The sequence below is a fragment of the Periplaneta americana genome, chromosome 2 (genome assembly GCF_040183065.1).
Source record: "Periplaneta americana isolate PAMFEO1 chromosome 2, P.americana_PAMFEO1_priV1, whole genome shotgun sequence".
Taxonomy (NCBI): domain Eukaryota; kingdom Metazoa; phylum Arthropoda; class Insecta; order Blattodea; family Blattidae; genus Periplaneta; species Periplaneta americana.
This window is the reverse complement of record NC_091118.1, coordinates 147,527,944-147,600,032: the sequence shown is the minus strand read 5'-3', so window position 1 is coordinate 147,600,032 and position 72,089 is coordinate 147,527,944. Positions and strand designations below refer to the sequence as shown.

The 72,089-nt window shown below is 35.8% G+C and overlaps 1 protein-coding gene across 1 annotated transcript; it reads right to left on the bottom strand.

The window, feature by feature from the left end:
* Positions 1-44,127: 44,127 nt before the first annotated feature.
* Positions 44,128-62,160, bottom strand: LOC138694682 (uncharacterized). Its single transcript, XM_069818660.1, has 2 exons — positions 62,053-62,160; positions 44,128-51,606 (listed from the first exon to the last, which is right to left on the bottom strand). The coding sequence occupies exons 1-2, from the start codon at positions 62,053-62,055 to the stop codon at positions 50,692-50,694; spliced, it is 918 nt and encodes a 305-aa protein (XP_069674761.1). The 5' UTR covers positions 62,056-62,160; the 3' UTR covers positions 44,128-50,691.
* Between the last annotated feature and the right edge of the window lie 9,929 nt (positions 62,161-72,089).

Sequence of the window (72,089 nt, the reverse complement as noted above, 5' to 3'; positions counted from 1 at the left end):
AACATATTAATCCTGTGAGTACATGTCCAAACAAGACCATTGCCAAATATTACAAAATAAGGCACGAATAATTCGGAAAATCTAAAGTACCGGTACGTTCAAATAGTCTCAATTACAGCGTAATGACTGTTTTGTTTACATGTGTGTGTGCGTATGCGTATTTTAATTGTATTTTCGATGCTGTAATTCCCTAGTAGAGGCGAAGAGAAGGCCTGATGATCTTATCTCCATCAGGTTAAATAAATAACACTGGACAACAAAATTTAAGTTTTTTTTTTCTGTTACGGAATTCAATGTATTTTTTCATGCTGAATATGAATATGGCAATAAAATTGTCAGATGTGGTCCAGTTTTCTTGTAGGCTAATTTGAGAAAGAAATCAATAGAAAAAAATTGTATTTTCCTAAATATATTCGGCTGGGTTTACCTCAATTATTATTACAGACGTCTCCTTTTAGCTTGTTTGATATACAGGACCTCGGAAACATCCCTCACCATCGACCAACAATAATCAGATAACATGGATGTACTCCATGCACTCTGGTATCATTTATCGAATGTTGAAATTGCATGGTGAAAACGTACTCCATGTTCATCAGAAACTGCACCACGATTTTCAGGGAAAAAGTCCAAATGAGAGTGAAGAGAGTGTATCTTCAATGACATATTGTACTCCATTTGATGATGAACCAGCAACTTGTTATCCATTATTTCCCTATAGTTTGGCGCACGACGTTTTGTAGGAAATTTGAGGCGACCGTTCTGAAATATTTCCAAGCAGCATGTTCTTTTCTTGTCAGAAGTCAATCGAAATGTTGATTTGAAAAGAGTTCTCTGACTTGGAGTCCTATGAAAATTCCTTCTTTAATTTTAGCTATACATATCCTTGAAAATTTTGAGTGTAGCCTATATATCTTAATGCTGGTCTATCACGATCCAGTGATTTTACGAAATTTTTAATCAGTCCCAGTTTGATGTGTAACGGAGGGAACAACATTTTTCTAGATTCAGTCAATGGCATCTGCTTTATGTTCTTCGATCCTGGTTCCAAAGTTTGCCGAAAAGGCCAATCTTTCCTTTTGTAGGGCAAAGTCTTAGCCCGGCTGTCCCATTCACATAGGAAACAGCAATATTTTGTAAACCCATGCTGCAAGCTTTAGAAAAGGTTCATAGTTAAGTGGTAACATTTTAAAATAAAATGCTCCCTTGTTCTTCAAATAAAAATGCAATCCCTTCCCTTGTTTTCCTTGTCTTCCACTTGTTTTCCTTGTCTTCCTCTTGTTCTTGTGTTGTCGTTGATCTCCTTGTGTTCCCTTGTTCTCTATTTCTTCCCCTCTTTCTCCCTGTCTTCTTTGTTCCCCTTGTCCTAGTGTTCCCCTTATTGCCTTCGTCTTTTCCTTCTTCTCACGTATTATCCTTGTTCTTCTCGTCTTCTCGTTGTTCTCGTCTTTCCGTAGTTCTTCTTGTGTTCCTACGTTCTCCTTGTGTTCCTGTCGTTATCCTTGTGTTCCCGTCGTTCTCCTTGTGTTCCTGTTGTTCTCCTTGTGTTCCCGTTGTTCTCTTTATGTTCCCGTTGTTCTCATTGTGTTCCCGTTGTTCTCCTTCTGTTCCTGTTGTTCTCCTTGTGTTCCCGTTGTTCTCCTTGTGTTCCTGTCGTTCTCCTTGTGTTCCCGTTGTTCTCCCTGTGTTTCCTTTGTTCTCTTTGTATTTCAGTTGTTCTCCTTGTGTTTCCGTTGTTCTCCTTGTGTTCCCGTTGTTCTCCTTGTGTTCCTGTCGTTCTCCTTGTGTTCCCGTTGTTCTCCCTATGTTTCCTTTGTTCTCTTTGTATTTCAGTTGTTCTCCTTGTGTTTCCGTTGTTCTCCTTGTGTTCCCGTTGTTCTCATTGTGTTCCCGTTGTTCTTCTTGTGTTTCTGTTGTTCTCCTTGTGTTCCTGTTGTTCTCCTTGTGTTTTTGTTCTTCTCCTTGTGTTTCCGTTGAGCTCCTTGTGTTCCTGTTGTTCTCCTTGTGTTCCCGTTGTTCTCCTTCTGTTTCTGTTGTTCTCCTTCTGTTTCTGTTGTTCTCCTTGTGTTCCCGCTGTTCTCCTTCTGTTTCTGTCGTTCTCCTTGTGTTCCTGTTGTTCTTCTTGTGTTTCTGTTGTTCTCCTTGTGTTCCTGTTGTTCTCTTTGTGTTCCTGTTGTTCTCCTTGTTTTTCCGTTGATCTCCTTGTCTTCCCATTGTTCTTCTTGTGTTTCTGTTGTTCTCCTTGTGTTTGTTGTTCTTCTTGTGTTCCCGTTGTTCTCCTTGTGTTCCTGTTCTCCTTGTGTTTCCATTGATCCCCTTGTGTTCCCATTGTTCTTCTTGTGTTCCTGTTGTTCTCCTTGTGTTCCTGTTTTTCTCCTTTTGTTCCTGTTGTCCTCCTTGTGTTCCACTTGTTTTCTCTTTCTTCCCCCGTTCTCACGTATTGCCCTTGTTCTCCCTGTCTTCCCGTCGCTCTCACGTATTGCCCTTGTTATCACGTTTTGTCTCTGTTCCAATGTATTGCTCTATTCCCTCTGTCTTCATCTCGTTCTCGAGTATTGGCTTTGTTCTCACATATTCCTCCTGTTCTCGTTGTGTTCCCGTAGTTCGCTCTTTCTTCCACTCGTTGTCCTTATCTTCTTCTCGTTCTCATGTAGGCTTATTGCTTTTGTTTTCCCTGTCTTCCCCCCGTTCTCACGTATTGCCCTTCTTCTCATGTACTCCCCTTGTCTTCCTTGTCTTCGTCTTGTTCCCTTATATCCTCCTTGATCTCCTTGCCTTCCTCTGGTTTCCATTGCAGTGAAGCTATGCACTCGTACGCAATTCTACGTAGATATGCAGCGTAAAGCCATACACCTGTCGATTTTGTTTATGTATTTGCATATTTTGCATTACTATTGAGTACGTTTCGAGGACATGAACTTCCGGGGCCTACTTATTGGATTCGTAGTGGAAAGTATACATAACCACAAAATTCAATTCACAAGATTACAACCGGCTTTAGATGTATATAGCCTGTCATACCACACTGAGAATAGCCCACTAGTTCATTCATGTCCTGCAATATAAACAGAACCGCATGAAATAAAACGAGGAAGCCGCAACGTCATGTGCATTAGTGATTTTCGTAAAGCGTAATACTTCTATATGGGACCGGGTGGTCAACCAACAATAGATGACGCAGTGGGATGGCAGCAATTGCGGTCGTGCCTCAACCTGGACTCTTGCCCGGGATATCTGTATTACGACAGCTGCAGGTAACGCCACTTTTCATTTCGTGAATATTATTAGCGCGCGGTTGCCTCGTGGTGGAAGGTGTTTTATGCGAAAACTTCGAGTTCTGTGCACGCCATCGCAATACGGAACACCACGACGTGAGAGAAGCAACGTCTTAAACTCAACATAAAAGAGAATGGCACACAGCCATGTAGCTGCAAAGACGAGATATTTATGTGCTGTCACCTTGAGGTACACAAAAGATACCGCTATTCCTCGTTTTTAGCGTAGCGAGAGAATGACAATTTGTCTTTAGAAAAGTTTTGGTTTACCTATGTTTCAAGTTATTATCTAGGTATTAGCATGAATAAATATATAACTTATTAGGATGCGAAACTTACTGAGTTTCCCGTAACACATGCTAGAGGCACTAATGTAGAAATTGATCTTCTTGCCACCTGTTGGGAGGTGGAGAACTTATATGATATGATATGATATATGATATGTGATATGTGATGTGATGTGATGTGATGTGATGTGGTGTGGTGTGGTGTGGTGTGGTGTGGTGTGATGTGATGTGATGTGATGTGATGTGATGTGATGTGATGTGATATATGATATGATATGATATGATATGATATGATATGATATGATATGATATGATATGATATGATATGATATACGATACGATACGAAACGATATGATATGATATGTGATATGATAGAGATTTGTTGGGATCCCACAAGGGAATCGGAGCTCCCGTGGAAAACCCGGGCTTGACCATGGGCTTGACTAACACAAGTTATAAATCAGTGGTACGCCGGGAATCGAACCCGAGTTCACAGTATTATTAATAATTAACGTAGCTATAAAATAATCTCAAATCGTAAACGTGTTAAAAATTATTTATTGTAACTGTGAACTCAGTGAAACTTACAGCAGAGTCTGTATAGGCCAGCTTCTGTCTGATGTTTTTCTAATTCACTGCGGGCTAAAGCGAGGAGATGCATTATCACCTTTACTTTTTAACTCCGCTCTAGAATATGCCATTAGAAAAGTTCAGGATAACAGATAGTGTTTGGAATTGAACGGGTTACAGCAGCTTCTTGGCTATGCGGATGATGTGAATATGTTAGGAGAAAATCCACAAACGATTAGGGAAAATACGGAAATGTTATTTGAAGCAAGTAAAGCGATAGATTTGGAAGTAAATCCCGAAAAGGCAAAGTATGTGATTATGTCTTGTGACCAGAATATTGTACGAAATGGAAACATAAAAATTAGAGATCTATCCTTCGAAGAGGTGGAAAAATTCAAATATCTTGGAGCAACAGTAACAAACATAAATGACACTCGGGAGGAAATTAAACGCAGAATAAATATGGGAAATGCCTGTTATTATTCGGTTGAGGAGTTTTTGTCATCTAGTCTGCTGTCAAAAAATCTGAAAGTTAGAATTTATAAAACAATTATATTACAGGTTGTTCTGTATGGTTGTGAAACTTTGACTCTCACTTTGAGAGAGGAACAGAGATTAAGGGTCTTTGAGAATAAGATGCTTAGGAAAATATTTGGGGCTAAGAGGGATAAAGTTACAGGAGAATGGAGAAAGTTACACAACACAGAACTGCATGTATTGTATTCTTCACGTGACATAATTAGGAACATTAAATCCAGACGTTTGAGATAGGCAGGGCATGTAGCACGTATGAGCGAATCCAGAAATGCATATAGAATGTTAGTTGGGAGACCGGAGGGAAGAAGACCTTTCGGGAGGCCGAGACGTAGATGGGAGGATAATATTAAAATGGATTTGAGGAAGGTGGGATATGATGATAGAGACTGGATTAATCTTGCACAGGATAAAGATCGATGGCGGGCTTATGTGAGGGCGGAAATGAACCTGCGGGTTCCTTAAAAGCCATTTGTAAATACTGTTCTCCAACCAGGAGATCAACCGTGAAAGGAATGTGCTTACTATTGCGACATGTATTGGAGCGAAGTAGATATATAATATTATCGTTATAACGTCTGTTTAAAAACCATGCGCTTTCCTGCATTTGTTATTTCCTGTATGAAGAGATTAAAAGACCAGGAGATTAACAGTGATCTAATTTTGTAACTAGGATAGTATAAACATGTGTGTATCAATGTTATTGTTTGTGCTGTGACAGCGAGCCAATAGAGATATGAGTACCCACGTATGTGACCTTATGACATCTTATGACATCAACATTCATTCACAGCATTACTCCCTTTCGTCTCATCCGGCGGAGACTTTCTCGTGGTTGGAGCACAGTAAGTAAGTAACTGTGAACTGTAATGAAAAAACATTTATGAAATGAATATTTCTAAATGCGTTTAAATTAAAAGGTAATGGATCAAAAATATCATGTAAAATAATTATTTCTGGGAAGTTTAAGCACAAACGAAAAATATAGTAGAGAACATGTCATACTATGCTAAAGATTCGTCCCTTAACACTTTCCACTCTGCATAGTCACCGATATAGCTCGAAGACCCGTATTCCGAAACTGTGTTCAGGTGGAGGTTCTAATCCCACTTGGGAAATAAAAAAAAAATAAATATAGTATCTATCAAAATGCAATCTTCAAACAATAGTTATTAATAAAGGAACACATAATTTTGATTTATTATTGGTAAGATTTGTATTAGCATCCGTTGTTACTTGTTGCCTTCTCTCTGAGGTTTAGTTTTAACTGGGCTATAAGATAAATGACAGATAATCCCATGGCACATCCTCGGATTCATTGCGCCAAATATCGTCTCGCTATCAATAATTCCACCGACGCTAAATAACCTATTATTTGATAGAGCATCTATAAACAACCGATTTAAAAAACGATATACCTACATTAAATTTAAGGCAACACAAACTTCAATCGGGTTTGAAGTGAATGACTCGTGTTCTTTGTGCGTGCATTGTTACCTCATTATCAACGACTCACAGAGGATGCAGTCAAAGTTTCTCTGAACGGCTGATATACAGTGCATGCTGCAACTCCGTGAATAGAGTATGACGTATGTATCGTGGGCGGTTCCATTCACAGCTTCATTCATAGGGAGCTGGGGTTGTGCTGTGCGGGCTTGCCTAGCGTACAGCACCAGCTTATTTGCACCTGACAACACACAGGATGTAGGCGGAACTTTACATCATTGCTACGTCACATCCGCCGCGAATTCATCACTATTTCAATTACAGTGCTTAACTTGTTTTATGAGTTTATCCATTGACGTTATGACAACTGCGGGGTAACAAAGACATTACGGGGGCGTGTGAAGATTTATGTTGGGTTGGCAACGCGAGGACTGATCTCACTATGTTATTCCATGACCCTGTATCAACTCCAGGGTAATGTGAGATGAACGGCTAGACTTTGACATTCATTATGGACGAAAGCAAGACGGCATGATATTTTCTCGGGGTTCTTCCGCTTTTCCCTCATCATTCCAACGACACCTTCACAATTCCCCCTTCATTACCATCAACGGTTTGAAAATGCGGTGTGGAATGAGTTGGATTTTCGGGACGGAGACACTATAATCCAGCACTGCGACCTTTTATGATCCATTGTGCTAACCCTCAATCTAGGAAAATTCCCAAACCCACACCGGCTGTGAAGCCAAGTTTCGAGCAAGTTATCCCCTCCGTGCGTCGCCAGCCGGCTTTCGGGAAATGCTATGGAATGATGACGAAATGGAGAAAAGTCGACGGAATTATGTAGATGCGTAATATGGGGAAGCGGGAGAACTCAGAGAAAACCCCAACTGCGACCTTGTCCGTCACAAGTGTCGCTATGGATTTTAAAATGAAAAATCTCGAGTCTGACCGGAACTCGAACCCGGGGCGCCTGCGTAACAGGCTGAAAGTCTGACCACTCATCAGCCGTAGGGATTACAAGATTGTCTCGTGCTGGCACGTCAAATGCCGCAACATGGATATTTTCATTACTATACGGCAACGGTGACCAAAACTCGAACGGCAGTGATTACACGCGAGAGAGAGTCTGTGAAGTAAAGGGACCGAGGAGAGGTATTTGGCATGAAAACTACAACCAGTGGTGGTTCGTGCACTAACACTGAGTTCTTCATCAACCCGCTAATAAAAATCGCAAGCTATGCTGTATCAGTAATGTCACTATTGTCATCAAGAGTCAATAAGAAATATGTTCTTGCTTTATATATATATATATATATATATATATATATATATATATATATATATATATATTCCTCATGAACAAAATCAGAAATCTCCTGAATTCTCTTCGGAATATTTAGTCGAGAAATGCGCAGTTTTGCAAAATTAATTAACAACTTTCACTGGACAAATTATTTCGGCCACCTTAATCATTGCGCATTTAAAAAACTCTTCTCCTTGGAAGGCTTAAGAGAACGAGCTATTTCGTTCGCCACTAGATAGCTGGCTTCCTTATACTTTATTTATGTCATCTTTCTCTTCATGACGATGATTTATGGCTGATTTCAGTTCTTGGAGTTTAACAGCTCGTTTCATTACTACACTAGCACGTAATATTCAATCAGTTTCTCTATATTATTATTATTATTATTATTATTATTATTATTATTATTATTATTATTATTACTACTACTACTACTACTACTACTACTAGTAATGCTATCAGTATTGTTGTTGTTATTATCATCATTATTATTATTATTATTATTATTATTATTATTATTATTATTATTAAATCAATCACGTGTACATAACTGATAATAGTCATCAAAAGATTAAAATAATTAAAATGGAGATATAGCGTAGTCTAGTAATTATTTTATATTTCGAGGGAAGATGTAGGCCTATATGAGGCGTTCAGAAGTCAACATGATTAATTCCACTTTTGGTTATTTCAGAGTTTCTAAGTTGGGAATGCATTAAATTTACCATATTTTCAGTGGTCAATGTGATTAACTCCATAGTTCAGTAAAAAGCCCACAGAATGTAATATTCTTCTTGACTACAACACAGAACCAATTAAGTAGGTATGTTTAACTTTAACCCTGAATATCTCAAAATCTTTGGAAAAGGAGTTAACCATGTTGACTTCTGAACGCCACATATATTCAGGCATGTATATAAAAGTTATGGTAACGCTTGCTGATAAATAATAATAATAATAATAATAATAATAATAATAATAATACCTGTTATGCCTGTGTATTCAGCGTAATGCCCTGTAATAATGTCGCTTCTATATACTATTTCTAGCCTAATTGAACCGTTGAGCAAAGCAACATATTACATTTTATCCGACAGAACAGCGAATAAATTCCTCTTCCCATTCTGTACGAAATCTTCCGTTCCTGCTGGAGACAGAGGTTTATAGAGCGACATGGTACCGACACTGCTTACCTTTAGTACGTGAACGAGACAAAGAGCAATGTACAGGAAACTCCCCTTACCAGTATGAATGTTTTTGATTAAACGATGTGTAATCACGATACCCAGTTTGGTCACCGCTATTCTAGGGAGAAGATCTAAAAATATCAATATTCACGCACGTACAGAATAATTATAGAAACACATACTTAGTGGCCAATAATAATAATAATAATAATAATAATAATAATAATAATAATAATAATAATAATAATGCATTATTCAGCGTGGCAATTAATGTTTCTGATTGAACCGTTGAGCAAAGTAAACATATTACATTTTGTTCGACAGAACAACAAAAAAGTTCTCCTCATTCTTTACGAAACCATCTCTTACTTCTTGTAGAGGCAGAGTTTGTAGAGCGACAAGGTACCGCCACTGTTTGCCTTCATTACGTGAATGAAACATACAACAGTGTAAAGGAAACTACTTGTACCCGTTTGAATGTCTATGGTTAAGAGACAACATAACAGGTAACAGTTCCCTAACTCAACAATAAGACAATTACGCAATATCGCAAAAATGGTTTGTTGTCATTAGGTTGGCGACACTATTATCTGCTTTTGTTGCATTTATTCACACTATTAAATCCGGCGTTCTTGTTGGGACATCCTACAAACGGTAGATAAAATAAATTATTATTATAGTGGTGACTTGAGATCTTGCGAAACGATAGGCCGTGTTCTATGCATCTCGACAACTCAACAAAATATAGGAAGTATAATCACAGTCCAGTATATACAGTCACGAGGCTCAATACGTAATAAATATGTATCCATAGATAGTTGCTAACCACTAGGATCGCTAATATCGCCTCATTACAGACAATGCGACATAGTAGCGGCACAGTCTATTGTTCTTAATATCCTCACAACTCAAGCTTCGTTACTGTATATACTAGACTGGGGTATAACTCAGTTCCGTTCTTTCTGGGCTTGACAGAGTGGTCTACCATACCTACAGTGAAAGTCGAGTAGCGAAGTGTAATAACCTGTATGGAGAAGAGAGGTTAGCGTTCTAGCCACTAGACCACCGTGACGGCTACGTTTTACATATAAGATTGCTTTTAAATCATTAATGTGATTTTTGCGAAAAGTGATCTTAGGTTTAAACAGGCAAGGCTTTAATAAACGTTGTGATCGTGTTTATGAATATGCTGATAATAAAAGTAAACAAAGAAGCCAGACCGACTAATGCTTTATCATTGACTATTACATGGCGTGAAAATTCAAAGTCATGGTTAATTCACGTAGTAAAAACACGTGCCTTGTCGATTTCAGAGAAAAATTAATTAACCGTTCCCGATAGAGCTTCTCCGACCACATGAGTCGAATCATGTTCTATTAGAAGGGTGGGAACTACTTTATTATTTGCATATAATCCGTGACAGAGTGGTTAGCTGCTCTGCCTTTCAGGATGGAGACTTGGCTTCGATCTCCATCTGGGTGAAGGTGCAATTTGTAATACCTACACAAAGCGGGTACTGAGAGATTTTTGTTGGGGTTCTCTTTTACTTTACAGTTATCATCATTTCACTAAGGCCTACCACACACATACAATTTGACCTTCCGTTCGGTTGAGGACTGAAACTGAAAGGCAAAAAATGACGTGTGTGGTGTTGCCGGCCGGCCATTCGTTTGGACTGTTGGAAATCCGTCAGTTTTATCTGTAGGTCGTAGCACGTGACAGGCGGAACGTACGTGTGTGACGATACTGGCAGGCCAGTCGCTCAGTTATTACTGTTGCCTCGGGTTCTTTCAGTTCTGTTTCGCGTTGTGTCATTTCTGATTACTCAAAACGTATATATATACAGGGTGGACCATTTAAGTTGATACTGTACAATATCTCCAAAACTAAGCGTTGTAAAAATAAATGTCTGGAATAAAAGTTGCTTAATATTATGAGGGAAAGTAAATGCCATTTGTCGTGTTTTATTTGGAGGACGTTGTGATGGTTACTTTAGGGTCAATTTATTTTTTTTTAAATAGGAACCTACATTTTTATGTTGCTTTCTCATTCCTCATAAAAAACTAAACAACTTTTGTATGAAGCACTTTGCAATTGTTCTTACACCAACGTAAATAACAACAAAAATTATGAATGGCTGTGTACGAAGAGTGCAATGAATGGTTGGACCCATTCGAAACAGTCCAGCATCACAGTAGGCGAGGAGACAATGAGACATTGTGTCCGTTGTTTTGTTTACTTTCCATGGTAGGACGGTTTCCTTGTATCTGTCGTTAGTGTACTTGCAGTCGCCTTCGAGTCCAGGTGGATCTACTGGTGGTACGTACCTACAATTAGTGATTAGCGAGTAGCCTAACAACCATCAGTTCTATGCAAGTCGTTTAAGCGTACTCAGTTGTCAGTGGGTTGAAATGGACCTACTTTCTCAACAAGAAAAGGTGGAAATGATTCTCATTTACGGGGAGTCTAGGAGAGATGTGAAACAAGCTATTCTTGTGTACGCGGAAAGGTTTCCTGATAGAAGAACTCCATCAAGAGCTTCATTTTATCGTGTGATAAAACAATTCTCCGAAGAAGGCAGTGTCCATCCAAAGAAAAGGAGGCGCAGAAGAACCGTTACGGACGAAGATGGGGAAGTTGCGGTCCAACCATTCATTGCGCTCTTCGTACACAGCCATTCATAATTTTTGTTGTTATTTACGTTGGTGTAAGAACAATTGCAAAGTGCTTCATACAAAAGTTGTTTAGTTTTTTATGAGGAATGAGAAAACAACATAAAAAATGTAGGTTCCTATTTAAAAAAATTAAATTGACCCTAAAATAACCATCACAACGTCCTCCAAATAAAACACGACAAATGGCATTTACTTTCCCCCATAATATCAAGCAACTTTTATTTAAGACATTTATTTCTACAATGCTTAGTTTTGGAGATATTGTACAGTATCAACTTAAATGGTCCACCCCGTATATATATATATATATATATATATATATATATATATATATATATATATATACAAGCTCACATACTATTTCATTATCCAACTGCCCTGAGGATGACCGCAACACAGCGGTCGAAACGTCAGCCACCAACACCAAGACAACGCGGTATAAGCCCTGAAGCTTATCCACAGACCATGTACACCAACCGCGGAAGCCTACGCGAACAAAAATTACTCAAGCTTTCATCAAATCACCCCTCTTATGTTACAATGGACATGGGCTGAATTGCAGCACCGTTATGAGTTGTGTAGGGTGCGCAATGAGGGTCATGTTGAGCTCTGAGGAATCTCCCATCTTTTAGTGTTGTATGCACAAAGTTTCAACAAATAAAGTTCAGTAATAAAGGTTTTACGGTGTTTTTATTTTATCCATACCCAAATGGATCACTCTGTAGGATATGAAATTCTAAATACAACAAATTTTAAGTTCTCGCAGATAAAATTGTTCTGAAAGAGTTATTTTTCTTAAAGAGGTTACTTTTTTTAAACATCGGTTTTTAATTAAAAGCTGTAAGAATAGTAATAGACAATTCTTTATATAGGCCTACCATCATTTTTAAATAGAAGAAGCTATTTCATCATCATCCTTCACGAATTAGGCCTCTCTAGACCTGTTTCGGCCCCATCTAGCAGTCTTCTTAAATGTCTTCCTGGTCGACGATGTCCTCTAGGTTTATATTGCATCATAATTTTTGGGATTCTTGAATTTTCCATTCTTCGTACATGATCTAGCCAATTTAATTTGTATCTGCTGATTTTTTTCTTCTACTGACTCTACTTCTAATTGTTCTAAAATTTCTTCATTCCTTTTTCGGTCTTAAAGAGTATATCCTGCTATTTAGAGAAAATTATTTTATAATACTAAGCTGAAAGTCTAATAATGAAATTATAATAAGTTTATAGATAAAATCGCTCGAAGAAAACCTGATCTACAGGTTTTTTCGTTCACGAAAAAATGTTCCAGGATACTTGGCATCCAACTTAGCTCAAGTAAAACAGTGTTATTTTTAAGGTTTACCTGCGTCATATACAAAATTTACATGAAATAGCCTAAATGTAAGATAGATATAGCCCTATATGTAACAATAGAATGAACAGTGATAAAATATAAATCCTTAATTGTTTTATATCTATGACTTACTTTACAACAGAATGGACATGGTAACTTAAAAAATTCGGTATCTTTAAACTCTGCTATTTTATTTACTTTATGACATACTTTATAGATTTTGACTTGCTAACTTTTTCAGGAACTGAAGGTAACTTTCTTCTCAAAATCGTTAAAAAATTTAGTTACCGACTCATTTTCACTCAAATGCAATCTTTCGTTCTATTTTATTATAGCATCAGTCATTACACAAGGTGTTTATTTATTTATTTATTTATTTATTTATTTATTTATTTATTTATTTATTTATTTATTTACTTATTTCGTTATTAGTAAACCTACTTTTATTATACGTATATTATGTAGCATTCATAAATGCGTTATGTTTTTAAAATCTAGATAAACTGGTTTTAAGTGTCTAAAGTTGACACAATTGGTTGTGCTATTCTACGAGATATAACGTCATGAGACACGTCACGAAACTGATATCCTACCCTGCTAGGATGATTTAATCAATTTTAAGGAATTTCCGTTACGAATTTCCGCAGATTGGAGGAGCTGTCTTCGTTACATGCTGTTGGGAGTGAATTCAGAGACTCTGGAGCCATCTATGGACGATGTTTGTGAAAACGTGTACTGTGAACCTCCTGCCGGCATCACTACCGCCACAGTGGCGACGCTTTGAACTACAAACCGACGATAAAGATGTTAAATAAAATTATCTTCTCCGTTGTTTCTCTTACCAGCATGACATAAAAAGGGCTTAAGTAGAAATTAAAACATCGCCTTTCTAAACATCAAGTCTCAATGTTATTCGTTGTTTTTCTACAAATTTCTCTAAATTTGCGTATGAAAACCAAAACGTTACAAAGTTTTAGAAGAGTTTCTCTAAATTTCATATGAAGTATATTAATAATTGATTTGAATAAATTTATTATATTCTGTGTCTTAAGAATCTTGTCATTTATAAATGAATGAGTAAAACAGTGATTAGCTATTTTCCCAGTAAATATTTTTCAAAATTTAGGTAAATTTTATAACTATTAGTTTAAAATTTTACACAATGATAAGTCAGTACAATGTAAGAAAAGTCTACTTATGTACATTTTTAGTAGAGCAAAGAAAAACAATAACCTACATATAACGTCACTATAAACAATAGTCAAAATATCTGATCGAAAAAAGAAACGGCAACAAACTGAAAGAACACAGGACAAATTAAAAAAAATATATGAAAATATTATGGATTGAAAATCAGAAAAAAATAATAAACAAAAGAATAGTTGCAATTTTTAACTCAAGACAAGACAAGATTGTCTAACAAAGCACTTACATTGATTCAAAACTTTAGATTCTGACAACAGCGTTATATGCAGAATACCAAACTCCATAATGTATTCGAACCACTTCAGTCAATGTCCCACACCGAATAATGTAAACAGAGATATAACAACACTGAATATGGATACACGAAGGAGACTGGTTTAGAATTTTGTTAGAATTTGTCAATTACAATATTTCGTTTATGTACCGATACTAGATAAATCAAATCAATGATAAGGTCTAAAGTCTAAAATATCTCAGGATACCCATGTTACTTATACATCTGTCATTTTTTAGGGTTGATTTTTGGAGGTGTGCGTAATTGTAACATAGGCCTACATAATAAAGTGTTTATTCAACGTTTTGTAAATACGAACACTTCAAAAACTCAACTCCCCGGACTTAATAGCGTCTCGCGTTGTGGCGGCGCGTCGTGTAAAGGCTGGTTCACAATAAACCGGAAACGAGAATCGGAACGATAACGAAAACGGTAAAATTGTTAAAATGTGTACATTTAAATGTGAGCATTCACAATTAACGAAAAGCTTGCCTGAGCCCAGGATCGGGAACGGAGAGTTGGCCAAGTTTCAACTTTGGAGTTCACGTTTCCGATCACAGCCCACTAGATTCATTCTATTGTCATCTAAAAGCTATTTTGTCGTCATATATTTTGTAGCAAGAAGACCGTGACATAACCTATCCATTATTTTGTTCTGTGCTGTGCATCATGGAGCAAGTTTTATTTGATGAGATTCTAATATTGAGTGTTGAGGAAAATCCTCACGTTTACGATAAGCGGCGCGCCTCGTATAAAGATTAGAAAATGAAGGAGAATACGTGGCTTTCAATAGCTGCGTCTTTGAACACCGATCGTAAGTGAATCATATTTTATTACTGTATTGGTTGTATTATACACTACATATTCATACTTCAATTTAATAACTACTGTTGTGTTCATTTTTGTTCTATTACAAATGTTTCTTCTCCAATTATTTTACGCTATGGTAGACTTAAAATAGGTTGTGATAATAAAGATGCATGGGCATATTTATAGTACCGTACCTAATGAAATGTTTCAGTTGAAATTTCGAAGTTGGTTAACCTGTGTTTATGTTGACTGCCTTGTACTCATGAGAGAACGCCATTGGTCAATTAGCCTATACACAAATAACATCAGAATGCGTAATATCGACTTTAAATAACGTTATTGACGTGCATATCGATATGCATAGTCGTCTACGTTCTCGGTTTATTGTGAATAAAAAATTTTCATATTTACGTCCTCTCCTTCTCGTTTTCATTCTGGTTCTCGTTCCCGGTTTATTGTGAACCAGCCTTAAGGCAGGGACGGGCAAACTTAATAGCAAATACGTCACAGCATGACGTATTACCTTTCTCCCACCACTACAGCACAGGCGCATGCTACCTGCGGGACAGAGGGCAATAGCGTGTGTGTCAGATAAGATGAAGGAACAGATGAGTTGCAACAAATTGTTTAGTTTTCCATATCTGGAGTTATTTCAGATGACAGACGTAAAGAATGTAGTAATGGCCTTGAAAATCTATAAGAAGAAAAAAAAAAGATTCCAATAATCCAGAAATTTTAGAAAAGTTGTTTAGTGTAGTTTATGTTGGAATCCGTTTGCAGTAGGAAAAATTGAGGTTTATCTTGAGTTAGGGGGCAAAGGCTAATTGGGATTTCCCGGTCTCTGATCGGGCCAAAAACCCTGATAGAACTGATATTTAACCCTTGTGGTGAATTTCGGCGAAGTCCTGAGGGCCTAGTTAGTCAAATCCACTCTCCTTATCTCCACTCTGGGGTCCCCTGGAATCTTTTTAAGATGCGAAAGAGAGATTGGTGTGGGGAAAGCAACGGGAAGCTACCGCATTTATCTTTCAGAGAACTCTGAAGATGGCCAATAACAGGCTGAAAATAGTTAACCAGGTAATGTAATATTTAACACGAGAAAGATATATAATACATATTCCGAAATAATATTATCTTTTTATGTTGAATTAAAAAATTCAAGTGTCGCGTAGTTAGCCTACTTTTGTGAAGATGAACTTTTGTAATCGTCATCATATAAGAGTATAATGATTTAAATAAATATGACGCTTCTAAACAAGGATTATATGCTACTTGCTACTACAAGGTTCATACGGAGTATTTGTGAAGATGAATTTTTATAATCGTCATCATATAAGAGTGTAACGATTTAAATAAATATGGCACTTCTAAGCAAGGATTATATGCTACTTGCTACTACAAGGTTTATACGGAATATGCTGCTACTATTACTAGTTCAACAGTTAATTTAACAAACCACGGCTCTAACATGCATTTATATGAAATAGGTATACTTGTTATAGTCGTATAGCTCCATATCGGTCACGTCTCATTTCAGTAGTTGGTCAGAACTTGCTCAACAGTGCTCCACTATATTGGGAGTTGATTGTACTCAGCGACGACCTGTTTGTTTATATCTTCGTCTGTTGCATTACCTGTGTTCGGCGTAGGCTACTATATACCCAATGTGTTTTTAACTTCTGTGTTTAGCTAGCTGAAATACTAAGCCTAAATATTGATTTTCAAGCGTTCCAGCTTAAAGAAAGATTTCGCTTGTTAAAAATTACATTTGAGACATTGCTTGCTATTCCAGAGCCTTATTTACGTCCTGCAACACGGTGAATTTTGCCTGTAACCAAGAGAAGGTTATTTTCATAGTAATCAAACACTGTATTTTTTAAATACACATTAAAAATTAGTAATGTTCATTTCAAACGTATTATATAAGTACATATCATAGCTCTCTTTCTATAGTTCGGCCAAAAATAGTGTTTTTAGTGTTCAGTTACTAGGTTTTCACTTGATTCTAAATTATCATGGAAGTCACATATTGATAATATTTGTGTAAAGTTATCAAGAGTGAAAACTAAAGAGTCGCATCTCAATTGATATTCTTAGAAATATTATGTTTTCCACTATTTCAGTGTCATATAGGCCTACAGTAAATTATAATTACTTAGGCTACTTACTTACAAATGGCTTTTAAGGAACCCGAAGGTTCATTGCCGCCCTCACATAAGCCCGCCATCGATCCCTATCCTGTGCAAGATTAATCCACTCTCTATCATCAGATCCCACCTCCCTCAAATCCATTTTAATATTATCCTCCCATCTACGTCTCGGCCTCCCCAAAGATCTTTTTCCCTCCGGTCTATATACATTTCTGGATTCGCCCATACGTGCTACATGCCCTGCCCATCTCAAACATCTGGATTTAATGTTCCTAATTTATGTCAGGTGAAGAATACAATGCGTGCAGTTCTGCGTTGTGTAACTTTCTCCATTCTCCTGTAACTTCATCCTTCTTAGCCCCAAATATTTTCCTAAGAAGCTTATTATCAAACACCCTTAATCTCTGTTCCTCTCTCAAAGTGAGAGTCCAAGTTTCACAACCATACAGAACAACCGGTAATATAACTGTTTTATAAATTCTAAGTTTCAGATTTTTTGACAGCAAACTAGATGATAAAAGCTTCTCAACCGGATAATAACAGGCATTTCCCATATTTATTCTGCGTTTAATTTCCTCCCGAGTGTCATTTAAATTTTTTATGGTGATGGGTTGTTAGCCCTTCGCCCAACCCCCAAGCTGGAGGACCATACAGGAAATTATGGGATACATATGAAGAGTCCACTGCAAGAATGATGGATGTCACTTTCTTGTCGAAAATGAACCAAGACTGTCAATGCATAGCTTAAGACATATAGAATGTACATACAGAGTTATATGGCATTAACACTGATAGTCATTGTCCAGTAATGATCGGAAAATTACAGTTAAGCTTTGAGCGCTAAGCATTTCAAACTTTCAATTGCTTTTCCTGCAAAATGTATTCCAAATGACATCCATCATTCTTGCAGTGGGCTCTTAATATATTATGGCGGCATGCCGCAGATGTTAAAAAATATAATTACATCAAAAGAAGACACTTAGGCCTATATTACGCTATCAAATTTCTGTGTCACAGAAATTTGATAAAATATATAATGTATAATCAAATCTTTTACAGTGTAATATAGCATCTTTGATCCATCTAGCTGTGATATAGTTTTGTGATAAAAGTTATGGTCATCATCATATCTTTGATAAAATCTATGAAAACCACAAAACTTTTAATATCACATTATGAGTCACATGAAATGTTTCATCATTCACTATAATTTGTGGCGCTACAGGCCCTCAAGGACCAGACTGACCAGCCGGCTGCTGGCCTGCGTCCCCATGCCGAAGTAGAGTGGACGATCAACCAACCGGAATTGAGATCATGTGGTTAGCACGATGATCCCCCAGCAGTTATAGCTGGCTTTCACAACCGGATTTCACTACCTATCGTAGCTCCTCGATGCATCACGATGCTGGGTGGGCACTGGCCAAAATGTCACGAGAAAATGTCTTCCCCCATGAGGATTCGAACCAGCGCATATTCTGTAACCCGAGTCTTAGGCAGGGTGGATAATAAGAATGACACTACATTAATAGTGAAAGCAAAAATAAATCACACCAGTATGTCAGTCATTGGCTGTTAGTAAATGTATGGTATCTATAAAGACGTAAAAATATTCATGATCATTCATACATTGTCATACATAGTCGCATTGTTAAAATTTGGAAACTTCTGGAAACTAAGATACCTCGACAAATGTTGAAGTAAGAAAAAATTACCATCATATAAATTGCAACGTCTACAATTTTGAGTGATATCAAATACATTAGTAAAAGGAAAGCGAGAAGGAGGGAAGATTGGATAAAGTTGGATTTGCAGTGAAGAACATGCCCTTGGGCCGAAAATTATGACTGAATAAATAACAAGTGGCGGCTCGTGAGATGTTAGTTTGGTAGGGCTGCATTAGAATTTTATACATATAGCATTATCATATTATACCGATATCACAGCGAAGTCTGTATCATTAATCAAGTTTTTACCTGTATTGAAGCTGATTGATGCTATTGATATTTATTTTTAATTATACACATTACAATTTAAATGAAAAATACTAATAATGCATATATAGTGTTAGTTGGGAGACCGGAGGGAAAAAGAGGGATATGATGATAGAGACTGGATTACTCTGGGTTCCTTAAAAGTCACAAGTAAGTAAGTTATGTATCAGTCTTTCCAGAAAGGTGTTAAGAAAATTTTCAGTCCAAAATATTACTCCAGTAATAGTTCTGACGTTCATCTTTATTTCACAGTGTATATTGGTTTCTGGTAGTGTTAAATATAACATTACCGTTGCATTAAAGGTATTGATTTCCTTACTTACAATTGGCTTTTAGAGAACCTGGAGGTTCATTGCCGCACACACATAAACCTGCCATCGGTTCCTATCCTCAGCAAGTATTAATTGAGAAAACTAATCATGTAAGAATAAACAGGAAACAAATTTAATTAAACAAACTGATAATACAGCAGACCTACATCATAACCCTTCATAAATAATATTATATCACTAGACTTCGTAGTTGAACAAATTATTTTCATAATTTTGTTAAGTTGTAATAATTTGTTATTTAAATAAGTGGACGTTATAAGACCTTGAACGATGATGATGATTATTATTAAATCTGAGACATAAATTAAGACAACCATTTTTGTGAGAATGTGGGCGCGGTTCGAATTTTGAAATATGCAAATTAAAGTACAGGGTATGTGCAGCAGTGTTCACTCTACTCAAAATAATTATTAGGGCCTACTAGTAGCCTACAATGACTACTGCTCAGCCAGAGAGTTGCTTCTCTACGCTCGAAGGAGTTAAGAATTTTCTAAGAAGTACATTCTTCTGCTATGTTAAGCGTAGAAAAAGTCATGATTGACAATATGTTTAATTTCAGCAGTATAGTGGTCAATAAATTTTTCAGTCACAAAGAAAGGAGACAGGACTTCGTGTTCAAATAAAATTGTGAATGAAGAAGTGACATCTCTGTTTTCATTAAGAACACAACGCACTAGTCCATATTTTTATTAGTAACTTTCTCCATTCTCCTGTAACTTCATCCCTCTTAGCCCCAAATATTTTCCTAAGCACCTTATTCTCAAACACCCTTAACCTCTTTCCTCTCTCAAAGTGAGAGTCCAAGTTTCACAACCATACAGAACATAATATAACTGTTTTATAAATTCTAACTTTCAGCTTTTTTTGAGAGCAAACTCGGTGACAAAAGCTTCTCAACCTAACAATAACACGTATTTCTCATATTTATTCTGCGTTTAATTTCCTCCCCTCATTTATATTTGTTACTGTTGCTCCAAGATATTTTAATTTTTCCACCTCTTCGAAGGATAAATTTCCAATTTTTATATTTCCGTTTCGTACAATATTCTGGTCACGAGACATAATCATATACTTTGTCCTTTCGGAATTTACTTCCAAACCTATCTCCTTACTTTCTTCAATTAAAATTCCTGTGTTTTCTCTAATAGTTTGTGGATTTTCACCTAACATATTCACGTCATTCGCATAAACGAGCAGCTGATGAAACCCGCTCAATTCCAAAGCCTCTCTGTTATCCTGGACTTTCTTAATGACATATTCTAGAGCAAAGTAAAGATGATAGTGCATCTCCTTGCTTTAGCCCGCATTGAATTGGAAAAATATCAGACAGAAACTGGCCTATGTGTACTCTACTGTACGTTTCACTGATACACATTTTAATTAATCGAACTAGTGGTTGGGCGAAAGACTAACAATCCAGCACCGTAAAAAACAGCTTGTTACGAAACCCCAAAATAAGCCTCGGTAACTTTCGAGGAAATCACTTTTGTTGACGTCGTACAAAATCTTGTCCAATATTCTTTTGAGAAGATTAACTCCATATGTGGATGAAATTATTGAGGATCATCAGTGTGGAAAGACAGATACATTAATTGAAAATCCCAATATTGACACTGAAGCCCCATAATAATAATAATAATAATAATAATAATAATAATAATAATAATAATAATAATAATGATAATAATAATAATTATTATAATAATAATAATGATAATAATAATAATAATAATAATAATAATAATAATAATAATAATAATAATAATAATGGTTTATTTTAACTGGCAGAGTTAAGGCCATTCGGCCTTCTCTTCCACTCAACCAGTATGATAGAAAATTACTACAATGCTATGAATATAACATAATTAATACAATACAATACAATACAATATAATACATAATTAATATAATACAATGACAAGTCTTTTCATCTTCACAACACCAATAAAATAATAATGATAATAATAATAATAATAATAATAATAATAATAATAATAGTAATGATAGTCATACCTAAATTAAATTAAATTATTAAATTCGATCACAATTATAACTTCAATTTGACTGCGCCCGTAAGAAATCGTTTAGCCTTTTCTTGAAAGTGGTTATTGTCTGGCAGCCCCTAATCTTCTGAGGTAGAGAATTCCATTCACGGGGGACTGAGACAGTAAAAGAGGATGAATAGTGGGATGTTCTATGGGCAGGAATTGCTAGGATTTGGCTCTCCTGTGACCTGGTGTTTAGATTGTGATTGAAGGATAAGTAGTTAAACCGGGAACGAAGATAATTTGGAGTAGAAGTGTGGAGAACTCGAAACAGAAGAGAGAGCGAATGAAGTGTTCTACGGTTACTAAGTTGCAGCCAGGATAAAGATTTGAACGAGGTGTAATGTGGTCAAATTTGTGGGCATTACTGATGAATCTGACACACATATTGTGCACACGCTACAGCTTGTTCGAAAGGTCAGTTGTCAAGTCTTTAAGTATTACGTAGCAATAGTCAAACAGTGGTAGTACGAGGGTTTGCACTAAAGTCTGTTTTAATTCTGGCGGGAGGAAGTTTCTGAATGGGTTAAGAGAATGCATGGTATAACACACTCTCTTGGATATTTCCTTTATTTGGCATTCCCAATTTAAATTTTCGTCCAAGAAAATGCCGAGGTTTCTGACGACAGAATGGTACGGAATAGTGGCATTATTTACTGTAATAATTGGAATATGTATGTTGTTCATTGTGTTCAGTAGTCTCTTATGTCCAATCGAATTCACGAATAAATTACTGCAGAACTCCGTATGCTGTTCTTATTTAGATTCAAGAAGCGGATTATGGAACATGTAACGGTCAATTCTTCTTACGCCGTAAGTGTAGACTGTAGGCCGTTCTTGCTCCGCAGACTGAGCACACACACTGCCCGGAGTGACTGACAGTTGCTAATGGTAACCCCACAGTTGCTGACAATAAGGAAGACACATGAGGGTATTTATTGTTACAATTACATGAAGACGACTCGAAACATAAACAGTGCCGTCGGCGCCACCATCCTGGGCGTCTCGATCCAGTGTTTAAGACGGTGATAATCCCTCCCTGCCACTCGCTCTGCATACAGTGCGTTTCTAAATGCAGCCGGCACTACATCTTCATATGTATGGAATTATAGGATGGGGTAGCTTATTTAAAACCAATTTTAATCCACTTTATTTATTACAAAAGAAAATAATTAAAATATGTCTTCATAAAACCATTGATTTCCATATCAAAAATTGTTTTTAGACTTTAATGTTCTTAAAATCAGACAAATTTATTATATTTTATTAATAAAATTCATACATAAAAATCGAAATAATTTTGAATTGTATTCTCATAGTTATGAAACAAAAGGTATGAATTCTTTAAGATTGTTTGAACCAAAATGCAATACTCCTACAGTATTTAATCACAGTAGTAATTTAGGCCCAAGAATGTATAACAAATTTATATTTAAATATCCTAATCTTGTCTATTCTAATAATTTGTAGTATTAAATTAAAAAGTTATGTATGGATTTTATAAATAATGACAAATTGCAAATTTAAATTTATATATTCTTATTGTGTAGTAGATATAAGACAAACTATGATACAGGGTGATTCAAAACCTCTGTGATAAACTCTGAGGGATGATAGATCTAACAATAAGGAACCCTGTTTGTTAAACAACCTATGTCTTTTGACGCGTCGTTTCGAAGTTACCGTTGAAAATGTTTTTGCGCCGGCGTATATCAATGTATGCGAATGTGTGCATCCCTGTTTGTTTGTTGAGATGTTTGTAAGAGATATGAAAGAATTTAAGAATTTAAAAGGAAGGAAAATCATCATTAGCACCAGCATCTACATTGAAGGATTATACAGTTTGAATGCTACTACTTCAGCTTCAGACCTATCTCTTCGTAGGAATGCCACATCGCATTTATCTTTCGAATATCTGACTTCAGTCGTGCTGTGAGAATTGAGATGACTCTTCCAGTTCTGTCGATGCGTTTCAATCTTAACCATTATGGAAAATGCGATATGTGAAGAGTTTCTATGATGTTCGTATTTTTAATTTATTGTCTTTGTATAACATTAGCTGGAATTCTAGTATTCTCTTTTAATTCAGTCTTCGTTTCATGGTTCTGCAGATACCTTGAAATTCAGCAACTTAGCGTTGAATAATGTTATTCGATTGTCACTGGAATGAAACGGACATATTTTCGCGTAACACTGACGCATCTCCACTTTTGGATGCTAATAACTTAATACCTATAGAATATTTACATGAATATATTACATTTAAATGGAAGAGTAAAGATTGATCCTTTCAAAAATGATCCTATATTTTATTTCTAAAATTATATTTTACGTTGTTCATGAATATGATTATTTCTTGTCAACAACTGTTTCATGTATCAACATGTAGTGATTGTATTCACATTTCTGTATATGGTGCCAACGTCACATTTATTTACATTTACATTACTATAATTTTAACACTTCATTTGTATTTCTCCTATTTATATCCTTTCACTTACAATTTACCCTAATTTATTCCCTATTACCATCTAAGATTATGTACTTAGACTCCTGAGCCTTTAACCTTATCTACACTCTATTCTCTACTTTCGTAGATGTTTTTGAACTATGTTGTTATAAGCTACAGAAAAAAATCACATATTGAATATGTGTGATTCGATATGAATATATAAGTTACAGCATATTTTTGTAATGAACCTGTAGGCTATGTTGCATACATACAGCATATTTTTTCAGTTCAAAATTTTTATTTCAAGTTCTGTACTGGTTATTATTTCGCGGTCATCAGAATATATAGTATTACAGAGGAAAAATAAAAATTGAAAAAAAAAGTATGATCCGTTCATCTACAAGGATTCCTAAAGGTGATTTCAGTTACATATACTGTATGCACTCACTCCAAGTCGCAAGACACTTGACTCTCTCAACAACACAACGGGCACCAACGTGATGTAGTATCAGAGAGCAAGAGTCGAACTCAGAGGCCGCTGTTGGGTGTGGCTTCTAATACCGCTTGGTCTCATTACTTGATTTGGTTTTTCCTGAGATTTTTTCCAACTGAAAGGAGAATGTCAGACAATTCCATGGCAAATATTAGGACTCATATCACATTTTGATATCAGCAATTCCGTCGACGCAAGACAAGTATTCAGTTCATACGACTTTAATAAAAATAATACAGAATGATTATAAAGTCCCTATCCATTTTTGTGAAATCGCAAATATCTCATGTTTGTGTTAAGTATTGGCAATGCTCACTATAGAGGAGACGAGTGCTTGTGTGAGAGGACTAACGTATAATGCAGTGAGAGCTGATTTCACACGAAGATTTAGGAAACCTGACCCCACAAATATGACCATTCGCCAGATTGCCAGCAAAAGAATTTAATCCCATAGGGAGTGTTAAGTACGAAGAGCGTTCAGACAGTCTATCTGTACGTGAAGACACCATGCCACGGATTCAGGAAGCCATTGAATGAAGTCCTCGTTCATAGACTTGGCGTCTAAGTCGTGAGCTTGATGTTCCACAATCCACTGTGTGGAAGATTTTACACTTTTCGTTGCACAAACGTGCATATCGTGTTCAAGTCCTGCATACATTTGAGGCTGAAGATTATGTTCCTTGTGTGATGATTGACTTAATATAATGTGTCGAATATAGAGTAATATATATTATTACAAATTGTGTAATAAGTGAAAATACCAAAGGAGAAAGATTTTATGCGGTGTGCCTCGACATAGCTCAGTGGTTAGAGCGCCCAGTGCATGGAACTGGAGGTCACTGGTTCGATCCCCGGCGCCGGAGCGAATGTTTCTCCATTAATCCTATTGTTTACTAGTTATAAGTTATTACGTGTCCTAAAGTGACACTATGACAGAGAGCCGAAATGTCGTTTGCTGACTTGCCTCATATTTTGTTTTTTCTCTAATATGCTTCAAAAACGTAAATTAATTGGCAAGTGTTTTTTATATGTTGCTCATTTTCGGTCCATTTCGATACTAATGAATCATTTAGATTCAAGAGATTACAACTCAAATGAAAGATTTACTTGTAATAGACTACATGCATTTGTTTATACACATATTGCACCAATATCGTTCAAATGGTCTAACTGAGGAGAATGAAATTTAAGTAAGTAAATTGCATTCATTATAACAGGTTTTTATTTGATTCAGACAATCTTATAGGAATGTGCAACACAATATTCACAATATTAATTATCAACTTAGAAAGTGTCAATGCCGGAAATGTGTCCTTCTTGGGAAAAAGAAATGATGGAAATAGCATTAATGTCAAATATAAAATGATAATGTAGTCCTCACTGCAGCTTTAATAACATACAAATACCCAAAAACCAAAAATCCTCGCTACAAATAAGAATAAATAATACTAATATGAATTCTTAGTTGTACTAATGGTTTTAAAATTAGGAAAGACCATGAATGGGCACGGAATTTTGTATGTCCCCTGGTACTTATCCCCGGATTTTAAGTGCTAATTATTAATATAGTTTAATGATCATTGCACACTGCAATGGATGACTTTTGCTAGTTCAACTTCGCCTTTTTTTCATGATGACATAATGAAAACTGAAGGTAAAGGCGTTAATTGCTGTCGAGTCTTTAATATTGTTTCAAGATCAAGAGAAAATTGAACTCCAGGAAAGAGGAATTTATTCCATCGTCAATTCTGCAGTGCTTGGGAAAAGTGACATAAGTCAGTTTCCACAAACCTTTTTTTGATAATTTATTGACAACTTACACTGGTTTATGTCGATTTGATTTGTTTCTGTACGAATTATTGTAATGGGAGAAATACTTAAATATTTTTTTTTCCAAGCGAGCAGATGTTCCGTAAGTTGTCAATAAATGATCAAAAACGGTTTGTGGAAAATGTCTTATGTCACTTTTCCCGAGCACTGTAGAATTGAGGACGTAACATTCTAAATGCGCTAAGTGCCAAAAACAACTTTCTGAGATATTATTGAAAAAACACTGCGAAATGCATGTTGAGATATCTACAACACCGTCTTTCGGCATACGAATGAGTTACTTACAGTTGAGCTACGACAAAGGCAATTTAGTATGATATCACAGTCTAGTATATACAGTCACGAAGCTTGAGTTGGGAGGGTGCTAGGAACAAAAGACTGTGCCGGTACTATTTCGCATTGTCTGTATTGAGGCGATATTAGCAATCCTAGTGGTCAGCAACTATATATGGATTCATATTTACTACACATTGAGCTTCGTGACTGTATATACTAGACTGTGATGATATTCTCATATAGATGTTCTTCCCTTACACTGAATAAAATGAATTGAAAAAAACTGGCACTTAGCACATTTAGAATGTTAGGTTATCAATTAAGCCACTTTAGATATCTTATAAATATGTGATCCTTATTCCAGTGTCTCTTGTGAATTTTATGAAAACATTGTTGAATATCTCAGTGCCTGTGTTGTTCATTCACAAGACAAGATATCTACATAATGGATATTTCTGAGATTTTCTCCAGAAATAGAAAAATTTGAAGAAACAGTCCATTATTTTTCCTCAAATGTAGATGGAAGTAATGGTTCAGTAGAGAGAGTTTTTCCTCGATTAACATGATGTGGACATCCCAAAAAATCCAGAATTAGTTTAGAAACTGTTCGATTCATGCTTGATATCTTAACCAACTTCAACATAACCTGTCAGGAATTTATTTCAAAATTAGAATCCAGGAATACCTCATTTAAACAAAAGACACTCTTCTGAAAAGTTTAGTAGTTTTAGTAGCAAGGAAGTTGAATGAAGCCCACCGCTGTGGAGCAACAGTTAGCATGTCTGACCGTAAAAAGAACAGGTGAAAATCCTGGTGGGAACAAGTTACTTGGTTCAGGCTTCTACCTGGGTTTCCCCTTAACTCATTAACTGGTTAACTTTCTGCGCTGGCATTATCATCTTCACCTCATTCAGACGCTTCATAACCATAATAGTTGATAAAGAGTTGTAAAATAAATCAATTACAATAAAGTAGAATTAATATATTTAGTGCGTAAATAGCATACAATTATTATTTTAGTTCTTTATATTATTTAAAAGCAATAAAAGTGAGTGACAAAGTAACATAAATATAAAAAGTAGTTCTTCATATTACGTCGAAATGTAAGAAAAACCTGTATTAACTTAAATTCTAAATTCTGTTATTAAAATATGAAGAGTCCACAGCAAAAAGGGGGAATGTTGAATTTATTTCATTTTGTAGGAAATGAAATTTAAACTTTGACATTCCTCCTTTTTGTGTTGTGCACCAATTCGTCAACACGATGTAGATCTGGAACTATCATATTTCTTGCAGTGCAACAAAGTTTATTACATTCTACTCCCTTTGATCTATAGTACCAGGGGCTGCGGAGCTGCAGCAGTCCCTGCTTTGACAGGAAAATGAAAATAATATTTATTTTAATTTGTAGAAGAATTGTTACAGGTTTTATTGGTAAATTGCTTTATATTTCATCTGGCCGGGAATATGTACTATTATCTTATGCATAATCTTTTAGCGCGTCGACTGTACTGGATTTGACACTGCATTCAAAGTCGTCCTGGGATCTGCAGGGTGGTCAGCTCATAGAGAGTCTGTCTTGCTTGGTCAGGGGGTAGAGAGGTGAAGGGAAGCAGAGGGGAAACTGCCGATGTTTAAAACCCATATCTCGCTGCAGTGGCTTGCAGAGCCAGGCCACAAGGGATCTTTCCTCTCCTCCCACACTGCTATTGTAATGCTGCGTCAAATGGATTCTCTATGCCCTTGAAACTTAATGACAACATTTTTATTTTCTTCTCACATACTTATTGTTGTAGAATCTTATCGAGTTAATATAACGAAATTAATATTGTCTTTTGCCTTATTATTACGTATATATCCAGCCTCCAGCAGAACCTAATATTTGCCTTAACTCAAAATGATTGCACGAGTAGAATCCTTTTGATATAGCACGTAAAATACAAAAGAGACTTCTTTTCCAGTTTTAGAAAATTGTTGACCAACAGTATATCTGAGTGTTGCTTTGGTGTGACGTCTTAATACCGTAACTTAACCAGTGCAAATTTGCAAGCATGAGTGTGTGTGTGAATTACAGAATATTAATTTTAATTTTCTCAACTTTCCCTTGCGGAGAATATTGATGTAATGAAGTGAAATTAAAGGGTCGTCCGTTACCCGACTTAAATCTTACTTAAGTTTCATCCAGCCGAAATAGTGCATATATGTAAGGAAATATAACAATGAAATTTACGCCAAGCATTTGTGGTTACGTGGATGTGAACAAAAAAAAAAATCTGTATTTTGTTTTTTTTGCCTCCTCTTCGATGGTGATGCTGCATGGACTAGGAGTGGTGTGACAGATGTAGGACATTTGCCCCTAAAAAGCAAAATGCACAAATCTTCGCAGTCTCACCTGAAAAATGTAGTTTCATTGGCTATGTTACGCAACTCATATTGCTGTGCAATTAAGTGAAACGAACAGAACAAACGCTCAAACATAATCAAGAAGTGAGAAAAAATCGTGAAATTATGTTAAAAAAAATATTGATTGTATCAAATTGTGTGGCCAATATGAACTTCCCCTTAGGGGACATGATGAAAAAACAATTCGAAATACTCTGATGTGTTTCGTGGGTTGCTACAGTTCATGAGTAATCTAAACGAGCCTCTCAAAAATCATTTGGAACATGCCACTGTTTAAGGTTATTCTAAGACAATTCAGAATGAACTGGTAAATTGTAAGTTGAGTGTCTGCCGATCTGAAATTCAGACTGAAATCGATGGTATTAGTTTGTCTTAGGGATTAGCTAATGGTCCCACAGACATCTCCCAACTAAGTCAGGAAGTTTTGGTTTTTCGATATGTAGTGCATTTATATTTGTCCTATACTTATTAGTAATTGTATCAAGTTCACGAGCCGCCACTGTATAGAACTGAACAGTACTGAACCTTCATCTCATTTTTCACAAATTTAGACATTCTCCCTTTTTCAGTGGACACTTCATAGGTCCTATACAGTATAATATTACGTGTCTAGCAAGTATGGCTTCGTCCGGAGCCTTCAACTACGTGTTGCGACTCTGAATTCAGTGACTCATGCTTGACTATTGACAGAAAAAAATAATGTAAAAACGTCATGAAAACTAAAAAGGAAAATAACACTGTAAACTCTGTAACCCTAATGGTATTTAAGGCTTGACATATTGCATAAAATGCAAAAAAATAATAGTTTCATTAAAAAAAATAAGTTCTTTCAATAAAGAACTTGTCTGTGAAAAATACACTGAGGGTTAATATGCCAAGAGAATATATTGTATATACAGATTTCTCTGTTTATTTTTAGCTATCTAAGAAGTTACTGTTAATTTGTGTTTATTCAATTTAGGGGCAAATGATTTTATCATACGCCAATGTATGCGTGACCATCTAAAAGCCGAGTAAAATGCGACTATTTTCATTTAAGAATCTATGTTATTATCGTGTCCTTAATTCAGAACTAAGGGAACTGTGTGTGGAATTAATGAGGTCTCTTCCGACTGCTTAACTACATTACAGAACTTGTAAACTTCAAAACACAAATCTGGATTCCAGCCAGTGATATCAGCAATACGAATTGGAACATTATCAAACATATATTTCAGTGGAACGTTTTTATCAACGAATTCCTTGTGTTTCTTCAGTTTTTAAGACAGTACTTCGATCTTTTTACTTCTATTGTAAGTGCGTAAAACGCAGCCGACAGTAATTAAATATATTAACAAATAGACGTTTGAGTTGTTTATTTTAGAGAAACGTAGCTCTAAGACTGATCTATTTGAAGATGATGACCCACATTACATAAAAATAATCCGAATGAAATGAACCTGTTTACTGAAGAAAAGTTTATTTTCTTCCTGTAAGTAGGCCTATTTCGACCTATAGTTTTAAAATCGACGCTGTATTTAAAATACATATCTGTTTCAATAAAACTCTTTCAATGTTTCTTCTGTGAGTCCTTTACTTAGTTTTAGAAAAATGTTTGTATTTTCATTCACTATGTGAGTGAGTGAGTGAGTGAGTGAGTGAGTGAGTGAGTGAGTGAGTGAGTGAGTGAGTGAGTGAGTGAGTGAGTGAGTGAGTGAGTGCGCAAGAAACTAAAGAACATAATTTGAACATCTCAATAAAACTACTGTGACATAATGCTGAAGTCGTTTAGAAGAGAATAAAACATTATTCAGTCTAAAATAATGTAACAAATAGACACATTCAAGTGTTTTTATTAGGTTATTTTACGACGCTTTATCAACATCTTAGGCTATTTAGCGTGTGAATGAGATGGTGATAATGCCGGTGAAATGAGTCCGGGGTCCAGCACCGATGGTTACCCAGTATTTGCTCATATTGGGTTGAGGGAAAACCCCGGAAGAAACCTCAACCAGGTAACCTGGGCCACCTGGTTTCGCGGACAGACGTGCTAACCAGAGCAGTGTATATTAGAGAGTACCGCATTCTCGGCGGCGGCAGCCATATTTACTCCTGGCTCGGCACAGATGCATAAGCAGTAATGCTAGAAGGAAGGTCATTAAAGGCGATATCATGCATGTTGTTATGGTTTATTGAATACAGGAGACGAGGATTAATAAACATTATTGTCATAGTGGGATGACTGATTAGAGATAACACTTCATTATTTATATAATGTCCATTTCAATAGGGATAACATCAGCAATTTTCTATGCAGTTCTCGTACCAACACTTCGACTGCCACCATTCAGCAGATTGCTGTAGTGCATTTGCTATAACAGACAATTTTCTTAACAATACATAGGCCTACATTCTAGTTCTAAAATACAGTGATAAGACTTTTTCAAAAATATTATGACAAGTTGGGAACGTATGAGTTGAAGTGTTAATACCTAATTAAAGACTTCAAATCCTTTACTGTAAACTCATTTTCTACCAACGTTACACATTTTTCTACATTTACAGATTTACAAGGATATACAAGTGACATATCCTTGTACGACTTGAGAGTCACTAATGTGCTAATAAAATTTACAGATTCATCCCTGTTATCAGTTATTACTATTAGAGATGAAAAACAGTTTTCACAAATACGATATGCCTATAACTTATTTTGTTTTATTTTGAACAAAACTGATCCCAACAAGTAGTAAAGAGCTTGTTGTTCACTCAAGTTAATATTTCTGTTTTCAATTAAATTACAATTTAGCCTACCTATATCAATTTCCTTTTGCTCACATTCATCTTCACTAGACCTTTCTGCTTCGGGTTTACTTACATCTGTACTTAGAAACTCAACTAATTGTTCAGAATCGCAAACTGCGTAATATCCATGCTCCGTTTATGAGAAAAATTGAGAAATCGTAATGCAGTTTTGAATTATTTTGCATCCGGGATTGGATTTATGGAATGGAAAGTAGAAAATAAATTTTCTAACGCATCCTGCGTGGATCTATCTAGCATAAGATATTTGAAGTTCGCTTTATTATGACAACTTTCTTGAGAATCAAGAACTGTTTTTTGTTACCAGTATTATACCAGTTTGGAATGGTTTCTAACGTCCGCTTTTGCCCACCTTGATGTTTTCAATTATAAATATTATGCTATTACTTACTTACGGCTTTTAAGGAACTCGGAGGATCATCGCCGCCCTCACATAAGCTCCACATCGGTCCCTATTCTGTGCAAGATTAATCCAGTCTCTATCATCATATCCCACCTCCCTCAAATCCATTTTAATATTATCCTCTTATCTACGTCTCGGCCTTCCCAAAGATCTTTCCCCTCCGGCTTCCCAACTAACACTCTATAGGCTATGCATTTCTGGATTCGCCCATACGTGCTACATGTCCTGTCCATCTCAAACATCTGAATTTAATGTTGCTAATTATGTCAGGTGAAGAATACAATGCGTGAAGTTCTCCGTTGTGTAACTTTCTCCATTCTCCTGTAACTTCATTCCTCTTAGCCCCAAATATTTTCCTAATTACCTTATTCTCAAACAACCATATCCTCTGTTCCTCTCTCAAAGTGAGAGTCCAAGTTTCACACCCATACAGAACAACAGGAAATATAAGATTTTTTGACAGCAGACTTGATGACAAAATCTTCTCAACCGAATAATAAGAGGCATTTCCCATGCTAATTCTGCTTTTAATTTCCTCCTGAATGCCATATATATTTGTTACTGGTGCTCCAAAGTTATTTGAATTTATCTACCTCTTCGAAGGATAAATTTCTAATTTTTATATTGTATTTCCATTTCGAATAATATTCTGGTCACGAGATATAATCATATAGGCCTACTTTGTCTTTTCGGGATTTACTTCCCAACCTATCGCTTTACTTGCTTCAATTCCCGTGTTTTTCCTAATTGTTTGTGGATTTTCTCTAACATATTCATGTCATCCGCATATACAAGAAGCAGTAACCCGTTCAATTCCAAATCCTCTCTGCTATTCTGAACTTGCCTAATGGCATATTCTAGAGCGAAGTTAAAATGTAAAGGTGATAGTGCATCTCCTTGCTTTAGCCCGCAGTGAAAATATTATGTCATTGAGAAATTAATCATTGAAGTATATTCCTCCTCTTGTTTGTGTCTAAGTGCTAATTTTGTACATCGACAATTGATTACACATTGATTAACTGCACGACAACACGGCATTCTTCAAGAAAACAATGAAATATCGCACTAGAAACCTCTGTTCCTACGCAAGTCTTGCGTTGTAAAGTCTCTCCGCAGGAGTAAATATGGCTGCCGCGGCGGCATTTGTCGGATCAAAAGAATGCGGTACTCTCCAATATACACTGCTCTGGTGCTAACCATTACTCCACAGGCATGGACACATTGAAGTATCTGAGCTACAATATTTTATATTAAACTACGGATATAAGAATTCTAAACATGATTGTTTCGATAAGACATTCACGATGTTGAAAGTGGTTCGAAATTTTGTGATTTTTCACAGTGTTTGACGCAGAAATATACAATGTCAGGGTTTCTCTATTTGGGTACACAGTATTCAATGAAATCTATTACCTTTATTACGTATTTGTGCTCAGTTTTATCTAGTGTAGTGTGTGCATAAGTTCCATTTACTTATTGTTGTATAATGCGTTCCAGGGATAATTGAACCGTTAGAACGACAGTGATATAAGAAACAAATTTACGGAAAGTGAGAAATGTGCGCTGGTATATATCTAAATGTTGTATCTACTGAGGGACAACATGAGCTTCATCATCTACTTGCATTATGTTGGGCAAATAGTTTACTACATGAACTGAAGTTACGGTAAGCTATCTCCCAACTTTCAAAGTTAAATATCTCAGAAGAACTCCCATGCTACTTAGATCACTATGTGGAGAGAAATTACCATGTTAACATAACTTGTTTACAACATCAACATTTTAAGTTTAGAGTGGAAATTATTTTGAGATTTAATAAATAAGAATTTGTATTATGATTTTAATTCAGCACATTTTAGCACACCTAGAAAATTCACCGCAGTTCCTGCTATAGAATTCGAGTTCGGTTATATGTTCCTTCCTATGGTAAGTAGCAAATATCTGCCATTCAATAATTTATTATTGTGATTATTATTATTATTATTATTATTATTGTTATTATTATTATTATTATTATTATTATTATTATTATTATTATTATTGTCAGAGTCAATACAGTACGAGTACAATGATAGACATGACATCACTAACTTTTTATTTTTAGTGGCTTATTTTACGATGCTTTCTTAACACGTATGGCTATGAATCCGGGTCCGCTCGGTCACGGTCAGGCATGCTAATCGATACTCCATAGCTGTGGACATCACTAATTTAGAAGATATTTTAAACTATAGTTAAAATAAGGTTACAGATATTATAATAAAATACTTTCGTAACATCACATATTAGGAGCATAGTATCAAAGTAAGACAACTCCATTTTTTGCGATTTCGAGATACTGATTGTTTCTCATAAAATGTTGTGTGCTGAATGCGATTCTCGAACTGTTTAGGCTATAAAACGGATAGAACAGAGTGAAAATATCACTTAATTGTGCGCTTTAGAATCAAAATGTAGACAACTCCACTGTGATCTGGTTTCAAATTAGGACAATTCCTTCAGTAGCCAATGAGAAGCCCACATTCGTACCACCTTTTCCCATCAGGCATCGCGAATCCAACATGGCTGATTGTTTATATAACCGGTTTGTGGATGAATAAGTACTGTTTTACGTAAATTTGCTTTGAAACCGAGTTAGAAGAGACTTAGATTCAAAAGTAGACGATTTCACTTTAAATGTGGCTTCGTTTGGCTTCAAAAACAGACAACTCCATGACTTAGTTTCAGAGATGGACAATTCCACTTTTTAAACTTAATATATCTATTAAAATTCAGACTCGAGGAAAGCAGTACGAATTCTAGATGACTGAAGTTATGGTAAAAGTCTTGCTTATTGTACGAGAAATGTTATATTTTAAGTGTCCTCTAACGACTAAATGTTAACTATCCATTCAAAGTAATGGCAGAAATACTACTGTTACATTACGGGCACCTATTCAGAGCGAGAAAGTGATGAATGACACCACCACCATCACCACCACCACTAATAAATTAGTAATTATAATAATATTAATAATAAAATAGTACATTCAATTTGTTTCAACTCCTTAGGTACCAGTATATGAAGCTTCTGCTACACGTAATAGTGTTGGCAGGCAAGAAAGGCACATGGGATGGTGATAAAAATTGCAGAGGAAAAGGTAATATCCCAGACATACGAGTATTCCTCAGTAATATCTGTGCACAATACAAATTTCATTTGGTTTCGCCGAGATTTGAACCTTGGTCTTCGACGTAACACTATTCTACTAGAGGAATAGTAGCAGTAGTAGTAGTAGTAGTAGTAGTAGTAGTAGTAGTAGTAGTAGTAGTGGTGGTAGTAGTAGTAGTAGTAATAATAATAATAATAATAACAATAATAATGTAATAATGAACGAATGCTTGAAGAACGAAAAAGTCCTTAATCTTAGACGAAAATCGTCTTAAAGCAGTATACTCAGAAATCAAGCTCACTTCTCCGGAAAATAAGGTTTTGTATCAGACTGGAAATATGACCATGAAAAGACTGTTTTCTAGAGATTACGAAGAAAAATAAGTAAGGAGGATATTAGGAGTTTGATCAAAGAATAGTAATATACGTTACAAGAGCGGTATGTTGAAGTTTTCATGTTCGAGGAAAAGTATGAAAAAGCGAAACGTAGTTGAGCTTTTTTAATTTCCGAGAATTGAAAGAAAATATACCGCTCTTGTATCGTACATTATTTTGTGCGAAGATCGTTTATTACATACCTGAAAGAGGAATTTCTAATTAGTTGCGATGAAATCTCCATCTTGGTTTCTGTTCAATGATGGCAAATTTGCAAAACAAAAATATCTATCTTCAACATTGTTTCTTTAAAATGTTTTATGTGTTTACTATACTCCAGCAGGCCGTGATATACATCTGTCTTTTTTTTCCCCAGTCTATGATGAGTCTGGAATCTTGTTGATTTTTTCACGGCTTCCTTAATGTTACTTGCATCACGAATACAGTAACTTTAGTGGAGTTGTAGAGTTTATTTAATTTTTGCAAATATTTAAAAACAATAATTAACAGTGCAATTTAGGTGAAATTGCAGTGGTAAGTTTCCAATTTATAATTATTACTATATTGAACGTCTCTAAAAATAATATGTTAAAAGCCTAAAAAAGCAGTAAAATCAATATGTCACTTAAGCGGTAAGAAGAGGGAAATTGTTATGTGTGTTAGGTTGGGAACACTGAATGTGGAATTTTAGACTTTCCGCGGATTGGTTTTGTGCGGAAACCAAGCAAATACGCATGATCTCGCACAAAAGTATAAACAGGCTATAGGCTATCGATCGAGAATGAAAATACGTTCAAATGAAGAAAATTAGAAAATTACTTCATAGAAATGAAATAAGATACCTATAAATTAGCAGTGAAAGAACGATGAAGAAATTGAAAGGTTTACATAAAAAACAAAATGGATTATGGACGATGGATTTGTTGAACAGATCATAATTCCAATTATTTCCAATATTATTATTATTATTATTATTATTATTATTATTATTATTATTATTATTATTATTATTATTAACAGAAGAATCATCAATCTTGAAATAGACGAAGAATAAATAAATTGTTGAATTTTAAGTAGCACCAGTCATTTATGATATTAAAAAATACAAAAAGGAATGAGATTCGAAATTTTCCGAATATGGAAAAAATATATATCACTCATACAACAGGCTAATAACAAAGTACAAACAAGAAGTTTATAAATTAAAAAGAACAAGTTTCAGAAGTGTACTGATTGAGATCAATCCCGTAAAGATCAATTCTTAATTCTTGAATGATGATATGATTATGATCATTATTATTATTATTATTATTATTATTATTATTATTATTATTATCTGAAAATGTTAATATAATCAAATTATGTACATTTTTATATTATAACTATATTTGTGTGTAATTAGTAATATTATAACTAAGTAGGTGTATGTAAACAATAATACTGATGCAAAAATATTTAAATTACCAGAAAGGGATATTCGAAAGTAAGGCAGACTGATCTTGATTTGGTACATGCCTTGTGGACTTCTTGCCCGCCAGTTACAAGGTTTACATAGCCTTAATATAAATAGAGGAATGAGCGGCATCTGTCTATATCCCAGACATGAATGGAGCCTCTGAAACTACTAATGTATATGAGAGGGCTTGGTTTATAAATGTGTCATTCTGCGTGATGTGCTAGTTTGACGTTAAGTTACTGAATAACGCAAATGTTCTGCCTCCAACGTGTCTGTGACGTACAGACAGTCACAAAATGTGTCTCAAGTTTTTATTCCCACGCATATAAAGCATTTTGAATGCAGGTATTGCACGTTTCCTTTTATGGGAATGTCTTACAACATATTCGTTCAAGTGCTTCTGTTGTTACGATGTGCAAAGTTATTTGATTACCATATTATTGAAAATCAATATCAGCATTCTTTTTAGTTTAATTTCTCATGTTGTTCTTAAAGAGAAAATCTTCCAAAATTCGAAATGAAGTTGCTCAATAGAAATTAAGCTAACTTTAAAGAAGACAAGGTCAAAATTTCATCAGTAGATATATAAAAAAAATCGACAGAGAGACGGAGATCACGAATTGAAGTCGTTAAAAACGAAGTCTATTACGCCAATTGAAGTGAAATGTAAATAATTTAGAACACAGATTTGTCATATTTTGTATAACGAACTTTACTTCAAGCGCTATTAATGTAATATGACATTTATATCAGTACATTTTTCAGATGAAAACGGCGTTTGCAATGAACACATTTCCGAAAGAAGTGTTCTTTACTAACATTCATCATTTTATTCGAATCGATCATGGGTAGGAAAGTTGCGATACTATCGATATAAGTAGGTATCAATATTTTACTTGCGATATTGAGTATAAGTGCATTCGATACTATGTTTTCGATATTTTATTATTATTTATAGAAAATTACAGTATCGAAACAAAAGTATTGAAAGCGGCAAGATGAATCAGATTTGTAGTTCACTAAATCAAGTTATTTGGAAGCATTTCCCAACAAGAATGGTTCAAATAAAATGAGTTCAATTGGCAATAAGTATAAATCAGGAGGTTTCGATTCTGTTGGATCCCTGAAATATCGTTCGTTTTCACCTAAGTCATAGAATTATATTTCTATGATCTAGGGTTTTCATCGGTTTCGTAAACTTATCTTTCATTGGAAAGTGTGTATTTAAATATGTAATATTAAAGCTTTCTTAGGGGGAAAGGAACTGGCCTAGTTGCCGCATGAGTGATGCCTTATTTGTGTTACTTATGAGGTTCAAACCTGTCTTCGAACAGTCGACTAAACAACAACAACAAAGGTTTCTTTGCCAACTGTATCAGTGAATATTATTTTATTATTTTATTCAGTAAAAGTAACATTTCACTAATGAATTTTAGCGATAGGTACCAATCGATACTGTATCTATACTGTTCCTTCGATATTATGGGAATATCGATACTGCGTATGAGATTCAGTATCGATTTCAAATATAGCTTAAAATGCAGTATCGCAACGTCATGGAGATTTTGTTGGTAATATCATCTTCTTTATGTTGGTATGATTGAGGAAATAGCTGCAAAACAGTTCAAGGTGTAAGTATAAGTGGAGTAAGATGGGAAATACCTATTCGCTTGTTTAACCTAGATTATAGTAATTTAGCTCAGACGATCACATAATAATCATAGCTACATAAAATTCTAAACAGTGAATTTATCGGCCAAACTGGTGCTGAGGTAGTTCCATTTGTATTCCACGTATACACCTTGCATATACGAATCTGTGACAGGTTGGGTTTGGTTAGTTTAGGCTTTTGTTATGCCGTACATATACGATCAACTGCATCTCCACAAAAAAAATTCATTCTAAATTCAACAATTTTCACTTTTCAAATCATCGGAACTACCTCAGCGCTAGTTTCACCAATTTAGTCTTACTCGCAATCCGATTTTCCTTCCTAGACTGCAGTATTGAGTTTCATTTTCATTATAGTCTGTCTATAATTGGGTCAATCTCTATCAATATCGCTTCTAATAGAACTCTATCATCATAAACTGTCTCTTTTCTTTTTGTGATAGAATTTTCTAAAGTTCTTTCCTTTTCAGTTTTGACCATGTGATGAACTCGTCGAGGCAATAATGAGAAGAAGGCAGACGTAGAGCTACTGTATGACCGTATTTCAAAGCAATATACACTGCGGACACACATGTTTATTTATATAAATAATTACCTAGTCCAAATGGCGACGCTATGTTGCGGGGTTTAAGTTTGTTATCACTTCTATTTAACGTCTGATTTTTATTCTATAATGGAAGTGGACAGCTTCAAACACTTCGGGTGTACTATAAGCAGTAACATGAGCTGCTGCCAGGAAGTCAAAAGGAGAATAGCAATGGCAAAGGAAGCTTTTAATAGGAAAAGAAGCATCTTCTGCTGACCTCTGGAAAAAGAACTAAGGAAGAGACTAGTGAAGTGCTTTGTATAGAGTGTGGCATTGTATGGGTCAGAAATATGGACATTACGACGAAATGAAGAGAAGCGAATAGAAGCATTTGAAATGTGGATATAGAGAAGATTGGAACGTGTGAAGTGGACAGACAGAATAAGAAATGAAGCTGTGTTGGAAAGAGTGGATGAAGAAAGAATGATGCTGAAACTGACCAGGAAGAGGAAAATGAATTGGTTGGGTCACTGGCTGAGAAGAAACTGCCTACTGAAGATGCACTGAAAGAAATGGTGAACGGGAGAAGAGTTCGGGGCAGAAGAAAATGTCAGATGATAGACGTCATTAAGATATATGGATCATAAGAGAAGACAAAGAGGAAGGCAGAAAATAGGAAAGATTGGAGAAAGCTGGGTTTGCAGGGAAAGACCTGTCCTTGGGCAGAACACTAAATGGATGAATGCATTCATATCCTTACATTTAATACGGCACCACTCTCTTGTGTGTTTGTCTGCATTGCTGCATGTACAGTACGTAGTCTCTACCCATATAGAGTACCTCAATCACAAATCACCACTAATGAACTGAACTGACCCCCCCCCCCCCGTCCTATGTTTCCTCCAGCCCAATGTTTCAACTGTTCGTAGGATTAGAATATTATGGAAAGATTCAGAGCAATTTGTAGTACGTTCCGAACTGCTTTAAGTCTCAGTGGACAATCACTATTGCTTCATACGTAATTTTCAAGATTGCAATCAAAGAACTCCTCTAATTGATTGAATAGAGGTTTTTCACACATCAGATTTTCAATGAAGCTGTCCTAAATTTCGTATGACGAGAGAAAAGATAGTTCAAGATGAATCATAGTCCAAATATACATTTAACTAGCTGTTCGATCTCCGAACATTATTCTTAAATTCTTGCAACAAGCGTAATGCGTCAATTTTCCTCCATCATGTCTATCCATGATGAAATATGCAACCTGTTAATTATTACTTCAGACCTTAATTTTATGTTATTGCCAAATGGACCGTTTTTCTAGATCGCTATGTGCAGTATCTTACCTGGATTCATGTCACTTGGAATGGCAAAAAAAAAAAAAGGCTTTCTTATGAAATCTTTAGTGACTTATTATAGTACAGGAAAAAGTAGAATTTTCAGATGTCATTTAATCCATGAAATTACTTTAATTATTAGAAATTATAAAATGGTACTCACCGTTTGATCAGTGTCCATCTTCTTCTCTTAAAATCCTGTTGAAAATAAGAGTACATGAAGTCCGCTTTGCTGCTCTGCAAAAATCGCTTGATTATTTTTCTTTAATTCCTCAAAATCATGTGAATTGTTTGCGTACACTTTTTGTTTAAGGGTAATCCACAGATGAAAGTCCCACGGACAGGCTCAGGAATCTGGAAGGCCACAAACGCCCTAATTATTCTATCGTTAAACACTTCGCGTAATGTATAAAGTTTCCTTTTGCAGAATGTGTAAGAATGTTTATTTCACATCATCATTAATAACCTTTGTTGTAAATTATATTGAATGCTCACTATATATTAAGCAATGAACTACGCACAGAGCATTATACCTATCAAACAACCATCACACAAAAACTGAATTGTGTATGAAACCGGTTATCAGCCAGCATGACTCACAACGGCCGACCTTCGCGACGTCGGGACCACAGTTCGACCAATTTCGGCTGTTTCCGATCAACCTTAAAGGAGAATACCCGATAATATTAACAAACACAGTTTTTATGTCATTTAAAAGTGTGAGATGAACCTCCGGGTTCCTTGAAAGCCATTTGTAAGTAAGATTATTTTTATAACAAAATCATAAAATATTATTTTGTTCATCACTTAAAAATAAGAAATGCCTTCCTCTATTTGTCATATAAAATCTATCTTTATCATAATATGTATGGTTTTAGGTGGAGTCCCTGTATAATTTTAGAAAAGAGGTGAACAAAGGAACCAGATATGGTTTACGTTAATACATAATCCAGTAAACACACATATGAATATGGTTTCACTTTTCATAGGTGATTTATAATTTCCACGTATTACTGTCAAAGTAAACAGATATGTCTATGCATATTTAAGATGCAGACAGTAGCGGATTCAGGATTCCCTAAGGGGGAGGACTATTTTTTTCCTACTTGTCGTCACTCGCCAGTCCTGGCTGCTGCTATATAGGACGTGTCCACTAGTTACTATTGAAGGGGTGTACGGTCAAGCGTAGAAAATGCTTTGGTGACGTACGTATATAAAGTAAAAATATAAAACGATTTGGTTTAATTTTATCGAGGTAAAAGAGTAACTCCGTAAAGCTGAATATAACTATTGTCATGTCGACTCAATTGGGGGGGGGGGGAGAAGCCCCTTTAGTCCCTCTCTGGATATGCCTATGGATGCAGATAACAATAATATATCAGTACACATATGATTTATACTGCATTCTATAGATAAATATATTTAGATATTATAGAACGTTTTACTACTCAAAAGAATTTGTTTTGCCATTTTCTAGCCATTCAGTGCTATCAAATTATTACATACAATATTTAATTGGTTATACTATCGGATGAAAATTTCTTATTCTTTTATGAAAAATAGACATGATTTTGTTAGAGAAAAAGAAGAATTTATTATTTCGTCGATCCAATTGATTATTAGTACTATTTATATGCCATTAGATTTACTTATTAATAAATTAATGGAAGTCATGATACCTGGTTGCAACAAATCAGTAGGAGTGTAGACATAATTTCTCCATTATTATACAGGGATTTTGGTTGGAATGTTACTTGAGCAGTATGCATAAATGTTTCCACTTAGGCCTACTCTTTTAATATATTGCGCTGTATGTGTGTCAACATTCCGTCCAGATTTCGTCGTATGATTTTTGTGAAGCGTTCAAAGTTTCTTCAGCTTTACTTTTGAGGCAGTGCGGAATTGTGCCTATTGATTAAGTGGGCATGTCTTTTTCATAGTTATGATCAACGTTTGTGTTAGAGTCATTATTAAAGCAATTGAATTTTACAAAGCAACTTACGTCCCCTAATGGAGGCCTATATCCAACGCTCCATGCTAATTAATTTTCTATTTTCTTTTCTTCTTCTTCTTCTTCTTCTTCTTCTTCTTCTTCTTCTTCTTCTTCTCCTTCTCATCCTGAGCATGATTCTGTCCGGAAGGGAATGGAAACTGGGAAGATCGTATAGCAGATTTACAACAATAATTGTTATTAACAAAACTCTGACCCTTATAGGAGGCTGAGCCCAATTTGAAGGCCATTTCTCACTGATGTGTAATTTCGACGCTGAATAACAATTGTAGTTGAAAAGACCGCTAAAATAATCCTACTGCTAATACTACCACCACGATAAATAGGCCTATAACATATGAAGCTACTAAAAATGGAATCAAGTAGCAATTTTTTTAAATTTCTTTCTTCTATTTTATTGTATTTCTTTGAAATGCGCATCTGGTCAGTAGAAAAGGGGCTCAGTCATATGTATAATTCCAACAGAAAACAATGAATATCTCGGTTGGTAGAAGAAGGGCTTAATTCTTGCTTTTGGGATCTTATTGTAACAATTATTTTGCGTATTTCAGTTTGTAGAAGAATGGCCCAGTTATTTACAGTTGGCTCTTCTTTTGTCAACTCCGATTCATAAGACTATTACTTCATTAATATAACTCAGTATGTTCACAATATGATAGGCTACATTTTGTAGTTTGGAGTTTCAGTTTACTTAGTATGACGTCTCATCTATTTTTAATTTACTTAATGTAATAGATTAGAATTTGATTTGTGTTCAAATTATATTAATAAAGTAAAAATTTAAGAGAAATTTTGTTTCTAAAATAGTAGTATTGTAGAAGAAGGGTATCAATTCTGTTATTTTCAAATTACAATTAAACCCTTTTCAATGAGTCACAAAAAGAATAAAATTATATATTTTCTTAAATATATAATGTTAGAGAATTAACTTTGTGTCGGTATTTGTTACTGAAATATTCAGTTTTTTGTTCCCTCTGTAAAAATTTTAAATTACAAGTTGGATCATTCTTTGAACAAACACTTCATGTGCAAACATAGTGTACAGATAAAGTCTGCTCCAATTTTGTCATGTAAGGTGACGGAAATGTACAGTAAAAAAGCTTTTAGGGCCATATTCTTAGCGCGGGCTTCCGGTGGATGGTCAGAGAACTAGCGGTTTTCGTATTCATAAACCAGTGTTAGCGATATGATATGATATGATATGATATGATATGATATGATATGATATGATATGATATGATATGATATATGATATGGTACATGTTATATGATATCATATGATGTGATATATGATATATGATATCATATGATGTGATATATGATGTGGGATGTGGGATGTGGGATGTGGGATGTGGGATGTGGGATGTGATTCCTATACAAGTAATCACTCGATAGCCGGGGCTGGTTTAGCATGCTCGTAGCGCGGGCTAGCGAAATGTCTATGCATAGCACTCTAGGGTTTAATTTAAAGAAATAAAGTTAAATTATTTTAAAATATAATTTTTACTTTCGATACTTTCTTCCACTCACAATACAAAACTGGTAAGAAATTATACTTTAATGAATTAACTGCTTTATTCATTTCGTTAAGACATCTTTCTTAGAGATTGTCAAAATAGTTTTCTAAACAGCATACAAATTACAATAACTTGACAATATTTTATAACATGTAATTCTGGCATACAGCAGTACAGTGAATATTAAAATTTAAGTCGCAGATCTTCAACATAACATTCTTTCATCACTCGACATAATAATAATAATAATAATAATAATAATAATAATAATAATAATAGCAATAACAGTAAAGAGGAAGGCTAAGTGATCGTTGCCAAAGGAACCAAAGTACTTTATGTGTAAACAAGGCTGCAAGTATTCTGCGCACGATCATTTCTCAGTAGCACCTTCTGCTTGTTGCATTTATCAGGCTTTAGTGACCTGTTAGAAGTCTCATTTAACCTCTCCTCAATCCAGGTTTTCCTTAAATTCTCATCCAGTTTTCATGATTAACACTGACAAAGGAAATAAAAGTATATCAGTATGAAATCTTTGAAAAGTCGTACACATAGGCCTACAGGTACTGCAAAGTATTCGATAAACACAAAATTACATGTCAATGCGAACTCCAAGACACAAAAACAGTTTCAAAATTATCTTGAAATCTGCACTGAATTAGCAGTTTTGTAGGTTCTTCCGACTGCGGCCCTGCCTGATCCTTCACCCTTATTAATTACCAGGCCTGTACACAATATGTGGAGGTTGCGAACAAAACTGGTCATTTCCAAAATTGTATTTTTTTTTTCTGGAAGTAGAAGAAATTGAATCGAGTCATCACTTTACCCCAAAGTAACGATAATTTTATGTGTCGTGTTTGTTAAATCCGTTGTTCTAATGGTGTCAATAATCATGATTTTTAGTTATTTTCTGTGAATTTATAGACAACAATATTTTGGAAATATCCGGTTTAGTTTAAAAATGTGAGGAAAATATTCACTTTTGTTCGAAAAAAATATATTTGACATTAATTATAACAGTAAAACAAACACGTTACTTACATCAACTGTATCATGGAGTAACGAACATTACATAACATAGTAATTATGAAGTAAGCTTCGGCCAGGCAATCTTCTAGCAATAGGAATCCAGAGCACATTGGTTTACATTACCAAATATATACATACATATTAATTAAATTTTGAAAATTTTCTTATGACTAGCATATTGTCAGTCTCTTTATACTCTAACGTTGAAATATGTGCCCAGGAACTTTACTGTGGGAAGATAGTGGCCTGGTCGGTGCTTACTACATAATCACCCGTACTGTAACACTTTTGCAATGATTTCAATTAAAATACATTTTCTCAGCTATGTGAATGCACATAGCAAGAAATGAAAATATGAATTAAAGGTTTTTCTCCCTAGATATCCTACACTTTCCTTCTACTGTGTCATGGATAAATGAATGTATTAATAATTTCAATTAGAAATGAGATATTATCACTCTTGCTCACAGAAATGGAAATGACCGATGTTGAATGGATTAATAATTGCAACACATAAAGAGTGTTGGAAATGTCAGTTTTTGATACAAGACAGACAATGAAAATACTGGCTTTATTATGATATGGAATTATCCGGTTTTGATTGAAAATACTCATTTTATCATACTGTTTCTCATGGAAATGACCGACTTAGAATAAAAATAGTAACATATTCAGGAATATGCTTCTCTAAACATACCGAGACCGTAAAAGAACTCATTTTTTGTTTTGGGTGGAAATGACAGGTTTTGTTCGCCGCAACCTCCACAAATAGACGTTCTATCTTTGATCTTAATCGCACTGAATTTCTAGACAGGAAGTAAAGGAAATCTTTCACAAGTGTTGGAAGACAGTACAAGGACATCATTTTATTTTTACTTCTATTTTTATTGTACCTGAGTTTTTTAATGTACTTCACTCCCACCCCTTCTACTAGTAACCTTCCAATCGACCTCCACACAGAACCAAGGCCGCGTAGGCAGTCAAAGTCGCCTTACGGTCATAGTAAACAGTACTGAGCTAGTGAGTATAGTACGTTCCAGAAATACTGTGTGTTCGCGTTTTCCAGTGACGAAAGAGCTTTCGATATTGAATCATATTTTCGCACAGGTGCTGTCGTCCGTTTGCCTAGGTCGCATCCCGGTTTCCCTCACCCGCTTCTGCTCGCCCTTCTGTAAAAGTTAGTGGCTGGGCTATCTTAGCTCTTTTCTGAAAACATTAATTTCTGTTAGGTATTGGACGTTTACGTAATATTATACAACTCTTTAAAATAACTTAAATAAAAGGGCCTCATTGAGTAAATAACTATCACGTGATTTCCCCCCTTTCTACAACCCTGCGACAAAACCATTTGGACGGACAGTAGATACTATGTCTCAGTAATTTTATCTTTTCGGATCGGGCAGAAGTACTTAAGGTACTCTTTATAGAGTAGGTACAGAATTATTTCAACATGAGTTACTAGTACGAAGGACGAAACTGCTAATTGGAATTAGGTACAATAGTCTATAGTGCGATAATATGTACAAAAGAACTGAAGCCTGTATCGAAATGAACGGCCACCATTTTCAAAAATGTGTTTAAATATCTATATTATGATTATTTTTCAGAATACCTTCATTCTCTAACTTGTACGCTAATGTGCTGTAGACAGTATAATATACACTGCATAATGAATACGTCCGAATGGATAGTTCAGTTCGTGAGTAAAAACACTTATTATTAATACAGTACTGTATTTTGATTAAATAAAAACATAATGAAAATGATCAAACTCAAAATCGCGATATTTCCTACTTTACGTAAATGGATGAACTACTTTTCTTCCCTCCTATACCTAGTAAAGTGATTTGTTTATATTTTACACCAATATCATCGAACTCCAGTCGTGGAAGGGGGTAGCAAACGGTGTTTCCGGTTCTCAACCGTTAATCCAAAGGTATAACCAGGTTAATGTTAGAAATGTTAGTAAAAATAAAATAATGTCCCTGTACAACACAAAGGTCACAGCAGACTATAATCCAGTTTTTAAATTACACAGATCTCTGTCGCAACAAACAGGTTATTTTTATGTAGGCCTAATAAAAATACATAGTTTACGACATATTTCAAACTCTTTGTTTTAAGCTGCAATTACATCGGCGTAACATTGTTGAGAGCATAAAGTAAGTTTTTTTTTAATCATAAGTAGGCGTATCTGAAAAAGAAAAATTTACACTTTTCTTTAACAAGGTGTTTAAACCAAGTCAACCTTCTTATCAGAATGTAGTTGAGTTCAGAATGCAGAGAAAGGAATATACATATGTGCTATAATTTTGAACCATTCTGAGGAATAAACTTCAGTTCCCCTTTCTGATGGTGTCTGTGTTTCCATTTTTAATTTACGGTAAAACTGTGCTGTTACAGCTTTTATTCTTTCTGTCTCAACTCTCTCCATACTTAACGGTTCTGAAATTTGCCATGTATCATGTTTCTTGTTTCTATTTTTACAGTCGTCACACTTAATATCCCATAAAACCGGCCGTTGTCTGCACATTTCTATTAAAGTAACTACACTTTCTCGATTCCATTCCATACTGGAATATAAGCCTAAGTAGTAATAAAGAAATGGAATACAGAAACTAAAAAGACAAACTCTGAGCCTCAAGCAAAATTAAATGTTCATAACTTTGTAGACAACAAAGTGGGTGTAAACGCGCTTTTATTGTTTGTACGTTTGTACCAGTAGTTACATTTCCGTATGCAACTTTCAATTCGCAGTATTTGCCGGAGAACAAATTATCAAATGGGGATTTAATAATAATAATAATAATAATAATAATAATAATAATAATAATAATAATAATAAAGCGCACAAATTGTGCATAAATGAAAGTCACTTGGATTGAACAAAGTTAATGACTGATAACTGCCGATTCCCACAGACTAGGATATGGTATCTATCACATGTCTTGTTGCATAGGACACACACACAGTTGTCGTCCGGTTCGTGGAAACACTGAATTCTGCATATCTTGTGGTGGTATCCATGAACCGCCAGCGATGTCACGAAGTGGCGGAGCTTCTGGTTCGTGTCTGTCCAGGTCCGGTTTATCATGGCCTCCGTTGTGTAGAAATCCTCCCAGATGTCTTCCCTCTTCCTTATCCTCTCGTCTAGAGCTTTCTTCCAGTTGGAAGTGGAGGGCAGATCGAGTTTTGTTCTGAGTTCTTCTATCAAGAAGGTCTCGTGGGCGAGCACGTACACCAGCCTGGATAGAGTGTGTTTTGATACTCCTAGTGCAGCCTTCAAGAAGCGAGCCTTGACGTTCTCTAGGGTATGGAGGTCTTTCGTGCGCAGTTTGTCCCACGTTAGATCTAGTCCGTATGTAAGTATGGGGACTATCTTGGTGTGGAAGATGATCATCGCTGTTTTGAGAGATAGCTTGGTTAGTTCTTTGATGTCATGAATGGCTTTTGTGGCTGCTGTAGATCTTTGCTTGGTGTGTACCCTGAATGAATTTGTTGTGGTCTGTAGGGTCAGACCGAGGTATTTGGCCTGGTTTACTGTTTGTAGAGGTTCTTGTTTCAGGAAGATTTTGTCTTTCAAATGGGGATTTCGAACTTGATGCGGCGAAAGGTTTCCTTGCTCGTAGACTTGTATTGCAAGTAGCAATTTTAATAATAATAGCATCTTAAACAATTCTTTGATGTAACTTATAACGTTAAAAACAGTTGAATATCGTTGAAAAATGTTGTATCTTAGATTCTGAATTAAAGTCAGGCTTTTTAGTAAATTATTAAAAATAACCTGAATTACTCAATTTATTTTTGACATATTAAGCAAAATAGAGACGAAATTTATGGGTTTCAAAAGAAATATGACTGTAAGAGCAATGATAGTATGTAATAACAAACCAATAGAGCAGGTAAACAGTTTTAACTACCTTGGATGTAATTTCATATGAACACAATAGTGATGTTGACACAAAATTTCCAAAATATCGAAAATTATTAGGAACAATAACAATATCAATAAAAAGAGCATTACCGTACAAAAAGTAAGCATATAAGCCTAAACTATATAGAAGTTCTTTTAGAATAATGCACCAATAGTGATTTTCTTTTTTTCTTATCCTATGCATGGCATGTGCCATATGACCTGTTCCGAGGATTTGTCTATAAAACTGTTTTGTGTATAAAACTGTTTTGTTAGAATATTAGTCTATTTAAAATAAGCTTATGATAAACAACTCTGAAAATTATAACAATCTAAAACTACATTGTGCTACAATATTTAAATTGCAATATACCTTTTTAACTATTTTAACACATTGAAATTTTTAAAGTATTTTATTATTTAAACTTTTATCATACTTTTAATAATTAAATGCTATAAAATGAATCGAAAACAAAAGAATGTTAGTCCTGTGATCATTCCATCTAATGTACATCGAGCTCATCTTCAGTCCCTTTTATCTTTGGGTTTATAGAGCAATGCTTACTATGGGAATCTGTAACGTGGCATTCTTAACAGATGCTCTTTCCAGCTTCCTGGTAGTTAATGATGTATATCATTATAATTATTTCTCTATACCTCTGACTGACATACGGCTGATATGTGTACATCTCTTATCATTTGACGATATGTGTCAGAGGAACAACAATTGTTTGTACAGATCTTCAATCTGATTAGTGAAATATGTACAGTCTTAGAAAAATGTTTTGTCGCAAGATAATTTATACCCTAAGTCCCAGAAAATAGGCAGTGCGCATGATCAGACATACAACGAAACAGATCTAATTTTATTAAATCAACTAATCCTTCTCTTGTGAACCAGATCGCACGTCCTCTGATCATGCGCACTGCCTCATTTCTGGGACTTAAAAAGTATCTGTGCGACAAAACGTTTTTCTAAGGCTGTACATTATTAGTCAGCGATGTATGGTCGCCTTACCCCATTATCTCCTCCTTAGTTGCCTCATAAGTTATGCTTCATTGGTGTCACTTATGAGGTCCCAACTTCTCTTCGGACAATTGAGTAAACAATAAATATTATTTTTTCCAGCTGTACCAGAATTACGGTTCAGAAACATGAACTCCTCACATCAAAATACAAAAAGGAATAGGAGCCACTGAAGTGAATCTCCTTAGACCAGCAGCATGAATCAGTCTGCTGCAGATAAATTAAACGTATGTATACCTATTAGAGAAGAAGAGTTAAGTAAACCTTGTCTTCTATAAAGAAAATAGAAATTATGCATAAAGATGATGAAGTTATGTACTTAGAAAGAAACCAACATGTTTACCAAAAATACTATATCAATATAAACTAAATACAAGGTGAAGTGTTGAACGACCAAGGAAGAGATGGATTGGCCAATTTTAAACCATCATAACCTTTGATGATGCGAAGACCCAATGACCTACACCGTGAAGTTAAGGATGATGGTCAATCAGAACTCTCATCAAGCGCAAGTTATGCAATTAAATAATTTTTCAAAGTCTTATGTGGATTAAAAAGGAAGCACTTATTTATAACGCAATTTTTATTTTGTATTTATAACATTCTCATCAATTTTTGTATAAGAGGAATCCACATACTTCTTGGAAGAATTTCGCTTTCATCGCTGACACCAGTTTCTCTACTATCATCAATGTACTCGATTGAACTACTGTCATCCTCTGTGCTAGTTTGATTGTTATTTGTACCAGAATCTGTAGGATACGAAACTGACCTACAATCAGACAAATAGACGGGGACGCAGAATTTGTATTTATAACTGAATTCAAAGCCGTAATGGCAAGTCTCCTTGAAGTGTATCAGCCAGATTCCGATCAGTCGACAAACATGGTACTCGTCACAACTTGGGGGCGCTGGAAAATGTCCTGGTTTTGTACAATAATACATAGGATACTGCGGTTTGAAAAATCCTGGCTCAGTATCACAAGGGACTGAAGATGGTGGTGTGGTCGGTTCAACCAAAGCACTGTCATTTGCTTTTGGATTTTCTGTTACTTCTTCCGGTAAAATATGAAGAGTAAAGAACTCAACTTTGTCTTCTTTGGGAATTAAATCTTGCGCTTTTGTTACTAACTCTATTCCTTGAACTGTATTTGAATTTATGATTTCTCCAGATCCTAGCAAACTCCTCATCTGCACTGCAGAACTTGTTCCGTTAACTGACTCTCTGTTTGAATTGTCTGCAATTTTGTCCTGAACAGTGGCGTTTGTGACAACGGTTTCCGTTTCTTGTGTCGTTAATTCTGGGATATTGTTTTCATCAAAAACTGTTGACTGTTGCGTAACTGCATCGCCGCTTGTTGATGCAACTGTGCTACTCGATTCTGGCAATAATATGGTGGAGACATCTGGTCTTGTAGAAGGCCGTACAGTGGCAGCAGAGGTTAAGTCTTCTTGTCCATATGCAAGTGCACTCCAGAATATCACCAAAAACAGGAATATGTATCCATCCTGTAACACCAAAGAATACAATATTATTATTGTTTTGTATCAGTTATAATGCTTTTGAAGCAACTTCTCTAATATGTCTCATCTCCGTGGCTACAATACTTTATCTGGGGGCATGTAATATTTAAATTACTACCACTAACAGCGACTGAGTTTAACAATGCAACTAGGCAACGTTGCAAAAGCGCGAATAGCTCGTGTTGTTCTGGGTGGCTAAAAAGCCACGCCCTCCATGAACTAAGTTGCATGAAAAGGGGCATAGTTATCTGACAAATATATTCACGAATGTAAATCATCATCTACATTAAAGAATTACGTACTTTACTCCATTTCATCCTGACTGCTGTGAGGATCTTGTATCATTCTTGACGGTGACAAACAGAGTTTTCTCTAGCTTTTTTGCTACGCGAACCAGCAAAAGGCAAAAGAATAAAACTGTTACTTCGCGACCTTCCTGCCAAAACTTAATAACAATAACTTTCATGAGGAACTAGAGATAGGTACTTAATCCTTTTCATGCAAACCACTGTATCAGATGATAAAACATTAAAACTAAATTTTACATTGGAAGAATTAGGTAAGTTTTGTCGAAATGAATACAGACATTTAGTCAGGGAAGCCTTGAAAATTTTAATCCATACCGCCACCTGAAAAGGATTTTCGGTCTATGATAGCATTGGAAACTACAGACAAGAATAGACTATTACCGATTGAAAATGTTTTTGTTTTTTCTAAAGTGAATCCACGTATGGACAAGCTTAAAAATTAAAAAGAAACGCATACATTACTTAAAAAGTACACTTTGGACTGAGTTTGTTAATAAATGTGTTTTAACAATTGCGTGACTAATAGTTCTGTTTTAATTCATGTGTTCACTTTTCTCAGATAATGTGTTTTGTTTCGTTTGTACATGCTGATTTATTTTTATTTCGTGAGCCTCTCTATATGGCACTACGACCCCAAGTTTGAGATAACAAAACTCCTTTGTCAGCTAATGATCTAGATTCAAGATCAGCATTTAAGACAATAAAGAATAAACACAAACACAAGGACATATTCGTACAAGCTGTTTCTGTGGAAGAGAAATAATTGTCTCACTTCCGTAGTATGAATCAACCGACTTCCTTGAATTTATGACCTGAAATGTTATCATGACCCATAAGCGAAAATCACAAAGATATGAATAATAAAATTAATGCATAACATGTACAGACCCAGAAACAAAATTTGGGCCACCGGAATTTTCCAAGTTTCAGTTATAACACACTGCGCATGCTTACTGAGAACATTTTTTTCTTGGTCTGTACTGCTCTGTCGTAATTAAATTGCAATCATGTTCGAGCACATTAACAAAACAAGAATCGGTGTACATTCTGTAACAATATAGACTGCTCCAGTTATTTTATTATACCATTGCATACTCATCTTCGCCGATGTAAAGGTTGCTATTCTTATTTCTGAATTCAGGTTAAAACATGATGGAAAGCGATGGATAAAAAAATGACAGTGGAACTAGGGTTCTGAGAATGTCTGTAAATTTCTTTGTGCATTGGCAGGAACCTTTAATTTGCCGTTATTCACCCCGACACTACGAGCGTAGCTCATAGACTTACATGTCACTACTGCCGAAAAACTTTGACCACTTAGATCAAAGACTATCCAAAATGCACCACAGGCTGTGAATGTATATTACACCCATAATGAATTATGATGGAGAACTGTTGACATGTCACAGGGGAATCGGAGTAGACGAAGGAAACCGCTGTGTTGAATGGACCACGGACTTGCCCAATACATAACATTTGTAGAGTTAAAATTATGACAATACTGTTCAGCTGTTCCAGGCACATTTGAATTTACGTACAACCCATTTTTGTCACTAGCCATCTCGTCGTCAACAGCGTAACTTCCAGACGGTATAACGGTGCTGCATGGCCAGTGTCATGAATTTCTACAGTTGTTGCTCATCAGTTTTCTTCAACTGGAGGTTTCCAATTACAGTAAAACCTGTCTGAAAGACCACTCCTATTGAGAGGCCACTCCTCCTAAAGACCGACTTTTTAAAGAACGGAATAAAACATCCATAAAACCAATGTAAATCACACCCCTTTTAAGAGACCACCTCTCTCTCCGACCACCGACCAGTGACTGAATAGCCATTTTCTTAATTTTACCCCTTTTAAAAACCATACTGTAGTTTAAAAATTTACAATTTAGTATTTTATTACATTACTGTAGCCTAAATAAATTCCAAGAAATTTGTTGCAGTACTAGAAGTTAATATGATATTTCGCAAAGTTGTTAAATGGTACCGTACTCACGTTGAATGCCCATCTCTGACCTTAATCCCTTAAGGAATGTTGGGTATTGCTAGGAAAAAGGTACAATGACCACTTGCAAACGGCTTCCGAGTTATGGTAAAGGGTTATTTGCACTGCTATTTCTTGGAAGGTAAGATTTCTCATGCCGTATGACAGTTTTACTTTTCGTTTAGTGCAAGAAAAATCAAATCGTTACTTGTTAATTACAGTATAATATTTTTTTTCTTCCTCTACCTATTAGACAAATCCGGTGATCAACCCACCGATGACGAAGAAGCCTTATGTAATATTGAGCTAATTCAACAATCGGCACACTGAAAGACTGTCTGAATGAAGTACATAGGCCTATAAATGAATTTTTTAACATGTTAAAGGATAGTTTTGAAAATTAGACTGTAAAAACAAAATTTAAAACAATTAAGTAGAGTTCAATTATGATTTAGTGAAGTGGAGTATGTAATGAATCAAAGGAGAAAATTGTAAAAATAACGTAAAATAAGAAATAAAGTTCATATCTCAAGCTTTTATTCTTAGTAATATTCCCCATGTTTTTATTTGATTAAAACAAAAACGTTTTAACCAATTATTTGTGTAAAAAAACTCCCCTTATTGAGAGACCACCCCTCTGAAAGACCAATTTTTCATGGAACCAGCAGTGGTCGTTTAATACAGGTTTTACTGTATCTCGGCTCCCCGAAGCTGGTCTAGGAACAAAAGGGGTTGCATGTTCGAAACCTAAAAATCAGCGCATCTCAGTTTAGTCACTCGGCGTGGGTCAGAAATGCCCTAGCTGGAGGGGGAGCGTAAAAGACCTTTTAGGTCGTAGTGTCCCTCTAACATACATTACACACATAGGTCTATTTACATATATTATACACACGCACGCAACGCACACACACAAATAAGATTTCATTGACGAATGTTGCGAAGAATGTTCCCTGAGTGTATAAAAGCTTCACTTATGTATAAAGAAGTCACATGCTTCTTTTCGAAGAATCCTAATTGTATTCTCCAAGCTTGCAATCTTCCGAACTCGTTCATAAATTGTTTATGGATGGAGTACATTTTTCGATTTCATCTACAGAAAAACATAGTATTCATAGAATAGTTGCAGAAGTCTTCATTTTCCTACTTCCACTCCTACAGATTAATTGTACAAAGTAATTCGTTTACAGGTACCTTCAAACCTTGAAATTACTGTCCATTATAATAACTGAACAGTATAACAATGTTTACAACACAACTGGTAAAATAACTCCTCCATTACAGAATATATGTGGAAACACTTTCTTAACATCAACTGTTTCCTTACCGGAGTCCTAAAATTTAAGCTGATGTCATTCATGAGCTTTACACATATTACCGAGATAAAACAATAATGTGTAGACATATTTGTATGTCAATGTCTTTTGAAGTAATTTTCTATAATAGAGGAATGATTAAGAGGAGAAAGTTTGCTACAATTGGAAGCTAGTTGTCAGGAATGTCTTATGAAGTAATACGAGAAAATTTTGTGTTCAAGAGACCGTGAAACTAAACATAAACGTAAAGAGTACAAATGTTACAGTTACACATTCGACTTCTAAGTTTGCGACAATTTCACTAATTCACGAGATATATATTTTTTTTACTTTCTCCAATTTCTTATTTCGCCAATACTAGGTCATCTCAAAAGTATTTTTGCTATAAATAACTGCCTGCTGGATCGCATCCTATGGCTGCTTACAGTGCCTCCTCAATTAACGCAGCCGCAATGTAGCAGGTAGTGCACATCGTTGTTAACGTTGTAACTTATCAGTAATAGCGGTGTGCACTTTCTGTCACCTAGCGACAAAATAACTTTGTTTGAGCAAGCAGTTTACGCAGCCATGTAATGCGATCCAGCAGGCAGTGCTATAAATGTTCTACTTTTTGTTTTTGTGTTTCTTTATATCTATTGTATTGTTTTGAAACACATTTCAAGAAGCATTTAACTGTTATTTGCTGTATACTTATAGCGTGATTCAGGAGGAAAGGTCCATTTGAGGGATGATAGTATGGGCTATTCTATGGAAAAAAACAATATGTAAAGAAATGTCTTATTTTCAACGGTTTTGGAAAAATCCAACCGAAACCATGAGGAACGAAAACATTGCATGTGATAGTAAATTAACAGATCGTTACCTGTATTTTGTGTTGACTTGTCTACTTCTCTTTATACAAAGTGAGTCAATGAAACGGGCGATATTCAGATTCGTGTCTTTTCGGCTGTTGTCGGATATTTTAATTGTTACATGCAGCAATCAATTCTTCATTCGATAGCATTTGTTTATAAAGGGTCGTTGGACAGGTGAACAAGGTGCTTTTGCTACTAAGGCGTATTACAAAAATAATAATAGTTTCATTACTGCACAACGGCTATTTCGACGTCATTACAATATTCATCGCAATGATCCGATACCATCAGCCTATGCAATAAAAATCTGGATTTAGAACTTTGAAGTAACTGGTTCTGCGTTAAAGAAGAAGTCTCCAGGTAAACAAGGATCTGTATGTACCCCGGAAAACATCAACGCCGTAAGAATTGCTATGATCCGTAGTCCTAAACGTTCTGCCCGTCGTCATGCAATTTCACTTGGCTTGTCAAACAGCAGTATACGAAGAATTCTTCATAAGGACTTATATATGCATCTATACAAAATTCAAGTAGTGCAGACATTAAAAGATGCTGATAAAGTAAACCGCAAGACTTTTTGCCAACACTTCTTGGATCTAAATGTTAAAGAAGACATTGTCCAAATATACTGATGAATGATGAAGCTCATTTTCATCTCTCTGGATATGCCAATAAACAAAAGTTTCGATAATGATCACGACTAACCCTTATGAAATGCATGAGGAACCATTACACAGTGTCAAAGTCACAGTTTGGTGTGCAATAGCGTCATTTGGAATCATCGGTCCTTATTTCTTTGAGGACGATAATGAAACTGTAACATCACAGCGATATGTCCGAATGATTCAAGAAATTTTGTCTCCAAAACTTTCCAAAATCCTCTCATTAATAGAGACACGTGGTTTCAACAGAAAGATGCGACCTATCACACGGCTAGACTTAGACTTGAAGAATGTGTACAACGAAATGGGTCCCAACTGCGGGATATATTGTTCAATTTTTTTAAAATTATGGTTAATTTAACGACGCTCGCAACTGCCGACGTTATATCAGCGTCTTCGGTGTGCCGAAATTTTGTCACGCAGGAATTCTTTTACATGCCAGTAAATCTACTGACATGAGCCTGTCGCATTTAAGCACACTTATATGCCATCGACCTGAGCCGGGGTCGAACCCGCAACCTCGAGCACAGAAAACCAGCGCTATACCAACTGCGCTACCGAGGCCAACTGTAGTGTTCAGAAAATAAGAATTTCAGGAGGTACAGTACAAGTAAATGCTATTGTGTATAGACTACATTAAATGTAAAGTGGAGATTTCGTTTCAAAGTAATCAGTGCAGTAATTATTAAAGTTTTAAAATCGCCCGTTTCATTGGCTCACCTTGTACAATACCTTCAAAAATTCCACCGTCAATGTCGAAGCACTTTACAGCTCGTGTACTCCGATGCTGTGTTGCTAATTTGAGCTTGGACATTCCTTAATGTGATAACAAGCATTTAAAATGCGGGTAAGCAATTTCTCCCTTATTTCCACTTTGCGTTTGTAGACTTCTCTCTTTAACCAACCCTACAAACAATAACCTAATGGTGTAAGGTCGGGTGACCTCAGTGGCCAAGAAATGACACCACCGTGACCGATCAAACGCCCATGATAGGTTTCATTGAGATACTGAATTACTGGCCGGCTGGAATATAATGGGGCCCCATTTTGAAAGCACATGCCAGCCGTGTTACCAAAGGAATATCATTCAAGTATTCTGGTGACATTTTCCCACATGGAAGTGGCCAACTTGACAAGGCAATAGTACAATCTAACGTCGTTTTGGTTGCGTCTGCATCAATGTTCGCAATTATGCGGAGGAAGTAAAGGAGAATCATGCCTGTTGTTTTCAAACAGCTGTTTTTCGGAAACTATTGAGAATAAGACATAATACGCATAATTGAAATTCCAATGCGTCTGCATTTATTTTGAAAAAAAAAATAGGTAAGAGTGAAAAATCAGAAGATCACGAAATAAATGTGAATAATCGGAAGGTGAGAAGGACGGTCAGTAGTATAAAGTCACTCGTTTGAGCGAGTCAATAATGGAATCATAAGCCTTGAATATAAACCTAGCTCAGGAAGACCACCTTTTATGAAGAATGAGACTGTATCCACCAAACTGGAAGAGCAGTCACTCTCTAGTAACAGTGAACTGTCGGGAAGTCTTGGTGTTTCTACGGTCACAGTATGTCGCCACGTCCACCATTTATTTTTTATTTTAGTAGGTTATTTTACGACGCTTTTTCAACATCTTAGGTTATTTAGCGTCTGAATGAGATGAAGGTGATAATACCGGTGAAATGAGTTCGGGATCCAGCACCGAAAGTTACCCAGCATTTGCTCATATTGGGTTGAGGTAAAATCCCGGAAAAAACCTCAACCAGGTAACTTCCCCCGACCGGGAATCGAATCCGAGCCACCTGGTTTCGCGGCTAGAGGCGCTAACCCTTACTTCACAGGTGTGGACTCCACCATTTATATCGGGTCCAAACGACGACCATCAGATCCGGATGAACTGATCGAAGCTCAGTTATAAGAAACTATTTTTTGACGTTCTAACAATAGACTATAATTGAATTCATATAGTTTTCAATAAAAGTTAAAAAAAAATGCTATAAAGACTGACTACTTTCAGCTTTTGTTATAGAAAACTCGATTTCGAAATATTTGAGGAAATAAAAGTTTCAGCATCTCGAATAATGTTAAGTCTCTTCTTCGTTTGCTGCAAGGAATCAATCACGGGTGCGTTTGATTGATAGTTAAACATGCTGAACTTACGTTGCGGTAGGAAATGTAATCCTTACGTATTGTATAATTTTGATAACGGTTTATAGCTTACTTACTTGCCTTATGCTTTACCTTAGTATTGCCTTTGATGAGCCATCATATGCGATGTAATAAAAATATATTAAGAACTTTCAACTGCACGTCAGCTGGTGGAAAATTTACATGCTCTTTGTAACATTAATCTTATTTATTACGGCATTTTATTTTGTGTTCCTCCTCCCAGAACGAGCAGGTCAAGGCTGCCGCCCTCATTAACGAATATAATTGAGGTACCTCTCTGACTAGAAGTGACTAAGCCAGAAGCAATATACATAATGTGATGTCATACGCAAACTATGTCCTTGAATTATGAATTTCTTGCTTCCTTAACGAAAGAAGTTAACCTTCTGATTAGAAATTGGTTCATAATTATGTAGGCCTGTATTCTGCCGAAAACTAAGTCACTGTATTTCAAAAATAAACGAAATAATGTTGGCTCTTACTTTTTACTTTTGACTCTTCACATTGTACAATAATTAATTTTCATTTATGTCGCGTCTTATATTCAATAGGAAAAGTACTGCACCGAGAATGAAGCAATGTTTCCGTGACAACTGAATAGGTTTTTTTTTTACTAATTTCGTCACCGCAGCCTGAGGTTTATTGTACCTAGACCCACAACTCTACTGAACGCACGCACACAATGCAGGACTCCCCCGTTTACTGGGTCAGGGTACCCGGGGGCCACTGCGAGACACCACACACACTGAGACAATGGACAGACAACCAATCCCCATGAAGAGGTCCGAATTAAATCCCTCTGATTTTACGATCGGGAATCGAACCCAGGCCACCTTGATCAGGAGTCCATCACGCTACCTCAAGACCAAGGAGGAGGACAACTGAATAGGTTACACCTCTTAAAACCTGACCAAGTTTACAAAATTTATTATTATTCTGAAGAGGTAGTGCGAACCCTAGCGCTGCGTCAATGGAAGTAAACTTCTAAGTCGAAGCGCATTCCCAACCCACACCAGCGTTGCTGTCAACTATTGTATTTGGAAGGAACACTATGACCAAACATTACGGCCTATAAGATCTAATATGCTTACAGTCGCCCTGGGTACACAGGCGGTATAGCGCTGGCCTTCTGTGCCCGAGGTTGCGGATTCGATCCCGGCTCGGGTCGATGGCATTTAAATGTGCTTAAATGCGACAGGCTCATGTCACTAGATTTAGTGACCTACGGGACCAAATTCCGGCATATTGGCGACGCTGATATAGCCTTGGCAGTTGCGAGCGTCGTTAAATATAATATAATATAATATAATATAATATAATATAATATAATATAATATAATATAATATAATATAATATAATATAATATAATATAATAAAAAATAATATAATATAATATAATATAATATAATATAATATAATATAATATAATATAATATAATATAATATAATATAATATAATTTAATTTAATTTAATTTAACTCTTTCTTACCTATAGATACCATATGGCAATAATTAACTTTATAGCATTTATATACTTGTGTGTTACATATGAAGGTAAATTTTGCTGGATAACTTCTATTTCAATACATTTTCATCAATATAGTTTTGTTTCAAATGTTGCCACTCCCGTAACTTGGTCCTAATACAGCTATTTGTTTCAACATGGATTGCTTGTAAATTTAATTTGGGTTAGAAAGGGTTAATTTAATACTTATACAGTCTACACTGGCTGACCACACAGAGGTTCGCTGATTATATAGGTTCCTTTCCTAAGCCAGCTCATTCGTGCGTCGCCAGCCAGAGTTTGGGGATTGCTATGGAATGATAAAAGAATGGAAATCGGACCGAATAATGTTGACGCTTAGCGTAGGGAACGAGAGAACCCCGAAAAAACCTCCAACTGCGACCTTTTCACCAAATTACTCGTTTCAGGCCTGCCCAGGGTTAGAATTCGCACTGCCTGCGTGACAGACTGAAGGCTTAGCCACCGCAGAGGCACCAATTTGCTGAGTATCCTGATTTCAAATAGGCAATCTCAATGTTCTAAACCAACCCCTCCGGAGTCGTTTTTTTATTATGCATAAGTAGGTATAATTTTGTGTCATATGGTATTTGCTTCTGGTGATCTGGAATCATGTTATAAGACATTTTCCTCGATAGGCATCATACCGATTCATTTTCTAGATTACGAAAAATTACGAAGAAAATAATTTGCTTTCATTTTGTATTGGATCGCCATTTTGTATTTATGCAGATATTTATGCATTAAATATAACAAATATCTGGGTGTTATTCTTAGGGATGCTGTAAAACAAGCTTTCATTGTGGACTGTGATACTGTTACCCTTTGTCTTAAATTTTGTGTGCGTAACGTCAGATAACACTGTATTGAAACATTAGTTGTACGAAATTCAGAACTGGTCACCAGAATATTTGTACTGAAGGACAATTTACTTATTTATGGCTTTTTAAAGAACCCGGAGGTTCATTGCCGTCCTCACATAAGCCCGCCATCGGTCCATATCCTGAGCAAGATCAATTCAGTCCCTACCATCATATCCTACCTCCCTCAAATCCATTTTAATTTTATTTTCCCATCTACGACTCTGCCTCCCCAAAGATCTTTTTCTCTCAGGTCTTCCGACTAACAATCTATATGCATTTCTGAATTCACTCTTTCGTGTTACGTGCTCTGCCCATCTCAAACGTCTGGATTTAATGTTTAATTTTGTCAGGTGAAGAATACAATGCGTGCAGTTCTGCGTTGTGTAACTTTCTCCATTCTTCTGTAACTTCATCTCTCTTAGCCCCAGATATTATACTAAGAACCTTATTCTCAAACACTCTTAATCTCTGTTCCTGTCTCAAAGTGAGAGTCCAAGTTTCACAACCATACAGAACAACCGGTAATATAACTGTTCTATAAAATTTTCTGCAACATCTTTAAGTGAAAAGACTTATTCTTAGCGAGTTCGAGAGTTCCATAACATTTCCTGAAGTAATTTTTATTGAAGTTACGATGACGATGCAAGTTATCGTTTACTCTCTCGTCTTGTTTTTAGGTGACGGGGTGAACCCCTACGCATGGCGTCACAACAAACTATAGCCGACGCCACCCAAGAGAGAAGACATGTGTTCTTACCATGATCGGTGGACGTGTGGAGCTGTAGTGAATGACAAGCTGCCGCAGGCTGTGTGGTTCCGGCGACGGGCAGTGGCGCAGTGTGCAGCGTGCAGCGTGCGCCGTCAACTGTTCGCTCAAACCACCTGCGTGCTGCTCGTCATTACAACAATTTGCAGTAATGGCAAACTCCTTCACTTAATCCCCTTCCAGTCATCTTCCTCCTTCACAACAATTTCCTTCAACGATGTCATTAACCTACATTGTTTCTGTGTCAGATGGCGTTTAAAATTGCAGTTTCCAATAGTTTGATATCTGATCATTTCACAATTTTATGAAAATGATAATAAGAGTAAGTTACAAATCCACGGATACGGGTTCGATCACCGGAAGTGCATATTTTCCATAAGAATCGTCTTCCTATATCTTCTTGTATCTGAATGTGGTATTCCCTAAATAAAAAGTTCGTTTGTTTGCATGTATATTTTTTTAGTTGGTTATTTAACGACTCTGTATCAACTACTAGGTTATTTAGCGTCGATGAGATTGGTGATAGCGAGATGAGACCGAGGATTCGCCATAGATTACCTGGCATTCACCTTACGGTTGGGGAAAACCTCGGAAAAAGTTCAACCAGGTAATCAGCCCAAGCGGGGATCGAACCCTCGCCCGAGAGCAACTTCAGACCGGCAGGCAAGCGCCTTAGCCGACTGAGTCACGCCGGTGGCTGGATGTATCTGTATCTGTCCTGTGGTACCGTACAATATGAACGTTACCCATATCGGGTATGTGAACAATAGCCTAAGTTCTGCTGTTTGTGAATGCCTAATGTTGGTTCATATCCTCAAAACACCTATGACAGAATGGGCCAAAGAATTCAGTCCCTAAAGATCTATAATTAAATTTAAAAGAATGATACTCGAATATAGTCTACATAGCGTGAAAACACTCAGTACCTTTATTTTGTGGTAGCTATGGTAGGGAACTGCATTTCGAACAATCAGTGAAGAGCTTAACTTTTGCTGGTTGAATGGAAGAGTCTGATTTACTTACTTTACTTACCTTACTTACTTTACTTAACTTACTTGCTTACTTACTTGTCCACACCTGTGGAGTAACGGTCAGCGCGTCTGGCCGCGAAACCAGGTGGCTCGGGTTCGAATCCCGGTCGGAGCAAGTTACCTGGTTGAGGTTTTTTCCGGAGTTTTCCCTCAACTCAATATGAGCAAATGCTGGGTAACTTTCGGTACTGGACCCCGGACTCATTTCACCGGTATTATCACCATCTCATTCAGACGCCAAATAACCGAAGATGTTGATAAAGCGTCGTAAAATAACCTACTGGAAAAAAACTTACTTACTTACTTATGGCTTTTAAGGAACCCGGAGATCCATTGTCACCCTCACATAAGCCCGTTATCGGTACCTATCCTGAACAAGAGCATCCAGCCTCTTTAATCATATCCCACCTCCTTCAAATCCATTTTAATATTATTCACCCATCTACGTCTCGGTCTCCCCACTAACACTCTATATGCATTTCTGGATTCGCCCATACGTGCTACATGCCCTGCCCATCTCAAACGTCTGGATTTTTAATGCTCCTAATTATGTCAGGTGAAGAATACAATGTGTGCAGTTCTGCGTGTGTAACTTTCTCAATTCTCCTGTAACCTCATCCCTCTTAGTCCCAAATATTTTAAGCACCTTATTCTCAAACATCCTTAACCTCTGTTCCTCTCTCAAAGTGAGAGTTCAAGTTTCACAAGTCTGCCAGCTAAAATAAATAATTATTATTATTAATATTATTATTATTATTATTATTATTATTATTATTATTATTATTATTATTATTAAAATATTGCTGTCCTATATCAGCATGCTTTGAGTTCCTCTTCCTCCCATTAAAAAAATTGCACATCTAGGGCCTATTGGATTTTATGCATTCTTCAAAATTACTAGAATGTGCTTTACCATACCTTCACAAACACTGAGTGCAAAAGGGATGTTTGTTTCACTCAAAACTAGTGAATGAATAATGAATCAGTATCAATAATATATTTTTAATGAAAACAAGAAAATCAAAATAAGTTTAATTAGTTATACTGAAATTATGTAAGTTTTACAATTCCAATTTACAACAGATTAATAAATAATTTGCAAAACGACAGCCCATGATTAGTTATCCAAATTGTTATATTAATTTTCGCAGTTAATGTACATTCTTCACATAGTTGTTCTTCATGCATACGCACTCCGTTTTGTTCTACGAATCGTTCATTTTTTTTTTTTTTTCCTGAGCTACTTCAGTTTTTTCATTTGTTTTTGCGTTAGGATTAGTAACCCTATTCTTTATGTGTAATGAGTTAATGATACTTTCATCCAATTTTTTTCGGAACCCATTCTAGAAAATACCAGCAATTAATCGTGTCCTGTGAAATTTGTCACATGATGATCACTGTTCTCAAATCTGACTTGCGGAGTTAACAGACTGAGCCGTTCCAGTCTACGCGTCTATACCAATAGCTGAGTAATTTGTACTATCGAATATAGTGTTTACTTCGTAAATAATTGGATCTATTTCTTGAGCACTAGTTTCAGTAAATAGAGTGGAAGTTGTACAAATACAGCAGTCTTTTTAAGGGACGAACCCTTAGCATAGTAGGCCTATGAATGGAAAAGTCCTCTATAATATTGTTTTCCTTCTGCTTAAATTTCTGAGAAATACTTAATTGTTTTACGTGATCATTTTTATCCCATTTTCTTCTAAACATATTCAGAAGTAGATTATACTTTATAAACGTCTTTACATTAGAGTTCTGAGTTTCGACATATTATAGGCTATTTTGCATAATGTTTCTGTAATGTCTACTGTTTAATAGTATTTTAATACTTTAAGTGTTAATAAATCACATGAAGTAATGGATGTATGTTAGCCACCGACGTAGCTCAGTCGGCTAAGACGCTCGTTTGCCGATCAGCAGTTGCGCTCGGGCGCGGGTTCGATTCCCACTTGGGTTGATTAAGCTCGCTCAGAAGTACTCAAGATGACCAGCGAAATCCAAGGCTTCAATTTGTGAAGATTTTAATTCGGAAAATATCTAAATTTATAATGGTAGTTTGTAGGTTCGTCGCTTGTTTTTTTTAGAGTACATCCTGACATTTTATCTTGGCCCCTTAGGAAAGCAATGGAAAACCATTGAAAGAGTAAGTAAGGCCGACAGCCTTATGTCAACAAGACTCAGCAGATGTGATCGATCATTAAATCAATATAGAGGTAACATGTGATCAGCACGATGATCCCCCCAAACTTTATAGCCAGTTTTCGAAACCAGATTTCGCTACCTAGCATAGTTTCCCAAATTCGTCACAATGATGGATGGGCACCGGTCCTATACACTTGTCGAAATTATTTGAGAAAATTCCTTCCCTACGAGTGCTTATTCCGTAATGCGAGTTTAGACATGATGCCTAGCGACTTAAATGACGACTTGTTCAATGCTTATGGTTATGTGACTATGTGCAATTTGTGGTATGTACGTACATGCATGAGGAATATGTTGGACTCACAAAATACATTTATTTGTCGCACATATAGCCATTGATCCTATATTTTTTGTGTTTGTTAACTTTGTCACTACTTTTTTTTTAATTGCAATGTTTTATAGACCTAGTCACGAATTGTTTGTGGGAATATTTTTTGAAGCCAAAAACCATTATTTCCAACCCAAACTTCATTAATCATCAATAAATGTTTTTCTTTCCAAAATAATTAATTTTCTTTCTTCTGGCCATATTGCCTTCACATGGACATATTACCTGCACAACGTAAGATTTTTCAAAATGTAAAAAATAAAGCACTCTAGTTTAAAGAAAAGTCTTGGATTATTTTTCTATGTAGGCTATGCATAATAAAGAATCAAAGTTCATGCAAACAAACGAACTTTTTATTTAGGGAATACCACAGTCATAAAAAATTAATTACCTTCAGGTACCTTACTTCTAAGTGTTCAAAATAGCGACCATTTCCACCAGTATAGTATCTGAATTGAAAATAGGCTGTGGGTGCTCTGAAAATTTAAATTTTCAACAAATACATTTAATTGATTAAAGTTTTTTTTTATTAAAAAACCATTCTCCTTGGTCTCGTCTTTGGCTCAAGGCTAGCTCGCTGGTTATACATCTACCTACCATCTACAATAATTATAAGTCAGGGTGAAGGCTTGAGGGAAGAACGAATCTCATATTTTGATAGATATAAGATTTAATAAGTTGGGGCTCCGGGTCCTGGGATTTATCATGTGGGCTACTAGTCTGGAGATGTCACTGGGTATATTTTGTTAGTAGGAAAAAACGCTACCGCATGAGCTATGCCGGTGGCCGCTACAGGTATGAAGTTGTGATAAGATATTATGTAACAGCGTTTCTGGCTACTAAAGTAGAGGACTAGACCTTTATTTCCCCCAAAAGAATGGAAAGTTATATACTTTAAATAGAGAAACATACGTAATTAAAAGACAAACCAAACAGGAGTAGCCTAGTTCTTTCAAATAATCAGAAATCAAGCAAACTGATGTAAGATTTTTAGTCTTTCTTTTTGTGAAAAAAATTACGTTTTCGAACCTTGTCGTAACAGTAACATTGCAACGTTTCTGTACTATTTACAGTTTCCATTAACAAAATCATACCATCCGGGATCAGATTGTGAAATCTATAAATATTTCCGAAACATCTAAATTTTAACATGTTTTGCAATCCTGCTGGATAAAAGGTCACTAATATAATATTTCAATATACTCGTAGGTGTAGGTGGAGCCCTCTTATTCTAGATGTTTAAAAACAGATTAAATTTCTAGACAGTTATTATGCGAATCTAAATTATCGATAGAGAAAACCAAACCGAACTGTTTTTCTTTGCTAAAATGTTAACTATTTAAGAATTACAGCACAATATACCTTTTTATTGAATTTATTGAATATGAAATTTGTGGTCCTGCTAAGCATGGCTTTACAGCAGATGTCAATGTAATAAGAATAATATCACAGCAACAAATAGCTTAGCCTAATTGTCTTGTTTCAAGAGGTCAGTTATTGAACTCCTTACGTGCGCGGTAACTTAACCTAATTCAGGAATGTACAGAGGCTGGTTTATTGGCAGCGAACACACCAAAATGACGAAATGCTGGCGTGACAATGTACGAGTATACTTGTGTTATTAAGTTGGAGGACGACCATTTATAGAAGTTCCTGCGCAGGTGGTGACAGTCACGAAGCTTGAGTTGTGAGGGTGCTAGGAACAATAGACTGTACCAGTACTATTTCGCATTGTCTGCAATGAGGCGACATTAGCGATCCTAGTGGTTAGCAACTATCTATGGAAGCATATTTACTACGTATTGAGCTTCGTGACTGTATATACTAGACTGTGGTTGTATAAGCAAATCATCTTCAGTCATTTGGCTTGGTTTTTCGAGGACCGTACCCATGACGAATTCTTGCGCTTAGGCTTGCTTTGGTTCATTGCGCATCCTGTACGGATTGATTAAGAAAGAAAAGAAAATATTTTTAGAGGGTGGTAGTATTGACTACTCTGAATAAAAAAAGTCCATATAAACATGTCGCACTCCCAGTAAAATACCGTCGTATGTTGAAACTCACATATTACTTTCGTAAATTTTTTCTAGCACTGTTTTACTGGTTAGAGGTAGGCCTACGAAATTCTAATAATAAAATAGTAGGCCTACATTATCAAAGGTTTGCGCACAACAAGCCTTAGACCTACTAATGGCAAGAAGGAAAGACAAATTACATTTTCCCATCTTGAAGTTCGCCTTAGAAGAGTAAGGACAGGTGATTCTCTACCTTATAGGGAAAAGTTTGTGAATTTATGATATAAAAGTTACCTCTGATTGAGGTTCTGGCTGATATGCACATCTATTATCAGGCTGTACATCTCACTTGACGATGTGTGTCAGAGGAAGAACAATTGTTTGTATGCATCTGAAGTCTGATTAGTGGAATATGTAGCTAATCAGTGATGTATGCATTGGAGGGGAAAGGAACTGGCCATCCCCTATCCCATTACTTCCTGGCCTAGTTGCCTCATGAGTGATGCCTTATCGGTGTTACTTATGAGGTTCAAACATGTCTTCGGACAGTTGACTAAACAACAACAAACAATCCCCCAGTTTATTTTATTATTTTTTCCAACTTAAAGAAACTTCTAAATTTTGTTAAAAATTAACTGGAATTGAGAGGTGGCAGAGCCCCTTCACGGAGAATTTCGAAAGAAATGGAAATTAAATTCATCAGGTACAAATATGTATGTAGGCTATGTTAAGTCAACAGTCCGAAGACTGGTTGGAACTCCATAAGTGACATCAATGAGGTTCACTCATGAGGCAACTAAGGTAGGAGATAATGATGTACGTGGCCAGTTCATTTCCCCTCTATTGCATACATCGCTGACTAGTAACATATTTCATTAATCAGACTTGAGGTGTATGAAACAATTCTTCCTGCGACACATATCGTCAAGTGAGATATACTTACTTACTTACTAACGGCTTTTAAGGAACCCGGAAGTTCATTGCCGCCCTCACATAAGCCCGCCATTGGTCCCTACCCTGAGCAAGATCAATCCATTCTCTATCATCATATCCCACCTCCCTCAAATCCATTTTAATATTATCCTCCCATCCACATCTCGGCCTCCCCAAAGGTCTCATTCTCTCCGGCCTCCCAACTAACATTCTATATGCATTTCTGGATTCGCCCATACGTGTTACAAGTCCTACCCATCTAAACGTCTGGATTTAATGTTCCTAATTATGTCAGGTGAAGAATACAATGTGTGCAGTTCTGCGTTGTGTAACTTTCTCCATTCTCTTGTAATTTCATCCCTCTTAGCCCCAAATATTTTCCTAAGAACCTCATTACTTAACAGATGAATTGCTGATTAATATTTGTTACTTATAATGAAACTAACATCTGTCCATTCTTATTATTATTATCTTTAATTTCTCTAAATAGATTTACAAAACCTCTAATGGCAATTACATTAATATTCTCATTATAGAAATAGAAATATATATATTCTCCCTGTAACATAGTCCTAGTAAGCTTATATTAAATTAATTTTCATTATTTTACGAGCTATCTCAAATATTAAATTAATTATAATTCATTGAATTAAATTAGCTCATAAATTAAGTTACTACTTTACCTTATAGATTTATCTAAATTTAAATAAATGTGTAGTGAAGATTATTGCTGGAGAACCTTTTAAGTGTAGTGAAAATATTTGTAATTTAAATTTATGTATTGTATTGATTAAGGCTGGTTGAGTGGAAGAGAAGGCCTTATGGCCTTAACTCTGCCAGCGAAAATAAAACATTATTATTATTATTATTATTATTATTATTATTATTATTATTATTATTATTCTCAAACACCCTTAATCTCTGTTCCTCTCTCAAAGTGAGAATCCAAGTAGTGAGGTATACTGCCTGATAATGTAAATACGAGTACTACATATCAGCCAGAACCTCAATCAGAGGTAGGAACGAGCAAATATGTATATGAAGTATAGGCTTATATTGATTGGAATATCGCAAGCAGGTATTTTGTGTAAGTTGCGATAAGCTGATATGAACAGAATTATTTTTGTATGTCTTGTCGTCTGAATAGCTTATCTTAATTCACTTAGCATAAGATAAGCTATTCGACGGCAAAATATATAGCCTAATAAATAATTCTATATCGAAAGCAGTTTCTCGCAGTGCTTTTTACGACAGCATACTCATTATTAGAGCCCGGATGTTAGGCAAAATGCCTTTTTTAACTGAGTGTATGTTTGAAAGACCTATTAGAGAGAAACACGTTTCCACACATTTGGGGACGATAGGCCCAATTTTTATTTTGCCTTTTTTGCCTATTTTAGCTCCCGTTGCCTATTTTAAGGTTAAATGCCATTTTTAGCCTTTTTACGTCGTTATTGTACATTTTCTATATTTTTAATGCATTTAAAATAAACCGCACATAAAATAAAAACAAGAAGAACGGTTGTACGAATTAAAAATATATATTCACCTCACACAAATATTTGCTGAGAATCTTACTCTCTAGCAATACATAGGCCTATGTTTCCAAGAAGTCGTAAACTTTTCTCCCCTACTGATTCCATATTTTATGTCACTTAACAAAGATGTTTCAACAGTGTAACCCTCAGTGCTCAGGTCATTTCGGGGTTTATCAGCGAAAGAAAGGGGATGAGGGGAAGTATTAAAAGCAAGTCTCTAGATCCCGTTACTGTTGTCGCTTGCACGCACAAGCCATGCGTACTTTGAAGTCTCTAATCCCTTCTCACACCCCTCTTTTTGAGACAATACACAGTCGGTATTTCACGATCTCTGAAAGAAAGTAGAGACAGTCCTTCTGAAATAAGTTGTTTTAAGTTTGCTCCAATCACTTCAGCAGAAATAGAAAGATCTCTTTCCACCATGAAAAACGTTCTCTCTGACAGATGGCTCACTATGACAGTTGACAACTTAAAAAAGCATCTTGTTGTGACATATAACCAAGGAAATTGAGTACCGTATGGGATAGTTTGTTAAGTAATTTGTCTATTTTTTGTGTGTTTCCATGAATAATAAATGCGTTTTTCACTGCCTATTTTTATTATTTAATGCCTATATGCATGCCTATTTTAACCAAAGTAAATGCCTAAACATCCGGGCTCTGTATTGTTAAAATGTTGACAACTTGCAACATTGTAAATATAATGATAAACACTATGACGAAGAGGATGGTCATATTTATCCTATTAGAAATGAAAGAGGTTTTATCGATAAAGTAAAGCTGTATACATTATTTTAATGTACCGAAGTACATATGATATTTCCATGCAGATATTCTGCGTCATCATACGATGAAAGAGTAATGGAAAGCAGAAAAATTCTCTCCGGCGCCCGGATTTGAACCCGGGTTTTCAGCTCTACGTGCTGATGCTTTATCCACTAAGCCACACCGGATACCACCCCGGCGTCGGACAGAATCGTCTCAGATTAAGCTCCAACTCTTGGGTTCCCTCTAGTGGCCGCCCTCTGCACTACGTCATAGAGGTCTATGAACGTAGGACCGAAGTCCACACATGTGCTGAGGTGCACTCGTTATGAGTGTGGCTTAGTGGATAAAGCATCAGCACGTAGAGCTGAAAACCCGGGTTCAAATCCCGGCGCCGGAGAGAATTTTTCTCCGTTCCATTACTCTTTCATCGTATGATGACGCAGAATATCTGGATGGAAATATCATATGTACTTCGGTACATTAAAATAATATATATATGATATGCGTAAATCACTTCGTGATTTAAGACGGTGCTTATTCCGTCGGATCCCGGCCAACTAGTCACTCATAACGAGTGCACCTCAGCACATATGTGGACTTTGGTCCTACGTTCATAGACATCTATGACGTAGTGCAGAGGGCGGCCACTAGAGAGAACCCAAGAGTTGGAGCTTAATCTGAGACGATTCTGTCCGACGCCGAGGTGGTATCCTGTGTGGCTTAGTGGATAAAGCATCAGCACGTAGAGCTGAAAACCCGTGTTCAAATCCCGGCGCCGGAGAGAATTTTTCTCCGTTCCATTACTCTTTCAAAGTAAAACTGGTTTATGATTCCAAAGCTAAATCGAAAGTTTATCGTAACGACGTGAACAGTGTAAATTTTAACAAAGAGAAACACAATTAATTCCAAAGAGTATAGTAGTCTAAATCTTGGATTATGATAAGAGTGATGTATAATGCTGTCTTGACTGTAGTACTTCTATTATTAGAGTTACTTTATAGTCAATCGGCTAGTCTCCTAAATTGAGACAACTTATTCTGTCTATGGTTTTCCATTGCTTTCTTAAGGGGCTAAGATAAAATGTCAGGATGAACTGTAAAAGAAACAAGCGACGAACCTACATACTTCCGGTATAAATTTAGATATTTTCCTAACTAAAACCGTCACAAATCGAAGCCTTGGATTTCGCTTGTCACCGTGAGTATTTCTGA